The 72,089-nt window shown below is 38.9% G+C and overlaps 1 protein-coding gene across 1 annotated transcript; it reads right to left on the bottom strand.

Annotated features, from left to right (window-relative positions):
* Positions 1 to 20,734: 20,734 nt before the first annotated feature.
* Positions 20,735 to 58,860, bottom strand: APOB (apolipoprotein B). The gene is made up of 29 exons (XM_076332703.1): positions 58,699 to 58,860; positions 56,962 to 57,000; positions 54,207 to 54,322; positions 53,196 to 53,341; positions 52,002 to 52,155; positions 51,662 to 51,817; positions 50,540 to 50,664; positions 50,274 to 50,359; positions 49,291 to 49,510; positions 48,026 to 48,253; positions 47,715 to 47,832; positions 47,449 to 47,595; positions 46,163 to 46,374; positions 45,583 to 45,820; positions 44,876 to 45,052; positions 44,390 to 44,581; positions 43,456 to 43,623; positions 42,039 to 42,250; positions 41,305 to 41,487; positions 40,956 to 41,077; positions 40,138 to 40,348; positions 38,688 to 38,863; positions 38,366 to 38,553; positions 37,955 to 38,100; positions 35,218 to 35,594; positions 26,688 to 34,268; positions 25,776 to 25,890; positions 24,764 to 24,947; positions 20,735 to 23,650 (listed from the first exon to the last, which is right to left on the bottom strand). Exons 1-29 carry the CDS (start codon positions 58,754 to 58,756, stop codon positions 21,824 to 21,826), a joined length of 13,902 nt encoding a protein of 4,633 aa, XP_076188818.1. The 5' UTR covers positions 58,757 to 58,860; the 3' UTR covers positions 20,735 to 21,823.
* Positions 58,861 to 72,089: the final 13,229 nt, after the last annotated feature.

Raw genomic sequence — 72,089 nt, 5'->3', positions numbered from 1 at the left:
AGCTGACAAGTAGGTGAAATGGCCTGGGAGCCAGGGTGGTGTGGGTCTCTGAGAGTGAGACCATGGGTGAGTTGGCTACTGGAGGGGCCAGGGGAGTCCCGGCCAGCTGCTGGAGAGCTGTGCATGCATGTGTGCGCGTGCATGTGTGTGTGTTTGTGCTTATGTTTGTGTTCGTGAGATGGTCTGTACCAGCAGCTCGAGTGGGGCTGCTGCCTCGGGGGCTTGTATGTCCTGGTGCCAGCAACTGGGGAGACGGGGATCACAGGCAGCTACTGGTCTGACTGAGTGTCTGAGCCCAGCTGCTGGAGGGATATGCATTGCAAATATGTGTATACACTTATATTTTCCACAACAGACTTTCTATCTGATCAGCCAGAGAGGGGGAACTGTTTGTGTGTGTTTTGAGTGTGTCTGTGTGTGTTTGTGTATGTGTGCCTACTGGGAATACATGCTGAGCCTCAACGCTGGTTGGACCTGGAGCAGGGAGCTGCTGCAACCTCACTTCTGTTGGGCTTCCAGATTCGCCCTCCCAAACAGCCCGTGGTGTTCGTGATGACAGAGCCAAATGACTCAAGGTTGCCAAATTCCGCTGGTGAGGGGGTTCAGTAAAACAAGTATTTAGCGCTTTGCACTGACAATCACTCAAGCCTGGAGAGGCGAAGCCATAGGGTGATATTTGAGAGCAGGGTAAAACAGGTAAGGTTGGCACTGAGTGACCCAAGCGAGGGTGGACGTTGCCCTGACCAAAGTTAAACTTCACTCCATGTCCACCCACCCACATGCTCAGCTGTGGCAGAAACAACAGGCACCTGAGCCCGCTCAAGTTGAGTTATTTTTATTGAAAAAAGCAGGATGTGGTTCAAACCCCACTGCAATCGCTCAGAAGGCTCCCATCTATTTGCATGATATATGATCATGAATAGAGAAATGGTCTGCTTTGGGAAATGGCATTATTGCATGAACGTATCCTGAAGTGAACCAGCTTGGAAAAAACAGCCCCACAACAGTGATGTTCGAGTGGGATCTTCCTCTGCACATCCCCAGCTATCCCCCCCCCCCCCCATTTATGTACTGTAAGAGACAATTGGACTCAGTGTCGAAAGCTTAGAAATATTGTGAGAAATGTTATTCTTGGAACAGCATATGTATGTGCTGAGGGATGAGAGCGAACGTGTGCCAGTGTGGGGTGGTTAAGGGGGCTTTAACCACATTTAGATTAAGGCCAGATTTAGGCTCAGCCCAGGAACTTGGATGGGTATTTGTTTCCTGTTTTCCAAAGCTGAAAGCTGAAATGGAGGACAACTGATTCAAAAGAGGGAAAGAAGCATGTTTACAGTGTTAATCTATGTGGGGTCTGAATGAAGTAGGTTAAAAAGGGTGGGGCTTTATTAGGAAAAAATATACGTTGGATCATTTCCAATATTTGTTGTAAATGCAATCACAGTTTAACAGCATTTTGAAGGGTTGTACTGTGGGATCTGCAGAGCAAAGGCAGGCCTGGAGCTCTTGTCTACGACCAGGTTTTGTCCCATCTGCAACGGGACAGTAAATATTAATCCGTGGCAAAGTGACGGCATAAACTCTGCTGATTCTTCAGTATAACCTTTCCATCACCTGGCATCTGCCCATTTCACTGAAAAACTGCTTTAGGAATATGTTAACGAGGAGATTGAAAGATCTTGCTTATAAAACAGGCATATCTTTCCTCTATATAAACTGAGAGAAAGAGTAACTAGTAAATAGTTACTAGTAAAAATAAATACTTTTCACTGTTTTTGAATTAAAATTTTAGTTTTACTAATGTAGCAATTTTTCTAGTTTCCCTCTTCAAAATTGACAGAAGTACTACAGAAAGTAAGATGATTTTCCTTTGTTAAAAAAAAATCTGTTGATTTTTTTCAGAAGTTTGGTTTACCTTTTTAAAAAGAAAATTCATTATGAATAATACTGTCAAAACTTTCTTGTTTTCCATTTTTCAATGTCACTTCTAAGTGGAAAATGTTTTTCATGCAAAAATGTTGGTCAACTATAATAATGCAATTTTTGAAAAGTACCTTTTTTAAGAAAAGCAATGCCACTGGAGATGATAAAACAGTCACTGATATTCCAGGCTGCTCCTTGGTTTGCAGTGAGTGGCACAGGAAAGCGGCCTATTAAAATTCAGCTGATATTCTAGAATGATTCCTATGTCTAATCCCCAAGGGCCGTAGAAAAGGAGAGCTTTGTCACTGCTAAGAGACGTTTAGCTTGAATTGTATCAAGCTAGGTAACTTCAGGAATTAAAAAATAAATCTCTTGGGCTCTGCTGAAATGTTTTCTCCCTCCAATTTCCTCCACAAAAGAAAGGACAAAATAGAGTGGAGTGGAGAATTTTAGCCATGCACAAATTCAGTGAAAAGATACTTTTTAGTTATAAGAACCAGCTTGTTGCCAATTTCCGTCAAAATAATTCCCCAGGTTAAATCCTGGTCCTATTGAAGTCATTGTCCAAATGCTCATTGGCTGCGAGGGGAGATCAGGATTTGTCCTGTTCAATTCATTAGTGATGGTATGAACCCCAAGTAGTATTACGCTTCCTTTAAAGAAAGAGAAGCTCCTACTTACTGTTTATATACTAACGTTATTTCTCACACGTTTATTGTGTTACTCTCCTTAATTTGGTGCCATGCTGGGGCCCTGTGGGATGCCACTCAAACATTATGTCAATGATCTCAAAATTGAACTCCAGTGCTTTATTTTACAAATGGCTTCTAGCAGATGTGTGGCACACTTTATTAACTTAAGTACCCATTAGTTGAAAATTTCATTAGTTTGGGGGAAAGGGATCAGTTTCGTCAATAGATCTGGTATGGGTGGACCCTTTGTGTCAACCTGACCCATATCAAAATGGATTATTGTTGTAAGTGAGACAAGTGACCTAATGTTCTGCCTATTATGCACACATGATCTATAACCTTTTAAAATACTAGTGTGGGAAAGGAGCACACTTCACTGCATCCCCAAACCATGGATTCTTAACAGGTGGCAGTCCCTCTCTTAGCAACGTTTGCCATGGGCTGTCTGCGCGAGTGTATGAATTATCAGGGGGTACAGTTTCCAACCAGGTAACCAGGGGAAAACCGGGATGGAGAATGAAACCGGAATAATGAACGGCCGAGCAGACGTTTTAATGAGGGCAGAAGGCAGCCAGTGGAGCCGGGTCTGTAGTGCCATCGTCTGACTGACCGGCGCATTTCGGCCAAGACGTTTCGCGTTCGTTCTGCCTGGATCTTTTGGGCTAATAAAGCCGCAGAGGTAAAGCTGGATGTGGTTACAGCAGTAACATATGGTACATTTCACTCCACAGTTTTAATGTTTTGATGCTGTTCACTCCTTGAATGATGGCAGCAGTAGTTTCCAATACATTCACTTGACCTTGTTTTGGAAACCATGTTAGGGCCAACTTGAAGGCCCATGCAAAAATATTTGGTGGGACCACCCACTAAAAGGTGCACTATATAACCCTTTGGCTGTTTTGTGCAGCAGCTCTCACACCTGCCCTAAACTCCTTGACCTTTTGAAGAGGGCAAAGTAAATCTGTCTGGAAGTGATGAATCTGGAAGTGATGGAAGTGAATTTTACACAGCAAAGGACAGTCCTTATTATTAAGTTATTACTTCATGTTTCTCCTGACCTTGTATTCCACACTATAACACTGGGATATAAGCAATATTATTACAGTAGCATAGCAACTTGTTTCTGGAGAGCAACCACTAACCATGATGCAGTCTACTGAGGGCTCTGCCAATACACAGGCAAAAGTCCTCTGTTCATTACCTGCTGCATAGGAAGTGGAGATGAGCACATGAAAGAAATCTCAGATAGTCCGATAAGTGGATTGGTAGAAAATGCTGTTGAAAGAACCAGAGGGAAAAGGACAACCCTCCAGACACTGCAGAATTGCTTCCATGCTGCAGAGCATTGGTGCCCAAACATCTTGTTCTGGTGGCTGAGTGACTCCTCTGGAAGTACTTGGAGATGATCTGTTCGCATTCCTCCAACATCATGCAGTGAGCAATGTGGGCATGTGTGCAGTAAAGCTGATCTGAGTTTGTGCCCTTAACCCAACCTAAAGGGCATGTATCATCCTTCATGCATATGAACTGTAAAGCACATGCACCTTCCTGCTGTATAAATGTCTGGCAGCGTCTGGAAAATCCCTGAGAGCAGGATGCTGTTGCAGGGAAGATTGTACAGCTCACCTCTCCTGAGCTCTGCAAGCTGTGGGGTAGGAAGCAGGGCTAGGCTAGATGAACTGCTCTGTCTGGGGCAGCCCACTTCAGCTGCCATCCTCAGGGGGACTTCTCAGCCCTTTCCTTGCCATATATTGGACACCAGCACATCAGTGATGTGATACGAGGTGTGAGATAGCCAGGAAGATACCAGCTAGGATGAACTGATCCCGCCACAGCCATTGACCTGATTCACAGCAAATTCCTCACAGTAGTGTCTGGGCAGCCCACAGACAGGCTGGGCCAGATGGGACTTACACGGAAAAAAGGCTTGTTTTCAATGTTGTGAGTTTGGGAGGCAAAAGGAGGGTTGGTTGTACTTAGTGTTTGTGGAGAGAGAATCAGTTGTGGAGGGACCTGTTCATCTTCAGTAATAGAGATGTGTTTTCCTGGAACAAGACACTTCTCTCTGCTGTTAATTAAAAGCAAAGGCAAAACACAGAATCAGTAAACTCCGAAATCGAAAAAATCAAGATGGGCAAACTAGATTTCCCAGTTTAGTGGAGGGTTTCCTTCCTCCTCCTGCCAGCTTTGATTGACTCTTACAGGTAAGTTTGTTTTTTTGTCGGAGTCAACTGAGCAGAGAGAGGTTGTTTAGGTTCCTTCAGGAGCACTGATTCCTCTAAGAGATACAGGTTGGATACAGAAAAAAAAAGGCTCAGGAAATCAAAAGAATATAGTATGTGCCTTGGCCCACACACTCCCAGTTGGATTTCTGGGCTTCTAAGTGGTTGTAGGACACTTAGTTCACTTTTAGTTGCTCATGCCTGTTTCCCACCTCTAAAATTAAGGTCTATTGCCTCCTACAGAAAGTGTTTTCAGGTAGACTGAAGAAAACTTTATGAGAGAATGAAGTATATCGATTCTTATTATACAGTGTCACATCGTCATAAATTGTGTTGTGAAGCAAAACCATGTTAATGTTTTTGTTATTAACATTAATGTTATTACGCTTAATCTTCTGTCTAGCACTGAACAGACAGAAAACTTGTGGAGACTTAATTCTAGTCACTGCTTCTGCCGACAAGCTGAGGACCTCCCTCTCTCAAGTCAGTAGGGAAACATGCACTCCAGTTGCTTCTTCAGCTCAGGTTCATTGCAGTAATTTCAGTATGTTTTGCTGGAAAGTGCTTTCTCACAGTCAGGTCTCCCATGATACCAATATGGAGCGTACACTATATTCTTTCCCTGTTTCCTCCAGAGCCTAATATATCCTTTGCAGCACTTTCAGCTTGAACTGAAGTGTATGACCTAAAGTCTATAGAATAACATGAATCACTGGACAGTAATTTATAGGGTCATCTCATAATTACTATTGAGTATAACATGACCCTGTTTATTGGAACATATACAGGAGAAAGGTTATTTTTGAAATTTTTCTTATTTATTCAAGCCAACATTGCTCCAAATCTGAATGGGTTTATTGACACCACATTAAAAATAATCACTGTCAAAACAACTGGGAAAAAAACTTTTTAAAATGGTAGAATCTTCCTGCTCCTGAAGCTTTCTTGCAGGGAGGTGGGGAGCAGCCTGTGGCTCATGGCTTTTCTGCGAAAGGTGATTTTTTTCATATACAAAGAACTGAGATCTTCTTAGGGATCTGTAATAAGAATGAACCAACCAAATGATAACAAAGCATGTTGCATGTTAATGTTCAAAAAAACATGTTGTATTTGGAAGGAAAGCAGGTTAAAACAAAGAAGAAGCCAACAACTTAAAGGGGGAAAGTTATGTTTTAGGCTTGTTTTCCAGATTTTCAGGTTTCTGCATTTACTGCCCCTAAGTTATAACCCCCAGTTCTCTTTTCCATGGCAAAGGTAGAAGCAGTGAGGGGTAGAACAGGCAGTGCTCAAACCAGTGGTGTTTTTGGTAGTAATGCAAAAATCTTTGGGCAAAACATTTCTGTGTTATTTTGATTATCTGGAAAACTTTGAGGGTCTGAGGATGAATTTTCTTTTTCCGTGTTCATATATGATTTTCAGGGCCACCAAGAGCCCCCTTGAGTTCTGAAAAGGCTTAATCCTGACGGCATACCCTCCTTCGGTACTTCTGGTGTTGAGGTGGGGAAGGAGGAATTTTGATAATCACAACATTATCTGTGCTCAGGACCCGCCCTGGCCTGCAAGCCAAACTCTCCCCACTCTCCAGGCTGAGGCAGGGAACATGAGAAACATGCTGGGGGTGGAGAGGATGTGGAGACTTGTTGCCTTTTTTTGCTCGGGCAACAGCTGCAGTTACAGGAGGGATTGTGGTGTATATGATCTTGTGTGCTTTTAAAGAGCTATAGTAGGAGGCTGAAAAGTCTGACTGGTGTCTGAGTAGGTCTGCGCATATGCAACCGGCTTGGGTGCACATTTTCAGAGGTTTCTAAGAAGAATGGTTTTGCATTTAAGATGGTTGCAGAAAAGACCTCACATTTCCAGGAGAGGTGTTGTACAAGAAGTCTACCTTTGGCATATGTTTGTGGGACCAGAACCAGACACCTTGCGGAATTCTACCAAAACTTGGGCTAAAAAGCATCAAGACACTTCACACCACAGCAGTGACTGTAGAGGCCTGACAACCAGAGAAAATCAAAGCCTGGGCAACAAATATAGTAAGTGCTGTGCTTCAGAAGCCCAACTTGTTGCTCTTCTGGTATTCAGGATCCCTTAACGCCATCGCACATTCCAGATGTGCATTCCAGACTGCTCCAGTTCTGAAAGTATGCTTGGCTTGACCAAACATGGGGGGTTTTATTCCAAGTAGAGATGTATTCATTTGCAGTCATCAAAAAATGTATATTTATGGAGGAAAGTTTGGGTGCGGCATGCCAACACACCAATTAGGAGTGTGTAGAGTAAGAGGTACTGTCAGGCTGCATATGTTTTAAATATCTAAATTCAGAGACCAAAATACGTAGGGACAGCAGATAGATTAGTGACACATTCAGAAAACTATGGGTACATGTATTCTGGTAAATTAAACAGTGTCAAGGCATGGGCACAGGCACTGGAACTTACTTATTGTATTGGGTTTGTGTGGCAAGGTTTTGGTAGCTGGGGTGCTACAGCGGTGGCTTCTGTGAGAAGCTACTAGAAGCTTCCCTGATGTCCGATAGAGCCAATGCCAGCCGGCTCCAAGATGGACCCACCGCTGGCCAAGGCCGAGCCAGTGAGCGATGGTGGTAGCGCCTCTGGGATAATGTATGTAAGAAGGGGGCAAAAAAACACCCCTGGGCAACTGCAGCCAGGAAAGAGGAGTGAGAATATATGAATGAAACAACTCTGCAGACAACAAGGTCAGTGAAGAAGGAGGGGGAGGAGGTGTTCCAGGCGCTGGAGCAGAGATTCCCCTGCAGCCCGTGGTGAAGACCATGGTGAGGCAGGCTGTCCCCCTGCAGCCCATGGAGGTTAACAGTGAAGCAGATATCCACCTGCAGCCCATGGAGGACCCCATGCCGGAGCAGGTGGATGCCTGAAGGAGGCTGTGACCCTGTGGGAAGCCCGCGCTGGAGCAGGCTTCTGGCAGGACTTGAGGAGAGAGGAGCCCACGCTGGATCAGGATTGCTGGCAGGACTTGTGACCCCATGGGGGACCCACACTGGAGCAGTCTGTTCCTGAAGGACTGCACCTCGTGGAAGGGACCCATGCTGGAGCAGTTCATGAAGGACTGTAGCCTGTGGGAAGGACTCATGTTGGAGAAGTCTGTGGAGAACTGTCTCCCGTGGGAAGGACCCCATGCTAGAGCAGGGGAAGAGTGTGAGGAGTCGTCCCCCCGAGGAGGAAGGAATGGCAGAGACAACGTGTGATGAACTGACCGCAACCCCCATTCCCCAGCCCTGGTGCCATTGAGGGGGAGAAGGTAGAGAATTCGGGAGTGAAGTTGAGCCTGGGAAGAAGGGAGGGGTAGAAGGAAGGTGTTTTAAGATTTGGTTCTATTTCTCATGATACTACTCTGATTTGATTGGTAATAAATTAAGTTAGTTTTCCCCAAGTCGAGTCTGTTTTGCCCGTGACGGTAATTGCTGAGTGATTTCTCCTTGTCCTTACCTCGACCCATGAGCCTTTTGTTACATTTTCTCTCCTCTGTCCAGCTGAGGAGGGGAGTGATAGAGCGGCTTTGGTGGGCACCTGGTGTCCAGCCAGGGTCAACCCACCACACTCATCCATGCTATTCAATTGTTAGAACAGTCCTTGGCGTGGTTTTGGCCCAGATCAACTAACAATCTCCCAAACAATTCCTAGGTATGGTTTGTGAGTTAGTACAGGCCAGGGATCATTGCCAGTAGGCAACATGCAGGCGGCTGTCCTGTGCTAGAGGTTAAGAGAGTTTAATATTATGGATGTGATCAGATTGTTCCAGATGGCTTGATGGCCCTGACACTGTTTAGTTTACTAATATAGATGTAACCTTTAGGTTTTTATACTCATCCACTTGGACCTGTGACTCACATACGCCAAACAAGCAGCTGTGGTGATTTAAGATGTTATTGCACCTGAGCTCTTTGTTACTGGCTCTTGCTGGAGGTTGCTGACCCCACTGTAGAGCTGCCAAAAGTAATGTACTTCAAGTGTTTTAGACCAGTGAAGGTCAAGCTATGATGTGAGGTCTGTGCATGTACTGAATATGGGGAAAAGACTGGTTTAAGAAAATTCTTCCTCCTCTAATTACATCCGTATATTTATAAGGCCTTAGCTAAGGCCAGAGCTCTCACTGGAGCCGTCGCTGTCTCACTCTTCAGCACAGGATGCCCTTAATCATGAATGAACTTTTGGATAATACCCCTTTCTTAAAGCTACTATTTGGCTTCCATGGGCTGCACTGCTTTTCCTGAATCTGTGCTTTTCTGACTGGTATTGCACAAGAGTTTTGCACCCTAAAATCTATAGAGTAATGATATTTTCCCCAATTGCAATCACACTTGCTTTTAGAGACAAATTAGCTTTAAACAGTTTAATGTTTGTTCAGTTGTGCCAGGCAGATTTATTGTGAATAGAGCTTCCTGCTGCCTGTAGGACTATGGTGGGGTACAGAGATGATGGTAGGTGGTGGGGTGCTCCCTTGTCCATGGCTGTGAGGAACTGCCAGCTGCCGGTAGGACTATGATGTGGTACTGACTGGGGCTCTATGTATTTCCTTATATTTTAGGGCATTTTCCTTTCAGAAAGTTGCAACACTCTTTGGCTGAGTGGCAGAGGCTGTGGTCTCCTCGTTTCCATATCCAGGGCTGCGGCTGTCAAAGACAGGAGAATCAGCAATGGGAGCAGCCACCCTCCATCTCCATGGAGAGCCCTTGCCTCCTTGCCTGGTGGTCTCCCAGCTTCATGGCAAGGCTGTCTGTCCCATGTCTCCCTGATAGCCAGGAGACATCCCTCCTGGGCCACCCATGCCACTCACCTCACTGTGACATGGGCCACCCCCAGTGTTCTGCCCGCTGTGACAAGGCCATTTCATCACCAGGGATGGTGCCAGGAGATCATGTGGGGCCCAGCCAGCCCTTGGCTACCCAGGGTAAAAGGGTGGCAAACTCCCTCTGCCCATGGCTCTGGAGAGTTTCCAGCTCCCTGCAAGACTGTGATGGGATACAGGTGGGGTACTTATCTGTCCTGTAGAGCTTTGACAGTGCGCGAGGACAGGACCGTGCTGTGGTCTGGTTGCATCCTTGTCTGTGTGTCCAGCTGTAATGCATAGGAAAAGCAACAAAGGTCGCGCAGCCACCTGGCTCTGCCCTGCCCTCCCCTTCCTGCCCTTGCCCACCCGGCCTGCCTGCCAACTTGCTGGCACAGCCCTTTTTATACCCACTGGAGCTGGCTGTGTCACCAACCCACCTGTGACATGGCCACCACCAGTGCTCTGCCTGCCGTGACATGGCTGCTGCATCACCAGGGTGGTGCCAGGAGCTGGTGGCTGCCTACTGTGACACAGCCATGACATCACCAGGGCTGGTGCATCACTGTGACACGGCTATTATTTTCTACCTCTCAAGCAAGAAGAAACAATCAAATAATAATAATAAACAACAACTGATAATGCTGGGGAGGGAAATTTAAGTAGCTGTAGCAGCAATTTAAAGAACTGCAGCTCAGCATAGGTTAAAAGAGAATTACAATCAGCAGGTCCTATCCACTGCCCAATTTTAAGGACTTGTGCTGCTGCTTGCTGTTGAGATTTGTGGGTTTGAATGTTAAATTCTGGAAGAAAAATACTTGTCAATTTGACTGGAATTAGGTAATATTTCACACCTTAGGAATTAAAGACACATCCAGTTCCAAATCCTGCATCCACGAGTTACTGATGGCACCGAGGATGTTTCAGTGTGAACCTGAACTTGTGAAGACTCACAACTTTCCCTGACATGAACCAGAGATTTTGCCAGGGACTGCCTTGTGCTATGCACTTCAGTTGGACACTGGAACAAAATACATGTTAGCTTCCATCTCCTTGGTTCACTGCAAAAGTGTTGCATCCTCTTTAACTGACAGGACTAGAGGCAATGGGCACAACTGAAACACAGGTGGTTCCCTCTGAACATCAGGAAACACTTTTTATTGTGGGGGTGACTGAGTACTGGCAGAGATTGCCCAGGGTGGTTGTGGAGTCTCCCTCCTTGGAGATACTCAAAGCCATTTGGACATGGTGCTGGGCAACTGGCTCTCGGTGGCCCTGCTTGAGCAGAGGGGTTGGACAAGATGACCTCCAGACGTCCCTTCCAACCACAACCATTCTGTGATTCTGATTCTGTGGAAGTATTTAACAAACAGGGGCATGGTCTGACAGTCACTCACTGTGCCTTTTGGCAGCCAGATCAGTGGCTTATATGAAGGGTACAATATGGGGAAATTCCCCATGGCTTTCTACCAGACACTTGTAGGGCAGTATCTGAAGGGACAAGGATAACATAAACAACTTTGAATACAAGAGATTGAAGCAATTACAGCCCTCTGAAAAAGGTTCCTAAACTCTGGTGTGTATATTGCAGCGCTACAGACACTCCTAGAAAGATGTGCATGTATGCATGAATGGTCTTTTTTGTGTGCTTCTTTCCCAGAGGGCACTATCTCAAAAAACCTATGCTTCACAACCTGGTATTAGAAGACAAGCTCAGAGATAAAATTTATTGGGCATAGGCTGCTTGTCTTGCTCAGAGTCTCCTTGCTTTCTTACAGTGCCTCTTCGGTTGGGGAAACACAGAGCAGTAAATGTAATTTAAAAAACATCCTCAACATTTCTGACATCCTTAGCATCATAGCACATGCCATTCTTGTCCTCCAAAATATGTGGGGAAAGTGTGGTCATCTCACACAGTGCAAAAGGACAGCTGCTGGTTAATGGTTCTGCTAATCACAAGTGCATTCTAATAACAAACAAATTCTACTACTTCTTATTTTAAGCCAAGTTTATGTGTTTATTTTAAGAACAAAGGCCCAACTGCATAAAGTATCAGTGTTGCTCTAGCCAAAAAAATTGTAGACATCCCACCCCTCCCTTCCCAAAAGAAAAAAGAAGCCTTATCTGGTTGACTGCAAGAGCAACGTTCTTAGATTAATCTCAAAAAGGCATCTAATGAATAAGAGGAATGCATTACGTCAAAACAAAAGATCACATTTATTGGCTTATCTTTTCCCAAAAACAGTTTCTACATGTGTTGAAGATAAACAACAGCAGCAAAGCAGGGAGTCTGTGACCACAAAATGTCGGCTAGGGCAATTTTCTGTGACTTCCAATGTGAGTGGGAAATGTGAACTTCCTCCACTTACATTGCACTAAATAGTTTTGGGAGCACAAGAAGTGCTGAAGCCAGATTTAATACACATTTGTGTCGCATGGTTGATCAAGAGTTCCACGGAAAGATTTTCCTGTGGCTTGGGCATTCATAACTAAGCTTTCCTTTGAGGAATCTCTGCCATTAAATAGGTTTGAACTCACAGCCTTTCACTTTTTTGGGGTGCTTACAGGGTTTAGGACTTACCATGAAATCAAGTAATTCAGGGTGGAAGGTACCTCTGGAGATCTTCTGATCCAACACCCTACAGAATGGAGGGCTAACTTTGAAGTCATATTGAACTTTGAAGTCAGATGAAGTTGCTTGGGACTGTACCCATCTGAGTTCTGAACGTCTCCAAATAAGGAGATTCCACAACCTCTCTGGGATCTGTGCTGGTGTTTGATCACCACAGAGGGACTTTTTTTTTCCCTCATATGACTTCTATCTATTGCTTTTTGTCTTTCGCTCTGAGAAGAGCTTGACTTTGTCTTTATAACCATGCAACAGGTTGTGGAAGACAGCAATAATGTCTCCCCTTAGCCTTTTCCTCTTAAGACTCAACAAACCCATCTATCTCCCTCTTGTTCACATGCTGTGTGCTCCAGCCCGCTGACTAGGTTGCTGGCCACTGCTGAACTCACTCTGGTATGTCCATGGCTCTCTTTCACTGGGGATCCCCAAACCAGACACAGTAATCCAGATGTGGTCTCACAAATGCCAAATAGAGGAGAAGGATCTCTTCCCTGACCTGCTAGCAACAACTGCCCAGTATGCAGTTAGCCTTCTTGGGCAAAAGACCATACTGCTGACTCCTGTTCAACTTCTTGTCCACAAGGAGAATACAGATAGGTAGATATAACATGTAAATGTATATACTATACATTGCATATTACATATTATATCTATATATATCCTAAACTTTATTCTTCCCAATGGAAAAAAATGTGCTTAAAATTTTAAGTTCTGTTGCAACCTTATCCACAGCGGAACAAATGGGCTATCTGCTAACTACATTACGGTGGATATCAGTAATCACTATGGGAGTACTCGACTTCAGAAACAGAGGCTGGCTGCACACCAGATACAGAGGAGAAGTGGAGACGGGGTGAAGAGGCAGCTGAGCTTAGCATCAGACTTTCCGGTATGTGCTGACTTTTCGGTATCAATCTTTGCAGGCTATGCTTTTCTACTTTAAACACTTTTTTGTTGCAATTATTTGGTTTTTTAATGGAAAAAAAAGTAATGTAATTTTATTAAATAAATCAACTTCTCCCTGTAATATCGACTAGTTTGCATGCCTTGCTAAACATTAAACCAGATGAAATGGGGCTTGGTTACATACGGTTAAGTGGCATGCTTTTTGTGAACGGTAAATGAGATAACTATTTGTTATTTTTAAACAAATGTTCACCCATAAAAAGAAACATCTCTATTAGACAGAAAAGTGACTTCACAAAGGTGCATTATGTGGCAGCCAAAAATTGAAACGGGTGGCAGATTATTTCCAAAGTTAAAAGTTTACGGCGAAACCACGATATAAATTAACTGCTAGCAGCCGTTGAGTCCATTCCTCGGATCATTTATCTGTATGAGAGTGTTATATGTTTGATGCCTGGTATGTATGATGGTTTTGGGGTGGACTAGAGTGTTTCTGAGTGATTTAGCACATGAAATCAACTCCAAGTTTCTAAAACAATAAACATGATGATGGGAGAGAGAAGTCAATACATGTATCTTGATTTCTTGTTGCCATTAGTGTGTCTATCTACTTCATGGTCTTCAGCACCTTTAGAGTTATTAGATTATCTCCAGGTCATGAATTAGTTTTACTCTGACAAATCCATTGAAAGGTAGAGAAGTATAATTCCCATTTTACTGCTGGGAAACTAATATATGAGAAAATGAGATGACCGAATCATGCAGTGGATCTAAAACTGGCCTAGGAACTGAACCCCAATCCAGAACATGAGCTATTAAAACTAGAGCCTGCCTCTGTAATGGGTAATATGTTGTAAGGGTAATCAGGCATGGGGTATATATTAAGAAGATTTGAAAAAAGCAGAAAGATAGTGACATTCAGTGGAAACCATAAGAGGGAAGACATAGAAGTCCAGATGACACACACATACACATGGCCACAAAGAAATCACCAGGTCGTTACTGGGCTAGCAAAATATCAACAAACTTTTTTAAAACAAAAGTGTGTTTCTAAAAGGAATAGAAAATTTCAGTTCAAATCTTTTGGAGAAGGAACTGACCAATGTTGAATAAGATCAACCATATCACTTCACAGAACTGTACATCAAATTCATCAGCACATTTCAGATAAAAGGAGAACAAAATTAAGTCAAACTGCCTCACTGCAACATTTAAAAAATATAACTTTCTGATTTTGTGTTTAAACAAAAACTGAAGCTTTAGATGATGAACTTGGTGGAACTCCATTGATGAAGCTGCTGAATTAATGGGACCTGAGTGGGAAGAGTTACGTCAGCTAACTGCTGACAGGCATGTTGGGAAGACTTGGCTGGCTCGATGTGCTGAAATGAAGGGGATGACCTAAGGATTAAGGATTAGCTTTAGGCTTTTAACTTGACAGTAATGTACATTGTACGTGTGCGTGTGTTTGCATGGATGTGTGCACATATAGACAGATGTGTCTGAGAGAGAGACACGAGGTGGGGTTTGTACTGCTGTAATGCATTTGACTTCATAGCTTTGCGTATATGAGCTATGTGTGAGGGATGTGTGTTCCTTTACATTTGGCTGGTTTTCTGTTCTGCAACTTTAAAATGAAATGCTTTTGCATAATTTTCCGTATTGTTTGTAAGTAGTTGTAAGCCAGTCATTACCATAGAGAAAAACAAAGGCTTATTAAAGAAACAAATATAATAATGACTGAGAAAGAGCATTACGGTGAGACAAACAGCCTGCTAACAATGTGAAATATCTGTCTGAATTGTCACACAACAGAAAGGTAGTAGGTGTTTGTGAGACCTTTTTTTATTAATGTCTCTTTGAGAACATTCAAAGGTAACAATCTTGAAATAAATTAAATTAACACCTATGCTGAACTTCAGAGACAGCGATACCACCTCTCCACTTTTCTTCCTTTTTTGCAGCATAAATGTGATGCAGACTCAATGGGAGTGTGAAATGTGAGGGGGTGAGCATGTACCTGGGAAATGGGGATTTTCTGGCTAAGGGCAGAGGCTTGATTCGATTGCCCTAGCATAGGGGTCTAATAGCATCTTGTTACTGGCTTTGAATCTTAACTGCCTCTCAGGCTAGCCACTGATTTAAAACTTAAGAATAGTAAAGGCTTTAGAAGGAAAAGAAACAAATGGCATTTCAGTGGGTGGGTGCCATGTGGAGATGTTTAAGAGACTAGTGACAAAACAGTATATTAGTAGATGGAGTGATTTCTGAGGGTTCCAGCACAAAAGCTTTCCATACATGAAACCTACCAATAGAGCTATAATTACCAGTGCTTTTAGAGCAGTGGTAGAGCCGAATACAAGGGCATCCATAAAACACTTTCTACAGAAAACAGTTCTGAATAAAACCACTATCAAGCTCTTTAGAAATAAAGTCCTGTAATCATAGTAAATACCAGAAAAAGTACTACTGCAAAATAACGAGTAGGTGTATGTTCACTTTTTTCCTCTACTTGGCAACAATATTGGAATACATCTTAACTGTGGCAGTGGTAGTGCTAGCAGGGGAAATGTGCGGGGAAAGAAAAGTATGTTATGGAGGCTATCTGTTTGCTTTCCATCCTTAGCCAAAGCTGTACACAAACCAGAGCAGAATATTACCTCTGTAAGAATAACCAGGCTGCCCAGAAACCCAGGAGTCCCCAGCCTCTTTCAGTATAACTTCCATAGAAGTGGTAGGCAGCACTCAAAGAGTTGCAGGTCTGTTACTTTTTCCCATGCATCTCCTTGATTAAGGCCATCTTTACTCACCCCAGTGGCTTCCTCTAAGTATCTAACCATGCCATTTGTGTGGTAGATGTAATGAGCATTTTCATTCTGTATGCTCTCTCTGCTGTCCATTTGGTTCACTCCTTGCTTCAGGCTAAGTCTCAGGTCCCCCAGACATCTATACTGCATATGGCTTTTGGCTCCAGTCAGAAACAACCAAAAGTTCCTTCTTTAAAGAAACTTGGACACTGAATAGGGAGTTGTTCCAAGTCCTGTTTCCTACAGGCTATATAACATTTGAGCTAGTTCATATCACTTGTTCAGAGACCAGAAGTTGCTCCTTGACTCCCAGAGGCAGTATAGATTTATCCATAAATTCAAGATTGTTTCCAGCATGTCCTCTTGAAATCATTTGCTGGGAAATCAAAATGAAGTTATAACTTGTGTTGGGTCTTTGCTTACAGCAAACACCTGGCAAATTCTTCACAACAGAAGCGTGGTGTAAGGATCTTGCACGACCTTTGTTACTTCCGTAAGTTGGTGGTGGTACTGCTGCTCAGTGTGCTTGGTCCTCTCACTCTGCCAATGCCCAGACTAGCAGATGACCCTCCTCCAGCCATTTTGAGAAGATCTAATGTTGTGGGGAATGTTAGCATTAGCCATGAAGAATTTGTTCTACATTGTTACCTGTACAACCCACTTGATTTTGCAAACTTATACTCATGTAGGTACATACCCCATATTAGAGGACTGACTGGCTGGTTGTGAACACAATTACATACCCAAATGCATGGCAAGCTTACAGAGAAAAAATACTTTAAAGAAGGTGAAGGCAAGGGCAGGCCTTGGCCCATCCCCACTGCAGAGATATTCTCATCAGTAAGAGAAACAGTGAGGTGTTGCTTCTTGTGCAAGAGTAGGTGAAAGAGAAGGTTTCCAACACTATAGGTTAAAGCAGGTTTGAAATCCCCCAGACTCACAAATTCTGGTGGGCCTGGAACCCAGAAATATTGAAGAGAAATTAAGGAAGATTTCTGCAGAAGATGGTCCGGGTTGATACAAGTGAGTATCACAGGCACTGAGGGTCAAACGAAATTATGTATTATACCAAAGAATAATATCAGATAGCTGGCAGAAAATACCCTGGGAACCATGCAGTTTGGGGGGTTTTGTGTGCTTTATGTATGGTTAAGGATGAAGCTATTTCCTGGAGAGAAGACAGCCGGAATAGAAACACGGTGGAAGGGCTGTTGTAATATCTTACTGTCAATCTAAAGACAGAAGTTCAAGCCTCCTAGCAAACTTGCCCTGGCACCTACTTCCCCTTAGTTCAGCCATGACTGGTTATCAGGTTGCTTGAACTGGAGATAAAAGATGGATGGACGTGATCTAGTTTGCCTTGACCACACTATTTCAATTTCCTGCTACTGAAATGTGCCTTCATCATACCAGTTCAATAGCATTCAAAACTTCTGGCAGTCCTCTAACTGGGCTGTTGAATGGTAGATGTAAAAGTTTTATCAGAAATACACTGGTATGTATGTGTGGTGTTTGGTGCTGCCAGAATGGTGGTAGGCTAGTAACAGAAAGTATTCAGTTTGGTGGTTGCATCTGAGTTTGGTATGGGCCTATGCCTCATGGTTGCAATCAGAATGATAACGCATTTACACGCAGGGATACCATAAAAGTTCTCTGTCTTTGTATAATGATCTATTAGAATGATGATGAAGCCAATTGCTCATAAACCATTTACCAAAGGGTAAGTACAGTGTTAAGTATGGTAACCTAAAGCCATATCAGTTCAGCCACAGAGAATCACAGAGTAACTCAGGTTGGAAGGGACCTTGGGAGGTCTCTAGTGCAACCTCCTGCTCAAAGCAGGGGCAACCTTCAACGCAGACTGGGTTGCTCAAGACTTTGCCCAGTCGGGTCTTGCAAACCTCCAACATACACTTTTGTTCTACAAGGTCCCAGTTTCCCTTAATGCCTTGGATGGATAATGAAATGAGGGAAAGGGTGATGAGAGGTATATGGATATTTCCATATTTAAGGCATGGGACCAGAACCCAGGATTCTTGGCTCTGGCAGACTTTCTCTGTGATACTAGGTAAAACTGGGTAAAAATATATAAAGAGGCTCTGGTTAGTGTTGCACAGGCAACCTTCATTCTGGCCTGTCTTGAATTTGTTAGTGATTAATTTTCCTGTCTGCATGGTTTTTCAAAGATATTTTTGTGTAGATTTTTGTAGATAATAATATAGCCTTTGTCCTACAGGATCCCAAAGTGCTTCTCAAGTTATACACCTAACTGGCCAAAGCCTACTCCTGCTGAGGCCAACAGATTTTTTGCCATCGATTTCATTTGGGCCAGGATTTGGCTGTGTAGAAATGGAATACAAGCAATTCTGTATGTCCGTATGGCCTTTAATAACTTCTGGTTTCCCACCTGAGTAATAAATCTGCCAGCAGAAGAGCAGTACAAAATTTGGTGTCACTTACTGAACAACTAAATGTTTCAATATAAACTTTGTAAGGTATCAGTAGGCCATAATGGCAGTTGCTCTAAAGGTATCAATAACGTAGTTTAGAGCCGGAGGTGGATGATGCACTGTATGGTGTGTGTGGATGTGGATGCATGTGTAGAATCTCTGTATACGCAGCAAATTATACATGTATTTTTAAATCACTTAATAAAAGATCAGCTCTAGTTGGTTGCATAATCTAAAATTCTGGAACATTTTTGCTGTCCTACGTCTGCAAAAGTTTTTCATTTAGGAACACACACGTTTCTTGTCAATGTTATTTCTACATCACTTAGTTAGAGCAGGGCATATTGTTCTCTGAATTTCTTGTTAAAATGTTTCACTTAATTAAACTTTTACAACCAGTTCTGCTCTATGTCTGTATGTCTTGCTATGTCTATGTCTATGTCTTGCTGTAAATTATAAAGAAAAGCCTCTCTGGCATTTATGAGAATTCAGACGATGAAGACTATAGGCAAAGAAAAAAAGAAACGGTGTCACTGAGCCCCAGACACTTGGTGATTTCCAGTTATCTCCCACACAATTCAATTTAATGAAATATAATATTTCTTATTATATAAACTAGTCTGAAAAAGAGGCCAAAATAGAACTAATAATATTTCAAATTATTATATTGCAAATGTTTCATAAGTAGAGGGAATTGCAGCATAATTTGAATAATTGTGGCTTTGTCTACATTTCCGTAACGTATTACATGGAAAATAAGGCTAAAATTTGCTTGAACCTGAAAGGAAAACAAACCAACAAACAAACAACAGGAAAAGCCATGGAAATTGAAGTTATACCTGGTTGTACTTGTGGGACATACCTATGCACACACTGAAACGTACACACCCCTTCCTGTGTCAGACCATTGTCAGAGTTTCAAAGGGGTACTTGGAATGACCTCTCTGGTCAGCTGATTTAACAACAGCTAAGTTCCAGCAAGATCTCATTTTTGAGAGCAATGTTCTGCTTCCAGGCCCTCCCAGAACCGACTGTGGGATGACTGCAAGATGGCTGCCACATCGATTACAGGATTGAGAGTTTTAATCCAATTGGCGGCAATGCTGCTATGAGACTTGGAAATCTCCTCTAACCTCTAACCACAGTTTAGTGTGCAAACTATTGTGTCTGCTCTTGGGAAGCTTCACTCTTGCCAAAAAGAGCCAGTATTTGTGCTATTTGGCATATTTATTATTCAGTTAACCCATTCCTTATAAGTAAATCCTTTTTTAGAATTTATAACCCTCCCAAGACCTACGGGTGATGGACAGAAATAAATAGCCATGGGGGGGGAAACAAAAGAAAACAAAACTTTAAATCTCTCTTCTCCCATAACTTTTATAATTTCTTCTATTGTCCTTTGTTTCAAAGGGCTATTTGTCATGATGAAGAGAAGCAAGAATCAGAGTGTCTGAGAAATCTGGTTGTGCTTAAACATTTGTGAAATTCAGGGAAACAAGTTGTGCAATCTGACATCAAATAAAGATCAGATGACCCATAAGCTTCAGTTTCCTTCTGAATGAAGGTGAAAGGGCTCTGCAGCCAACATCTTTATTTACTGGGATACTCAGTAGGACATGTAAACAGGGATTTTTATACCTCTGGTTCCCCCGGGCAGGGTGACATATGCAGATTAGTTCTATTCAGAATGAAAACTCCTTATTTTACAGTTCACAGGGCACTAATCCATCTCTTTATCTGAGAATTATTGCTGTATTTGTGATAGCTGAAAGCTCTGAAGACAAAACGGATTTACCTTACTTTCTAAGAGATGCCCACTCTCTGCTGACAGCTAGACAGGTGTGTGTATACCACTGTGCTTGTCAGATTCTGATTTTGGGGTTAACGTAGCTCATCTGAGAAAAATCATTACTGGCAGACTTACTCTAGTAAGTAGTAATATCATTTGGCAATAGGGACATCAAAGTCGTATAGCCCAACTTGCTCTGAGATCTGGCTAGATCGGTGTGGACCAGCTGTGGAGGTGGGAGCGTTATTGCTGCATAAACTCAACACGGGCACTGGGCTCTCCCTTTTCCGGGACCTGAGCTAGCATCTTTGCATGGTGCTGCTCTGTGCTGTAAATATGTATCTGCTGCCACAAAACTCATTTGGGTATTTGTAAACTGGTGCTCCATTGCTTCAGGTATGCAACCAATCATACCACGGGATGAAACCAGACTCTGTTTTCCCATTAATGAACAAGCAACAACTATATTACAGAGTGAACTGATTGTATCAAAACAGACGTACACAAAATTTCTAGTGTCTTTTGTTAAAGAGTTTATTGTCAGAGAGGCAACATTATTTCAGCCTGAGCATGCCTTTCTCAAGGACTATCTATATAGTATTCCAACAGCTGAAAATAAACCATAACAGGTCCACATATTTTCCACCCAAAAGTAGTCCTATTTTGTGAGTGAATTCTTCAACATTATTTAAATTCATCTTCAAATTGATAATTCATTTAAATGAGGTCTAGGCTTCAGCCTAGGAGACTGAGGGGAAAACTTTTTGACTCCTATCATATACAGTGATGTCAGTGAAACTTTGACAGTTAACTAAACTTGCAATAAGTAAAAGACAATTTGATGTGAAACCAGAAATATCATGGGGAAACAGGTAAGAAAACCCTGTATTTCTGAATCATAAATTAGCCAGTAGAAAGAAAACCCATCTAAAATTCTTGGCATAGTTTTCTGAAAACTGATACATGCATAAATTTAGTTTTCTTAACAGAACATTGGTATTATTATCTGCAGTTTTCCAGGAGTCAGATTTCCATATATGTTTATATTTCTATGTTCTTTTTCACTTTTTGATGTTATTTCCAAAATTCATTATTTTTTTTCTTCATATTTTTGTACATGCTCTTTTCCTCTTCTTTTTCTCCGGAACTTATCTATGAAAGTATTTCTATGCTGGGAAATAGATGTGTTTCCAAGTCGTTCTTCAACTGGCTTATGAATGTGACCTTCATCTTAAAACCTGTTTATTCTATGTGTTCCATAGCTTTTGTGACTATTTACAATATGTATTGCACATTATTGGCTTGATCCAACATACAGTGAAATCAAAGCAAAGACTTCCCATTGACCTTGACAATTGTTGGATTTTAAGCCCTATGGTCCAAGTAGAAGTAGCTGTAATGAATGACACAAAAATGTAATAAAGAACTCATTTATTGGCTTATTAAGCTTATTAAAATAACCTAGTGTAGATTATTCAGTTTTCATTTACAAACTCAGATTCAAACAGTATCTACCTGAAGCTCCAGTATGCTGATTGCTGTTATTTTTAAATACATTGTGGTACAAACTTATTACTTCTCCTCTTCTGCTTGTCCATTCAGGTCTTCATGCGCTGCTGTATATTTTCCATAATCTGCTGAAGACTCAGTTGCTCAGTGGCAAGTTGTTCATCAATGAATCTTTGCATTTCTTCCCATTTCCGGGAGCCTTGCTCAATGCCTTGCTGAATCAGTGTGTGTGTTAGTTCCACTTTTTTTCTGAGTGCCTCTCTGCTTTTTTGGGGCATTTGGTAAATGGACTGCCAGTCAAATGGCTTGGGCACATCTATTCTAAGCTCTCCTTGACGAACAGCTATATACGGCTTTATGCTCTCGGCTGTTACTTGCTCAAACCAACGAAGAAGCTCTGAGATATATTGCAGGAATGCAGAGTAATTTTCTATAGTTAGATCAATTAACCTTTTGGCCTCACTGATTAGCTTTTCTTGGGAATGACTAAGGCGCCCATAGATCTCCTGGAGTTTTTCTTTGACTTGCTTGTTATGTTCATCAATTTTCCTCTTAGCAGCGGCAGACCAATATCGGATTTTTTCCTGAACAGTGGATGACAGCTCCATGACCTTCTGTTTTCCTTTTCCTTCAACATCAGTTATAAGGTCATAATATTCCTGGCTGTAGTTTTCCACCAATTCTCTTACTTGGTCTGTCAGGCGTGTAACTGAGTCGGCAAGATCTCCAACATACTTGTTGTGCCAATCCACTAGTGTATCTATTAGGTTCTTCAGCCATCCTAGTACCTTGTCTTCCACCTCATAGTATTTCACTGACCATCCAAGTGTAGTTGGATCAAAATATTCCTCCCGCAATGCCTTTACATAGAGGAGCAGCTGGCGCAGCTTTTCTGAAAGGTCCTGGAATGTCTTCTGGCTAAAATCTTTAAACTGAGAAATGTATTTTTTAACATCTTCTGCCAAGGATGTCAGTTTCTGTGCATAGTCTGAAGCCATTGCATCTTTGTACAGCTGTTGCGTTTGGACTTTGATGTCCTCAAAATTTTTGGATTGCAAGCTTCTAACCATTTCTTCTACCTTCTGAAAAACTCGTTGCACTACTTGTTTCAGTTGCCTAAGCCTTCCTGCAAAGTCAGCTTCCTGGAGAGTAGCAAATGTCTGCCTGATTTTTTCCTGCAAATGTTTCAGCATTTCTTTAATTTGATCAAGTACATTACGACCTCTAAGAATTGTTTCAGAAGCAGGAACTCTGACTTCCAACTCATTGATAGCTGCAATCAAGGCATCAAAGTACTCCTGAAGTTTTGAAAGGCATAAATCAGCATTTTTTGCTACCTTCTCTGTAGTCATAAGGTATATTTCTTCACCAGTGTACTTTTCAGACAGCCCAGGGACCTGGAATTTTGTGGTCTTCAGGAATTCAATAGCTGAGTCAATTAGGTGTTTTATTCTCTTGTGATACTCTTCTATTATGTCAATTGTAGCATTCAAAAGCTTCGTTTTCATTCTTTGATAGTCAAACTGTTCAGCTTGATCTGCTGCTTTTTGATATAGCTGTTTAGCTTTGACCTTCATCTCCTGATATTTGCTAGAGGCCTCATTGGCAGCTGAGTGAAGCTGAGCATCTATTTGATCTATTTGTTTTACAGCAAATGTGTATGCTTTGTCAGCATTATTCTGCATGATATTCCTCATCTTTAAGGTGGCAGCACTAATTTCCAGTCCCATATGCTCTTTATGATACCGATTAGCATACCTATAGACTGCATTTGTCATTTTAGGTACTTTTTCTTTTAGACCCAACAGCAAGTCTTTGGCAGCATCCTCTTTCCAGTTGAATTTCATCTGAATCAGGTCAGGTTTCTTGAAGGATATCTCACTTTTTAATATGTCAATGTCCTTCTGGGGAGCAGACTGAAAATATAGAACAGGATAAGAAAAAGGTAGCTTGTCTATAAAACAAATCTGATATTATTTATGAGTGTATTTAAACATTCTCATTTTCCATCTTTAATTTTATTATATATTGGGAAAAATACACTACAATTTTTTGTCTACTGTGTGTTTGCTCTCATCTTGAAAGGTTATTTTGGAAGAAATTATATTGTATCAAGCTACTTTGTGCCTCTTCAAACAGCAGGACCAGAACATAACTTAGTCTGGTCTTTTTTAAAATTTGACTGCAAATAAGATTTTTCCTTCCTTTGTATTAAATGCCTGTCATGTCTCATAAGGCATGTGAATTACTTGGGAAAATGAACCTTCTACTCGTTATTGAAATTGTTTAAAGTGAATTCAAAAAGCATTTTCTTCATATGAAAGTATTAGAGGGTTTCATTTTGTAATAATTTAAATCAATGAGACAATTTAGAGAGTTACTCAGAGTAATTAAAGATCGTCGAATGAGAATCTATTTACATAAACAAATTTTCCAGTTTTCAGTAGTATATAGTGAATTATGAGTTGCTTGTGATTCCTAAATTAGTGTATCACTTTGGAAGGTAAGATTTAAAGTTTGAAATTGTTGTAGTATGCCAATAATAATAGCATGTTTTGTTAGGAAATCTAGTAAGGTTTTTAATTTTCATAATGTATTGTGATATATTAATGGATTAAAAAAGATACTCTGCACATGATCTGACCTCTTCCAGTGGCCTGATTCCTATAATGGCCACTTTTGGAGTAATTATAAGTAGCCTGATGGGTATACATTAAACCTGATGGGTGGCTTATCTAAAACTGGCTTTGTACTTTCTTCACTTTCAGTAGGTGTGTCTTCTTGATCATAGGAGAGGGCAAAATTAACTGTGTGGAGGAGCTGAAACAGCCTTTTCGCACAGATGCTACTTTTAGTATTGGAAAGGCCAGTGTAGGAAACAAAAACTTTAATTACTCATAATATACTTTTTCTTTGGACAAAGGGTGGTTAATTTATGTCTTAACATAAACATACACAAACTTTAAAAGGGAACTTTTCCTCTGACCACACCCAACCTTTTTGCTTTTTATTGCTCATACCAAGCTTACCCGAGTTCGGTAGTAAACTTTCGCTGTGAGAATGTCAGTGTCCATTTCAATGACATAGCCCAAGGTCCCAGCAGAAGGTGAAGATACTGAGCCAGATAAGCTCCTGTCAGTCTCTTGATAACGCATATGAACGTCTGTAAAAGTTGGGCTGATGATGTCTAGTGATGCAGTGTTGTCCATGACTCTACAATGACAGTAAATACACAGCTATGAAGGAATGCACAAAGCAGAAGCCAAATGCAGTATGTCTAAATACAATACCACCTATTATTTTATATATATATGTAAACAATGCCTTTGTCATCAAAAGAAAATGTAGGGTTTTACTATCCACATTTCTCAGGATTTAGCCTAACACATTCAAAACTTCATGTCACTCCAATTTTCCTGTTTTCGATAAAACTATATTGAGCTCTGTTGAGAATTTTCATTAAATTAGGGTAGCAAAACACAACTTGTAGCTGTACCACTGTCAGCTTTCTACAGACTTCTACGAGCTGACTGCAGTTTTTTCCACCAACACAAGTATAGGCAGCATTTTCTACCTCCATTTGTACTTGCCTTCACAGACTCTGTCCCTTGGATATATCAACACAACACTTGCAGATCAAAACAGGCAGTTAGAAGGCCAACTCTGTAATCCCTATTACCGATACTTGTGAATAAAAATTACTCTTTCATGGTTTGTGGTGACAGAGGGATCCAGTGAAAAAAAAACCATCAAACTACGTTGGTGGTCAGATCTAGAACTGCTCTGATTATAAAATACTGGTTTTATATCTCAGCGGTTTTCTGAAATGGGGCTGCTGAGAAAAGCTATTCTAGAAATGCTGAGAGGGAACAGCTTTCCAGCTATCTCAAGAGGGAAAAAGGCACAGCCGATAATGACAGGGTAGCTACATAGGTTCTTATTAATTACAACAAAGCACTTTGGGGCATTGGAGATCAAAGCAACAATACATCATTGGCAATTTTGTCTATTATAAAATATATTATTAGAGCAAATCTTTACCTAATTCCCGAAACAGTAAGATCTTTCTTATAGTTTGCGCTCATGTCACGATGTGAAAAGCTGCCAGTTGTCTTCATAACAAACATGCCTTCTTCATATTTGTAGTTTGAAACAACTGTGAAAAAGATTTCAAATGTGTGTATTTCCAGAGCTTTCCAGCAAGCAATACAAAATACATATCCAATTGTATGTTAGACGGCCAGTTGTGGGGTGTTTCAGTAGTATGTAAAATTATGCATCAGGAAACTGAATGCCCCAAATAAAAAGATATGAAAATATTTGTTCAACCAGAGCATTTTAAAATTCAATTTTTCTCTATATTTAGAACAACATGGATAGAACATTTTGCATTCATGCAGATCATAAATGGGGATTCTAATTTCTTGAGAGTTTAGAATTTTATTCTGATGTATATTTTTAGTATTATTATAAAGTCTAGAACCCAATGCTATATGGGACTCCAGAGTTTTCTGAGTTGAAATAATTTTTGAAATCAAATATGCTTAGTTCATAAGGAAAAAGATAGGTATTTCTTTATCTGAACCGAATCACATAAAAAGTCAGCCTGCCTTCTCTCCTCTACATGTATTATCGTTAGTAATGGGGGAATGTTATGTTGTTCACAATTTAAAGTAAGAAACTGCTACACAGAAAAGAGATTTTTTCCATTTTTGTTACAGTGTGCCATTAGTTATACCTATATCTAGTCATTAGCATTCAGGGTGACTGACTGAGACTCTGATAATACTTTATGAAAAAATGCTGCTGATGATAAAAGAAGTATAATTTAATGTCAGTGCTAAATAGACAGCAACACCTTCATATGCAAAGTCCTGGGGAAAAAAAATCTGAAAAAAACCAGTATACAGTATTTCCCCCAAAATTGTGGCATATAGAATTTTAATGTCTTACCATTCAAGTCATATTCCAGGAACTGCAATGTTGAGCTGCAGGTAGAGTCAATGGATTGTTCGAAAGAGTCCTTTTTGTTTGTTAAGTCTGTTCTCCAGGTGACATTGTACAAAGGAGAAGCAACTTTGAAAGATCCAGTCAAGGCACCAAATGATGGGATGTAAATTCCAGCAGGCAAGGATATTTTGAGAGGGGGGATCTCAATTTTCTGTTCAGGAATTGTAATTGTAGGCAGATCAAAATCTGCAATCTTATTAGCTACTTCATCCAGATCTACATGGAAACTGCCAAGAGAAATACTCTTTGGAAGAGTGAGTTGAGACACAGTTATTTGGTATTCAGGTATTGTCACCTCAAAATATGGTATTTTATATTCTTCTAACGTAATATAATTGGCTCCTACATCAACTTTGGGGAATCTTAGTTTTGGCAGCGTGGGTAAATTAAGATCAAATGGCATTGTGTTTAGTGTCTGTGGAATTTTTATGTTGCGCAAGTCAATGGTGTATGCTGGGACCTGGAGAGTGGTGAAAGGAACTTTGAACTCTGGAGTGCTGAGAACAGGGCTTGGAGCCTTTAGGTGTAGCTCAGGAATACTGAAAGTGAAGCCATCAGTCAGCTTATTCACAGGTATGGGGAAAAAGTAACCATCATCACTCTTTGTGTACACGAGGGATGCTGAACCATTTAAGTACTGTTTTCTGTCAGCACTGGTAGTGACATCCAACTTCAAGATATCCCATAAGCTCTTCTCAGCAATGGGACACTTTATGTTTTTGAGGAAGTCCATGTATCCTTCCAAAGATCCAAAAATATCAAACTTTGCCTTTGATTCTTCATTTGATAACTGCATATCATGGCTGAGAGATAATGACTGAATTTGGCCTTCACCCTTCCAGCCAACTTTCTGGTTTGCAGTACTGATTTTCACTACGACAACTTGATTAACTGAGGCTGTGTCCAGGAAGGAATTTGGCTGAGTGGCTTGAATCTGAAGATCTGCTGATATACCCCAAGGAGCCAGCTCTAAGGTTGCTTTGCATCTCTGAGCCCCTGTTGTTGTGAAAAGAGGTGTATATCGTGCATAATTCTTCCCATTGTGCTCCCAGACTGCATAAACACGACGGGTAGATGCTTCAACTGCAAGTATTTCTTTTGTTTCACTGTTCCAGAGTCCATCTGCTTTGGAGTGGGCCTCAAGCTTGAGAGATGACCGAGCTCCATTAGCATTCAGATAGGTATTTGCCTCATGGTCTAGGCTTCCAGAAAATGCATTTCCAGTGTAAAATACTCCATCAATATTCCCATTTGTAGAAGTTTCTACTGATATGTAAGATGTAAGGCTCTCTAAAGCAAGTTTGTGAGCAATTCCTCCCTTAGCACTGGTGCCATATTTAGGAGTATTAAAATCATACATTAATTTGAGCCCTGAGGAAAGAGTGGGTTTAGACTTAGTATTTCCAGAAAGTTCTTGGCTGAAATTAATTTTTAAAACTGTTGTGTTGATTTCTGCATTTGTTGCCACTGAAGCTTCCATGTTCCTCTTTGTGAGACTAATAGTGCTGTCATGATTTCCTCCTAGAAATTTGTTGTTACTCAGGGACAATGCTGTGGCTAGCTTCAACCCCCTTTTTCTAGTCAAACTTGTTGAACCATCCAGCTTAAATTGCAGTGCATCAATGACAGAAGAGGATGAGACACTGAGCTGCCCAGCAATATCTGACTGATTGAACAGCCCAGCATTTGCAGTTAAAGTGATCACACTGGATTTAAATGAGAAGTCGTAAGTAATGTTTCCCATGGCAGGAATTAAGATGTGGTTTGATGGGCTGTTGATTCTGAATCTAGGAAGCTTTAGAGTGCGTAGATCCTGTGGGACATGAAGGACTGGAAGCTCCAGAGAAGGTAAGACTAGTGTGTAAGATGGTACTGAAAAGCCAATAAATGGAACTGTGAATCCTGTTGTGCTTATTTCTTTTGGGAGCATGTAACCAAAGGCTGGCATCTCAGCAGTAAAAGGAGAAACCTCAATATTCACAATTGGAATGGTGTATCCTGGAATCCTGAAGGTCCGTGGTAGTTTGTTCAGTGATGTCTGTATTTTGTATTTGTCAAATTTTGTTTTAGCTTCATTATACGACTTTGTGAGAAAATCTAAAGCGGTGTTTCTTCCTCTCTCAAAATGCTTGTTGAAGAAAATGATGTATTTATTAAGTGCTTCATGCACTGTTGCTAAAGGAAGTGGGATTACATGCATGTCTTTGTTTTTCTCATACCGAACATTCAAATTTAAATCAAAGGATTGTCTCGTTGTCTTCAGTAAATCCTTCAGGCCTACCTGTTCCCACAGTGAATAATCTTTTAGCTGAGGAGTTTTGATGCCAGTGTAGGGAACCTGAAGCTGAGGAATGGTTAGAGGAATATTTAGGAAGTCCAGGTTGGCATCTCCATTCATTTCGACATGAGCTTCAATTCTGTCATCATTGTTGCCAGCAGACATATTATGGGAATATCTGTACTGATTGAACCTGCCAGTAGCTTGCCAGCTGACCTGCTGAACAGAGGAACTGAGTGCAAAACCATAGTTATTCAGGAAGTCAATTTTGCCAGTCAGTTTCATTGGGAAGCTGATTTTCACATTTCCATCATTGTTTGTCAATAGCCGAATTTCAAAAGGCTGTGCCAAGAAGGAAACCTCATTATTTACAGTTCCAGTAATCCGTCCATTGAGTCGAGCATTGTGAGAGCCGGTAAATTCTACTTTCATTCCTCCAAGCTGTCCTGTGCCTTTTACATTCAGAATGCTATGTCCCACACGCTGTGACTCAATTTCAGACTGAATCTGAAGTGTTGCATAATTTAGGAAACCACACTCATATCTCATAGCTTGGTTGACTTTCAGGTACTTATCATTTATTCGGTTGTTGGCAGAAAATGTAATAATGGGGCCCTCAACCCTGAAAATGGCATGTGAATCATGAGTGCCTTCATCGGAGAAATTAGGAGAAGCCCATTTCCAGTTTCCTTTACCAGTGGAGGTAAACGATATGTGTCCTGCTTCTACCTCTGTTGTCATATTATTGATTAGATCAGCCTGGCTGGAGAAATCAGCTTGTGGAATATTCAGTCTGTGGGAATATGCCGTTCCACTCTGCATCCAAATTTTTCTTTGCAGCTTGACCATTAAATTATTCTGTAGTTCTACTGAATTTTTCGTTGTATATAAGTTTGCTCTAGTTTCAGCTTCACCTTCTACCGAAGTCCCTAAAAATACCACTTCATTGGTGTGATCAACTTTAAGGAACCTGTGGTTGACCTTCATGGAATTTTTAAGGTTCAGCTGCTTCATCTCAGGGGCCAAGAGACGTGAATCTGCAATAACACTAAAAACTAGGAAGTCTAATTTGGATGTTGTTTGAGCTGAAAAGGAGGTCACAAATTCTGGACTGTTTGCAGCTGTTGTAGTATTATGAGCCTCAGCTTGTGTAGACAGTGTAAAGAATGGAGAGGTGACTCTGAACGCACCAGACAATTTGCCAAATGTAGGGACAGTCACAGTATGTGGGATACGTGGAAGCTGGAACTCTGGTATCTTCATGTTAGGAATCTGGAGCTCATTTAGATTTAGCTTTGGAACCAATAATTCTGGTATTTGAAACTGAGGCATTCGTATTTCTGGGAAAGAAAGGTCGGAAAAAGGCATATCTCTCATCTTCAGATCTTTAAAATACAAATCAATTGCTGGCAACTGAAATTCACCAGATATTAGTTTGCCTATTGTTCTCACAATCTGAAGTTTAATCTCATTCAAGTCAATTGTATAGGAAGGAACTTTAAAGATATTTAGAACTGTAAATTCTGGGGTAGTAAATTTCACTGAGATTTTCATGTCCTTTAGTCTCTTAATATTTATCTCATAGGAGGGGATATGCAGGTCAGTCAGTGGAACAATGAAGTCTGGTGTTCGAAATGTTGCTTCCCGAAGACTTCGGAGACTAACCTCAAAGGCAGGTATAGTGACTATAACAGTTCTGATTTCAGGGACTTTAAATCCTGTTTCAACAAACTGATTTAAATTTTCAGCCCAATTTTTTAGATCATACTCTTCAGCCAAAGCAACGATTTTCTTAAAAGCTATGTCCCACTGGTCAGAAATATATATGACAACAGAATTGTAGAATTGGCTTATCTTCTGAAGATACCACTGGAATTCCTGGGCAATATCCATTTCAGAAATCCTCTCTTGCAGGTCTTCCAGATGTTCATTTACCTTGGCTTTCAGATTAGCAAATGTTGTTGAGTTTATGAGCTCCCTGAACCAGTTAATTATTGCAGCAAGCTTGGTGTCCCTTAGTTGTTCCATGTATTTTGAAATCACTGCTCTAAAATCTCTCATATACTGTTTCAGTGCTTCTGCTTTCTGTGGAAGTTCTAGATTTCCAAGTTCCTCATTTATTTTCTGGGTCACTTCTCGGATTTTGTTATTTGTGTCATCAACAAACTGGTTATAGTCAAAAGACTTGAGCTTTTTAATAACCATGTCAAGGAACTTGTTGACTTCCTTTATCATCATTTCATAATCAAAGGTTTGCACTTTCTTGACAGCATCATCAATAAAAGCAACAATTTTATCAAAGCATGACTTCACATCAATATTTTTCAGGTAGATGGTCAGTTTCTGGACAGTTTCTTTTATTCTGTACTGGTTAAGCAGTTCTATCATTCTGTCCATTAAAAAATATACCTGCTTATCAATTTCATATTTTACAATCAGTTTGTGCATATGACCTCGGAAAGCGCTGATCTTCTCAGACACTTCATACTCCTCCATCCAATTTAGAATAAAGTCTTTGATTTGTTCAAGAACTTCATTAATTTTTTCAATTGGTAATGAATGCTTCAATTTTTCTAAAACTTCTTTAGCATCAAACATTTTAATCTGCTGTTTCAAATTTTCTGCAATGCGTCTGACATCAATATTCTGAATCTGAATCTTGAGTTGTTCTAGGTTTTCCTGTATCCTAGCTGTAATCCTGTACTCATCATCGACATTTTTAATCCAAGCCAAAGTGCTGCTTCCAATTTTGCTAGGATAATACTGTTGAAAAAAAAATTGCAATTTTTGAATAGTGTCAACTACAGTCATTCTTATCTTATATTTGTTATCTAGAGCTGTCATTGTTTCAACTATTTGGTCAAGAAGCTGTGCAATAAGTGCTTTAATGTCATACTGCTCATAAAGATCTTTGATGTATTGCTCAATTTGTATCAGATAGACCTGCAGCTGAGACAGTATTTCTTGAAGATTGTCCATGGCTTTTTCCAGCATAATTTGGAGATCATCAGATGTTATTCTGTAGTCCTTTGTGAAAGCAACCAAATTATTTTTCATACTGCTAACTCTGCCTTTCATATCTAATTTGTCCATGTAATCATTAATGTGCTGTGGGAGTTTATCCAAAGTTGCCTTGTATTTTCTCATATGTTCTTCCACGTTAATGTTCTTCAGGTAACTTTGTATGGCCTGCAGTGTGGATAGAATAGTGCCTCTGATTTGTTCAAAGTAAACTGGCAAGTGTTCCAAGAATGGTAGGTTAATAACATGCATATCTTTATTTTTGTCATACTTCACAAAGCCAGAGATGCTGAATTCTTGAGGTTCTGACACACTGCCCCTGAGGCCCAGTACATCTATTAAATTAGCTTCTTCAGATGTGAATGGTAGTATGAATGATGTATCCATTACAGAGAGATCTGCTAAAGCTCTTCCACTAAGTTCCATACCTGTCTTTTCTGCATCATTGTAAGCGCTGAGGTCTTGTGAATATACATTATCGTTTAGCTGACTTTTCAATTTCCAAGCACTTGACTGCTCTGATGGAGTAAAAAGCATATGAACTTTGTTATCAAGCAGGGTAGTGTATCTTCCTCTAGACTTCAAGCTATGACTGGTAGATCCTCTGTAATCATGGGAGAAAGTGAAAGCAAGAGGCTCTGCTTTAAACAGGAATTTGCTGTAAAGGTCTCCTGTGTGTTCACCCATAGCAGTCAGCTTTCCGTTACCATTGGTATGTATGTCAGCAGTGATAGCAAATGGGGCCATAGTGGAACGCACAACATTGCTGAAACGGAGAGATTTGGAATCACAGTTTGTGTTCATAGTAACTGAGGAAGCAAGTCCTGCCACATTCAGATTAACTCTGTGACTCACTGCTGCACCTTGAACATTTGCGACTGTATCTGTTTTAAAGTTTGCAGCTAGATCAGCATATGTAATGGTGTAGGTATGCCTTATTTCATCTGCTCCATAGGCTCCTCTGACATTGCCACCCAAGTTCAGCTTCAGAGGCTCGAGAAGCAGTTCTGCTTTGTTGGAAACTTCTGTTTTAGTGTATTTAATATTATTGCTCAGTTTAGCTGTAAGTGAGCTAGGCTGCAGTTGTAGGTCAAAAACATGCTTGTGGAACTTGTCAAAGCTGAAGCTGTTGTCTAACTTCGAAGCAAATGTTAAGGATAAGCCAGGAATATTCAAGTCATTTGTGTACTCCAACTTAATCTCTTTGAACGACCCTTGCAAATTATTTGAAAACTTGAGTCCTTCTCTATTAACTCTGAAGTTTAAAACATGTTTGTTGTCCATACCCAGAACTGTACTCTGATATTCACTTCCCAGTGTTATTTCCGTTAGGCTCACTCTTCCACCTAGATTGAATTTTGCGTTGTTTTTACCATAGCGCCCAGAAGAGGATAGTGACATGGAGCCTCCAGCAGTGTCAAGTTTGGCATTCATTTCACTCTGCATTGTCAATGGACTAAACTGCACATTCGTGGTTGCGCTGCTGGCTAGACCGTACTGATTTACATTGAGTGATGACTTATGTGCAGCTCTATTCCTTTGATCAGTCACAGAGATATCAGTGTTGAAAACAAGATCCTGGGAATTGAGAGAACCTGCAAACAAGGCATAATACTGGGTTTGCTTGTAAGTGGCTTGGTACTCAGATCGAAGTGCTGCCATCTTCTTTGACAAAATTAATTCAAGCTTATTGACACCTGCAATATGTCGATACCTCCCATTTGTTTCAGATGTAATTTTCAGCTGGCTGTTTTCATACTTCAATGAAGCTGTGTTCTTTAATAGTCCACTTTGTACATCAGAAACTGAAGTAATGGAAAATAAATCATCACTGTATCTGCCAGATATCTGACTGGTAGCCTGAAGGTAGGAAGAATCCAACTTCAGATTTGATTTTCCTTCTAAAACCCGTCTCTTTTCATTGTATGAGCTTGACAGAGTGTAAATGCTTCTTGCAAAGACAGAAGCCACTTCAAGCTGCCCTTCCATCTTGACGTTATTGATATTCACGTTATTTGTCTTTTCAGAAACAATATCACCGGAAAATGAAAGCTGAGGACCCAGAGTACTGGATGCCATAAGTGATATGGTGTAGTTTGCAACTGGACTAGGTTCGTAACTCTTTGTCCTGGCCAACTTAAAAACTGATGTTAAGAGTCTGTGCTTCAGGTGATTTTCATATGCACAGGTGAATCCATTTCTATTATATGATGCTTCTCCAGAACCTGAAATAGGAAAAAGGAGACAAGAGATTATGGTGTAATTTATACCTTTTTGTCTTTAAGACTTTGTCTGATGCCACTAAGCTTTTATGTTACTGCTTGAATTGCAGTTACTATTATTATACCATTTTGCTTTAAAGGCCAAAATGTTTTGGTAAATCCTGAATATTTCTGTAAAAATTGTTATTATATTTGGGGCTAAAGTTTTGAACCAGGAATAAACTAAATCTCTACACTACTCTACTAAATATAATTCTGTGAAATGACACACAGTTATGTCATTATTTAAACTTAAATTAAGAAGATGGACTCTCAAGAATAACCCATATCTAACATTTCTGGTTTTTAATGTTTTCTTTATCATGCTTCATTTATGGTGGGGAGTTTAGAAAAGACTGAAGTTAGCTTATCCTTTTGCAATTTGAGAACTCAAACTACAATTTTTAGAGGAACTAACTCAAAAATACCAGTCTTAAGACCTATCCAGTCTGAGTCCAGGATAACTGCTATGTAGTTATGGCAGTATATGGACATATATAAAGGATAAAAAAATTTTTTATATATATATATATATAAAAATAGAGTGAGAAATAAACTGTGGGCCTACCTACACATACACCTGCACACCTGATTTTGAAAATACTTGACTTGTCGGATACACAAGTGTTAGCAGAATCATGCATTCAGTTTTGAAGGACTTTTTCTTCAGTAGGGAATATCTAGGAAAATATGGACCTTAACAGTCTTTATTGAATTAAACTGACTTCACCTTTAGTGCCTGAATAGGCAGACTCACATAACATCTTTAAAAACAAAGAGAAAGTGATTTGAGATTATACAACACCTTTCTTTAAATAAGCAACAGGAAAATGAATGTGCTGTACCCGATACATGGAAAATAAAGCCATTTAAAAAGTTTTGGCAACATTGCAGTACTAGCACACATTCTTACCTTTCACACTGTAGGAAAGCAGCTCAAAAACTGAATCAGCGTTCGTGGCATAAGTAGTTCTTATGCTGGATGTTTTCTCTGTGGTGCTATTAGCCAAAGTGTATGCTGCTGTCCAGTTGTAATAGTTGCTGTACACGTTAGCAGAGACCTCTAAAGTGCCTAGTAAAGGCACACGAAGAGGATAGAATTCTGGAACTGTAAATGTCGGGATTCTGTATTCCTGAGACGGCACACTTATTCCCATTGACTCCATTACCAGAGGAGGTGTTTTAACAGTCTGTGGCACCCTTATGTCATGGGATGATCTTCCACCAAATGGCAACGGGATATTAATTAGAAAACTGTTTTTATTTAAGCTGTATCTGATCCGGCCTTCACTAGAAAATAAAAGTGATTCTGTTAGAAACTGTAAGTCCATGAAGCATGTACAGAAATTTCCACGATTCGTACTATTCCCATGATACTGAGCTTACTTACAAGCATATATCAATGTCTTGACTTTAGGTTTAGAGAGAAATGTAATGATCATCTATTATTATCAGCATTTTTTAAGCACTCATCTATCAGAATGTACTGAAAGAACTTTCGATATCAGTGAATTCTGTCAATGTTTTTTCCCCTTATTTCATAATCAGGGAGACTCATAGGTCAAGTAGTCCAGAAACACATTCTTTCTGTAAGACCTTGCATTAGAATTCAAAGGTTCCTGATTCTTTGTTCAGAGCTTAACTAACTTTAGCTCACAGGTGGAGAGTGTCATTCAAGGGGCTAAATACACAACTGTTATGAATCTTGCATTTGATTTTCTACTCTGAGAATCCAAATCTGCTTTATGAACATTAATGAAAAGATGTATTGGCATGAAAATGATCCTCAAAATGAAGGCATTTGAATGAAAATAGCTGACATATAGGAAAAAAAATCCTCCAAAACCACTGCTGCACTTGTGCAATGTGGCATGCTGAGTATCAGAAAAAGGCGATTCTATTCTTCTTAAAAAAAGTCATGTATTCTTATAGAAATACATGAAAAGTCTTATTAGCATTAGAAGTTGTAAGAACCTAAATTATAAAGAATTTATCTTTCTGATGATAAGCGTTTCAAAAGTTTCATCCAAATATTCAGCATTTATTTTATTCTGAATAAAAATAAATAAAACTCTAACCACTTGACCAGGAGCTAGGACTGGAAAAAATGGATCATCAGCTGAAAACCTTGAGGGGAAAAAGTGTCATTACGAAAAGGCAAAACAGCAGGGAAACTCAGCCTTAATTTGTGCATGAACAATAAGCTGGCAAAGATGCTTTTCTTGTTTGCCTAACTGGTCTTTTATATCACATAATCTTCTTTTTTGCACTTAGAGCTACATCCTAAGATGAAAACTAAGGAAACATTTTTGAAATTTGTTCCTTTACATCAAATGGTTAAAAAAGCAACATCACAGAGCAGTAGAAAATCCTATTATTATTATTATTATAATGTGCACTGCTGATAAGAACATAGGAGAAAAAACAGTTTTTTCCTTGCTTATACTTAGCTTAGGAACACAATGGAAGCAATAGAGATGAGTGTCACTAACATACAGTTTCATATTACCGCAGTGAAAGATAGTACATGGAAAAACAGCGCTAAGAGAGATAAAACGCAAGACTGTTCTCCATCTGTTTTTATAACCCAATCTTACACTAGCTTCTGTTGTCCTTTACATTAATTTCAGCCATCAATATTTCCTTAGCTCATGGGAAAACTATACAGACATGTTTCTATTTATCACAGTGGTAGCTGTGGGTGTATTCTGAAGGAACTACCAAGCAACAATGTTCCTTGAATTCTTATGAATAGGCAGAGCAGCAATGTGATATGAACACAAAATGGCAAGAGCAATATGTGCTAGGAACTGTAATGAGAGCAAATCCTGGCAGGTGCATGAGCATTTTAAAGTCTAGATCCACTCTGGCTGACTTACAGTCTAATGTCCTAGAAACAGAAGAAATATACTATTAATCTGCCTTCCAGTCTCTCTTTTTGTATGTCAAACCCTACTTTTTAGAAATTTGTAACATATTGGATGATTTCTATCAAATTTGACAGAAGGATAAAAGCCTCAAGGGTAATTACATTCATGCAAGTTCTGTGAAACTCCCTATTAGGTGGAAGAGATGGGCCCAGTGCAAGCATCCAGTCCATATGTGTACAACCATGGCATGTGTTGCCTCTGAGCAAGTGACAGACGGAGTCAGGCATGGGAAGATGTCAGAGTACTATATTGGTGGAGGTCAACCAGTATGTGTAGGGGAATGGGAAGAATCGTCCAATAGGACTGCACAGGAAAAAGTAGAGATACTAGGGTTATGGCCAAAAACAAAGGGTCCAGTAGGGATGAAGGACAAAATCTATGGGAAACCTGGCTTCATTAGTTCTGTGGCTTAGAGTAAAGATAGTTGAACGCTGTATTTTTGTTCAGTTCTCATTACTGTATAACACAGTACTTCAGGACATATTCATATACTGCAGGAGTGACTGCAGTAAACATAAATCTGTATTAAAGATATGCATCACTTCCTCCATATAATTTCATCTCTGGTCTTAAAATTCTTTGTTATGATTCCATTTTTATGCTAATGTTTACAGCTATTCCACGCTGTTTTATAAAACAAAGTAAAATAAAATAACACAAAAATATGAACAAATATCTATTTTCAGTTTCCTGTGTGACTATCCTAATTTCTCTCCCTACCTTTTCAGGAAAAGTTCTTCAGGAATGGTGATAACAGGCAGATTAATTTTCCGAATGTTCAGTTCCTGCAGTCCACTTAGTTTGTCTTGCAGAGTCTGGGCATAGGGGACATCTTTTGATGCCTTTTGCAGCCAGGTGTTGGTTGCCTGCATTGAGGACACAAGTTTTTCAAAGTAAATAACAAGTTTTAGTACTTCCCAGTAAGTTATCTGAAAGCCATTGTAACTATCCATATACTGAGCCCTAGGCATCTGATAAAGTGACTGGTTCGATCAAAGTTGGAAATATACAATTTATCCAATCTGATGAGTGCTTTTACAAGTAGTTCCCATTTTGGCTTCCATGGGGGAGGCAAGAATTCACCGGGGCTATATGGTCAAGCTGTAGTATCTACTGTAGGTTGAAACATACCACAATAAACTGTGACACAATATGTCGCAGTGTCATATCTGTATGAGCCACTTTCCGATCCAGCAGTTCATTGGCATGCTTCTCCAAAGTTTTTGGGTAGTCTGAAAAGTCAACTGGGAAGCCAGAAGACATTTTTTTCACAGCAGCACTGGCACCTGAATTCCACTCTAGTTCAACTTTCTCAGAATCTGAAAATCATGAATTTAAAACAAAAGGGTAAAATTAGTAATTTTCTTATTCTATTTAGGGATATATTATAAACTAATGTAACAAGATGTTTAAATTTATAGGTTGTACACATGGATCATGTTTTTGCCCCTACCATATCTGAGAAGAACTCTTTCTGAAATTGAGTTTCCATGAGTTGTTGCAGCTGAGCTCATCTGAAGATATCCTTTGGTTGGTGAGTAATTAACCAATGCTTCAGTTCTAAGTTCAGTTTGCAGGCGAGGAACAGAAATGGTGCCTCTTAACATTGCCTCTTCCATTCCAGCATACCTGTGAAAGTAAAAAGTCAATGTGAATATAAAACATTTCACTCTACTTTTTCATTCATGTTTCAGGAGCAATTTCAGCATTTAAATCTATAGTAAAGGCACAACAGGTGTTATAAAAAAATAGATTGAATCAAACTTGTAAACTCTGTTCCAGTTCAATGAATGTTTTCAGCTTCTGCTAGTTACTCTGGGAAATCTTTGGTAAATTATTATAATGCTACTGTGCAGATACACACAATAATAATTCCATATTAACTTCATAATACTGAAATGAATGGAAATATGTACCTGTCTTGGTAAAGTTGTAGCTGAACCAAATTCTGAACTCCTTACTCAAGCTGAATTCTCTACTAAGGATACAGACTGCGGCCATGAATCACGTAGAAACAAAACACTTGACAAAATATATTATGCCACGGGGCTTCATTTTCCTTTATTCACATTTATTTTATATCTCTGTAACTTTGTTGACTTGAGCAAACTTAATATTATGTTAGTGCGAATGAAAGGGAATTGAGGTCCCTGACATCTGTCCAAAGCTCCCACTGATATCAGAGGCAATTCTGCATGAACAGCAAAGACAAAGACTCCCCGGGGCACCATCAAGATCACAGAATTCCATGGAAGATTGAGGTTTATTAAAGAATGTGATCAGCTCATTTCACCATGGGCTTGTGAGGCAGACAATTTTAGAAACCCTGGCAGGCTGAACATTTTTGTTAGCTCCCCTGTAGATGTTCCCGGAAACATTCTCATCGTGAAGCGTGGGAATTTTTACAGGAAGCTCTCAGTTATTTTTGGTTTTGTTGCTTATTGAGTGCCATTAGATTTCTTCATGGGGAGATGTAATAACTTTTTTTAGAGCCAAACATATCCAGTAAAAGATAATACCTCTCTGAACAAACCTTGCCTTGTTTATATCCTTGGATTATCGCACCTGCAATAACACTAGTACAATGTCATTCTTGTAGTCATGTGTGTGCAAACATGGAAGAACTAGCTCAAGGAACTTGTAATACAAATTATATGTATACACATAGTAGGAAAGATCAGTTGGTGTATTAGATGTATTTATTTGATGTATACATGATGGATTACAAATAAAATACTTCAAGGGTTTTTAAAGAGGGTTAGAATGACAAGTTTATATGTCTCCATATAGAAGCAATTTCTCTAAAATGGGATAAAATTTCCCAAAATTTTCTAGCTTCAGTAAAACCTTCAGCTATCTTATTCAAAGGTACCTGTAAAAGTCTAAGTGGTTTTCTGAGTTACCTTATCTGGCCAGTAAGAGTAACTTCAGAAATCTTCTTGTTGTTAAAGTCTAAGACAAAGGTATATGCTTTCTTCCCAGGAATGGATTCATCAGCAATTCTGAAGTTTGTACCAAAGTCAACATCAACATCTGGAATGTGGACATCACTGGTCAAAATCTTTCTGTCTCTGTTGTACCTGAAGGTCAGTGTGGCCTCATGCTGCTTTACACCTGGAAAATATAAAGTACTTTGGTTATTCGCAACTATGGAATCTGTTTGGACTTTTCTTAAAAGGGGAATAAAAAAGGATCAACTGGAAATTATATGACCCTGAAGATCTAACGCAACCTTTGATGAGTCTGAATCAGAAACTGGGTCATCTTTTTTCTCCTAATCTTCTAAACGCTAATCCCGTTACTACTTGTGTTACGTACGCTTGCCATCTCACAGATTCTCCCTTTGAAAAACCTACTGTTTATGCAGTTCTTCTCAATCTGTATGCTTTACTTCATTTTTCATCAGAAACGGTATTTTTCTCTTGCTTATATAGAACCCATCAACTTCTCCTCTTCCTTGCTTCCATTCACCAACATCACACTTTTATTTATATCATGGGGAAACATTTTTGGGATACAAAATCAGCCTCTGATCATGAAAATCTTGCACTGGGATTGCATACATGAAACGAAATGCGAGTTAGTGTTGGTCTGTTTAGGTGTGAAAATTCTATTTTATACTGTAAAGAATTCTATTATGATTTATTTATACAAATCTTTTTCCCATTAAATGACACAGTTCAAAACTGAGCTAAACCATATTGCTTTTTCAGATTCTTACCTTCTGCCTGGACAGCAAACTTTAAGGTGTCTATCAGGTCATTTCCCTCTCTCTGCAGATCGTAGTTTGCACTTGCAGAGTATTCCTTCACTTCGCCTGTGGACACTATTTCAACTTCAAACCTAAAGAAGGAGTAAACAAATGTCTTGTAAATAACTATTTTGTCCATGACCACAAACAGAAGAAATCATATTGTTCTCAATAGTGCTCTTTCTGTGCTGCTCCTGCTAGTCTGTTTTCAAAGATTTTTAAAGGTGAGCTTTATGTGAGATGGTACTGTACATACTAAGCCCTAAGAGGGAAGGTTAGTTAACACAAAGTAAACATAGTTGAAGCTGATACGACTTACCTGGATTCTCCAGTCAAGGGATAATATGGAGCTGCCTCTGTGGCACTGGCATTAGAGTACAATAATTTGGTGCAGAAATTTAGACCAGCAATGAAAGGCTTGCAGGAAGTCCAGCTTTCTCGGTTCTCGATCAGAGGTGGAATCTCTTCGGTTTTGGCTGGAGACACCAAATGTAGTGTATTGCTGGAACAGAAAAGTGAGCCATTTATTCCCAGGACAGCTGTTCAGACATTGTCCTATTAACAAGGTTATTTTCTGAATAAAAATCACTTATTAAGGTAGGGGCTTAATGAAATAACATTTGGTGGCTAAATGATCGATTGGTTTATTATTTGAAGTATTATTATTGATAATTATAATTCTGTGTATTGAGCCTTTTACCCTCTCTAAAATTAATGTAAGTAGTTAATTTAAATTCAATCTAAAAATAGGCATTGCTATTATAATAATTTTATGAGAAAGAAAACAAAATAATAGAAATGGTAAGAGTCTTGTCAAAAATTTCAGAAAATAGTGACAAATTAAAGAATCTGTAAGCCATGACTCCCAGTCACCAGTTACCTGGGCTATGTGCTTATCTTACAAAAGAAGTTAACCCAGTTTTACAATGTCTGGGATTTTTCTGAACTGAAAATTTCTCCATGCCTGCCCTAGCCTCTCAATTCCATCACAATAAAAACCAGGAAGAGAAGGGAAGAATATAGCCTTGAAAGTTCTCATTCAGCTCTCGTTACCTGATACTGAGGAGCTTTGTTGGAGTCTTTGGAGCAGGAATGCTGAATTTCAGCTGTCCAGCTTTCATACTAACATGTGCTTCAATTCCAGACTCATGGAATATATTAGAATTCAGCTCCACGCCACTTCTAGCAAATTCAGGCATGTTTATTCCCAGGTGCGTTACAAACTCAATTGCTACTGAAGGTTTAGCAATGAGTTCTGCTTGCATCTATTTAATAAAAACAAAATGGTGTATTTATTTGCCCAATACACTTCTTATGGGGTTTATAAAACAATTGTAATATTCTTGATAATCTAGAGGTAGGTTTTATATAATTGATTTTGCCATTCAAAAAACTTGATTCATAAGTCACATAAGCAGAGGAACCACATAAGTGGTCACTGTAATGTAACAAATACAGCAAGATGATAACACCAAGGAACCTTACCTACTTTAATGTAAAAATACTCATGCTTCAGAAAGATTTTGTACATGGAACTACTTGCATGTATTTTTAAATCTGAAGACAAAAGCCAGTTTTCCATTGTAAAAAAAAAAAAAGCAATTTTTTAAAAAAATGAGCAAACTATTTGACAAAAAAAAAGTGGATCCAAGATTTGAATTTCCCTAAACAGAAAACAGCTTATTTTTAAGCTTTTGGCTGGCCATTACAGAAAGAAGGGACAGAATGCAAAATTCTGGAAAAGATTCCAAAGGTAACTAAAAGGCAACCAGTACTAAATTTAAGGACTTATTTTTTAATTTTTACTTAAATAGTGTATATACATGGTGGAAAATTAAAAGTTTAGGTGAACTGAAACTATTGAGAAATTTACTTAAAATATTGACCAAATTAGAGCAAAATAGTTATTAAAACTGTAAAAAAGAATGGAAATATTTAATTTAATTTTTTTTTTATTTTAACTGGATAGTTAATGTTGTGTCACATGCTCTTTAATTGTTAAAATTTTAAAATGCTTCCTTTCAGATCAAAAAATGTTTCATTTAATTCAATTTTCAATATTTCTTTTAACTGAAAATCAAAATTATCACTTTGAATTAGCCACATCAAAATGTTTTATTAACTGTTTGCTTTGAACAACAAATTCACATGCTGTAGCTTTTGTACTATTCTCATTTGAGCAGGGAGAGAGAAATAAACAGAGATTAAAAAGATTATTTTTGAAAGGGTGATTAAAATACTTTTAATTCATAAATTTTATTATGTCTCATACTTAATTTATTATATGTATTAGTTCTTACTTTAATGTAAATGTCATCCACAAATTAACTGGAGACCTCTAGTAAGTAAGTTTTTTCATTTATAGAGTATTTTGTAGTCTTAAAAATTCTTCTGGTGTTACAGTTTTATCCCTAAATGAGATTGTAGATTATTAGGAGGAGACAAAATACAGACAGCTGTTGAGACTTACACTTTTTTGATGAATCTTCATAGCTATTTTGGCCCCAGGTGTCGTTATTCCAGACAAGGCAAACTTCAGTTGCAAACCTGCTCCAGTTGGAAGCTCAAACTCATTGTCCATGAACATGTAGTGGACAAAGAAATCCCTGTCAACGCCTTTTGAGATGGCTTGGGCAATCTGTGAATCAAACAAGGAAATGAACACTAACAAATCTATGCTTTGGAATACGTTCATTTCGTACTTTAAAAATTGATCATGGAATGATTGTAACTGTATAATCCAAAAATTAACTTCATATAGAGTACAGACTCTAATTTCTACAGATTTCTTGCTTCAAAAAATGTACTAAAGACTGTTTATCAAAATCTCAACTTTAAACAAATACTAGATTTTATCACCTGCCTTGATACATACAGATCATCTACCTTGACATACACATACAAAGGTGAATTGGTTTATATAACATGTAACATTCTGGCTTCCCCAAAGTCAATGGCAAAGCGTTTTTTTACTTCAATGAAAGAAGGGTTTTACCAAATATTCCTAAACTGTACTACATCTTCTTTTCAACGTGACAAATTATTGCTTAATATTAATATATATTTTCATAATTAGAAATTTAGTAGTATATCATAATGGCCAACACGAAGATTTTGGGCATTGTTCCAGTAGATATCTCAATCATACAATAAGATCTGAACCTTCCCTTTTTCCTTCCTCTCACTCATCTTCCAGGAGGACTCCACTTGGTTATTGAGGAGTCTTCATGGGTTTCTCAGAGTCATTCAGACTAAACCTGGATATTTAATTTTAAATAATTTTATTTTCATGCTGGTACCAAATAGCCATTCTTTACAGAATAGATAAACACAACCTAAATCTTAAAAAAATCTTGTAGAAAAAACCCAAATTAATAATACACACTGGTGCATCAGAAACATACCATTTCGGGAATAGTCTGAAGAGTTTTAACAGTCTTTAAAATCATGCTTCCCAGCAATTTGAAATCATTGAGTTTCATGTACCCAAGTTCTTCTCCCAGGATTCTCAGATATGCTCTTCCTTCCGGAGCTTCCTTGTTGCCCAATTCTTTTATCAATTTTTCAAGGTTAAGCATTATTCCTTTCATGACATCCTGAAAATTCAGTCAGAAAGTAGTAGAACAGATTTATGAGAAATCTGTAAGATCATATATCTAGAACAGTTACTTAGTGAATGTCAGCTAATCTGCACATGCACTTACAGATTTGTCTCCAGACAAAGGCCCCTCCCACATACAATTAAGAAAAAAACATTGTTAAATAGCATTAAGGATTTCTATTTTAGCTTACCAGAAGAGAAGGCTCATACACACTAAAGAGGGAAGTGCTGCAATTACTGTGTAAAGATAGGAATGCCGTGCTGCGCAGAGAATGTTTTCAAGCTGTACCTGATCGTGCTTGCCATCCTGGGAGTAACCAAAATAGTCAAAAAGCGCCTTGGAAACCTGCTCTGGCACTCTGCCATCAACCCAGTACAAGGCCTTGCTTGCAGTGTCTGGGAAAAATCCCTTCTCTCCAAACAAAGCTTCCAGTGTTGGTTCAAACCCCTTTCCATCCAAGCCAAGCTGAAATGAACAGGACAATGCAATAACTGAGTCAGTTTCCACACTTCTCTGGAGCTTTACAACAAACAGACTTTCTGGGGAACAAACAATGCATTTAAAGCGTGTCCTACAGGTCTATGATTCTTAAGGGCAGATATGGAATACTAGGTCTTACAACTAATTTTATCTCTGTGGTGAGGTCCAACAAAAAACCTACACATAGGCTGTATCTCACTTAAAATCTACTATGAGTAATTCAGTGTGCCAGTAATGAAGTCAGTTTGTTACAGATGGGTTCATTTTACCCTAGCTGAGGCCTTTAATAACTCCAACAGGGTCGTCCATCCAGTCAGTGGCAAGTGACATCACGTAACGGATGGCTTGCTCTAAAGCCCATTGAGATCAAATGAAAGTCCCCTTGTAAGCATAGTGATCTTTAGATCTCTTCCAAAGCTTGTAAAAACAATACATTATTCAGAATAATTCAAAGAAAACAGAAATGAGAAAGAAAACAGCTGAATACTAGCAAAAGTTTTTGATAATTGTTGTACCTCAAAGATATCGCTTGGGCCAAATCCATACACATTCAGGGTGGTTTTTAGCATAGTCTCTTTAGGAACATAGCCGTTTGGATCAAATACCACATTTCCCTCTACTTTGGCAGAGACAGGATCGACTCCAGGTACAGAAACTCTTTTGGAAATCTGATAATTTTGTGAGAATTTTCTGAAATCTTTGGCTGTTGGAACCTGGTTTCCTTTCAGAGCTTCTTCAACTCGGCTTTTTAGACTAGGAAAGAGGATAGCAATGCAAATATGATCAGTATAAATTCCAAAAACCCATTTAGTCTTAGTTGAGGGATTTCTTGTGTCACTTGCAGACATTCATACAACTGAGGTGATTGTAAATGGCTAGCTCTCTGCACATATTAACAGTAAAATAAGACTTAAGGTAAAGACTGTAAGCCGGCACTGCTCTGACAAAGCCATAGATTTACTCAGCTGATGTGCTTGTTCAAAGAAAGAAAACAAAAAACCAAGCGAAAAAAGATCTGCTAAATAACTACCACTGCAATTATGGTCAGAACTTTGTTCTTCCTAGGAGACCAGTATATAACTATATTTTACTTACTCTTCAATGCCTACTTCTTCAGAGTCTAGGATGTTGGCAATGTGTGAGGCAATAAAGCTTTTCACTTGCTCGTTCTTCTCCTTTGTGAGGACTCTCAAAATCTTTGCGAGATCACTTGGGGAAGGATTTTTCATCAGTATGAGATAAGCTGCTAGACGTTTGTCTGTAGGTGCATCCCCTTCTTGGAATGCTTTCAGAAGTGCTGAACGGTCCTATATAAATAGAGAAAGGTTTGCACTGATGAGCTGGCTACTAGATGATACTGCTGAACTCTTTTGGGAATATATAGGGTGAAATGATTTCCAGGATGTAATTTCTTCTGGAACGCATAACTATATACTTTATTTCTATAACTGACCAAAAATGTTTCACTGAAACTATTTTGATAAAGTTTCTTTTGATAGAAAATATCATAGAAATTATGGTTTTATTAAAACTGATTTTCTTATCCTATATCTGGCAGGTAACTTTTTTGTTTAGAATACAGAGTTTTGATTGTTGGGAATCAGAAGTGTTCTGCTCTGCAGATAAATTCTCAAATTTTGGAAAAAAGATCATTCAATTTAGGAAAAGAAGGTGATCAAAATCTTCTGCTGCAGGAAAATTAAAAACATAGTTTGAAAATAAATAATAAATTAAAAAATTAAATGCTTTAAATTAAACTGAATCTGAGGACGTGAGCTGCAGGTATTTCCAGGCTCCAAGACTTGTTAAGCCTTGTCTGGAAACAAGAGCATATCTCTTAGAGTAGAAACTTGTTGATATTGAAACTATTTCACTACACTAAGCTGAAGCGTTCTGTATAATGACACCCATTCTGTAGGAGATGCTTTAATGTCACTGTAATGTAAACATAAATCTAACCAGTGCTATTAATAACAATGACAATAAAATGCCAGTATAAAATAGGGACCTGATTTTTTCTTAGTTAAATCCATTTAAACCCGGAGTAATTCGTTAGTTAAAACCACTTTTAAATAAGTAGAACTCTATCTAAGACACTCTAAAAGGAACCGATCCAAACTTCCCATTTAAACTGAGACTATCTATACAAAGCAACTGCACCTCAAAGAAGCAACACCCACTAAGTCAGAAGGCTGCAGAACTTCTCAGATATGTGTATGGAAACTAAACCAACTAAAGGAGTTCTAAAAAAGCTGGAGACAGCTAAAAGGGAGATAGAAAAACTATGAAATAATGGGAATGGTTTTGCATATTCAATAACTTCTGTGAACAGTCAAGGTGAACTGAAGACAGTTTATGCTGGTTCTTGTGACCCAATTTACCTCTTCAGTGATAGTCATTTTCCTGAATGCCTGGATGGCTGCTTTCTGAACTGAAAGTGATGCAGCTTCATTTCTGATACATGTCTTAAGAAAAGATTTCAGGTTGGGTTTAGCTTTCTCCATTACTGCACCCATGTTTCCAATAGCCTGTCAGTGATGAAAACACAGAAAGATGACAAACTTTTTTTCTCCACCAAGAGCAGAGTAATATATGCGCTGCAATTTAAAATAATAGCCTGCATAAAGAAAGAAGGAAATAAAAATACCCGAAGTGTGAGGTATGTGAGTTCATCTTCCCCAGAACAATCAGTGCCAAGCAGTGATACCATGAAGTCTGCAACATCTGTTATTTCCTCTGTCACAATCATCTTCTCATTGTAGAACCTAAAGAAATAGAGAAATACATTAGAAACGAAAGGAGAAAATGGGAAATGTCTATTTTTTTTTTTATTCCCAAAGAGCAAATTCATGACAATAACAAAAAATCCTCAAAAAGTGACTACTCTTAGGGTTTACTCTAAGCATTATAATGTTTTCTTGAGGTTATTTTGTACGATTGCATGCTATCATTACTTACTTAGTAACAGAATGACTCAAGCCGTAAAAAGAAGCTCTACTTGGCTGATACTGGGCCATGTTAAGAATTTCCCGTATTCTTTTCGGAGTTGGAGAAGGCAATAGTCCCAGGGTATATGTGACCAGGTCTACCACAAGCGGATTCACATTTCCAGTTCTCAGTACTTGAAGGACTGCACCATAGCATTCTGGAGTCCCGCACTGAGTCAGGGCCTGAACTGTGATAGAACTGAAAGGAAGAGAGATGACTTTGATTAATTAATTCCCTGTTTGCAGTTTTCGCTGCATGTTGCATGTTTGAAATAAACATTTGACGGGTTTATTAAGGTGTTTGAATATAAATGACATATGCTTATGCGTGACTGGAAACAAATCACACAATTGCTTCAAAAAGAAGCTCCTTCGTTTTAGCTCCTTAGTTTTACAAGTTATGCTAATAACATGATTAGCTATGAACAACAAGAAAGTATTAACAATACTATCATTACACAGACATATCTTTTTTTTCTCCACAACAGACTTTCCCACAACTTTAAGTATTATAATAGAATATATTGAACCAGACTGGGGCTCTAGTCCCTCTACAGACTGAGGACATAAAGTATGCATAAATTGACTCAAGTCCAGCTAGGACAGAAGAGTAAGGGTGGGGAGTGGAGGGCAGGCTCAGACCAAAGAATTACGCCCTTCCATGTCTCCAAAAATCTCACTTTCAAAACCGTGTTCTTTGCTATAAGTCAGACTTGGGAGTTTGGAATTACAGTCATTGTCCTTGAGCAAAACTTCATGAAAGATATTTGGCTATAGTAACATATCCACAGGATTGCATCTGGCATACACGCTTGGGATGGTGGTGGGGAGAAAAAACCTGTACTGGGCTGTGTTATACTCTAATTTATAGTTCAGCTTCACCAATAAGTTTGGAAGATTTGATGGGGGAATGATCAAAACAATATTAGTTCTTCATAGAAGGCTAGAACTTTCAGGTTTGTTTGAATTCTTATACTGTTCTCATATATTTAATATTCAAGTTCCAATTAACAACAGAGCATTTCTGATGGAAAAATGTGAAATCCACAGGTTTTACTCTCTCTTCTTTATTTCTCTCTCTAGATAATTCTGATGATACTTATCTTTCTGAAAGACACTCTTTACATCTAATTAACCTCTAATTTAGAACCACTTGCAGCAAATCATCAACTTTAGAATGGATTTGCTATGACATTGACATGTGGTGTACTTGCACAATGAACTGTTGTAACATACCTTGAAGTTTCCATCATCTTTGGTACAAGGGAGCCAAGAGTGGTGTTATGTAAACTTCTAAGTCCAGAAACAAACTTGTAAAAGAGTCTTGCTCTCTGCTGGTTCTGCTGGGAGGCTGTAAGTTTCTGCAGTTCCTGAAGGGTTTTCAGAACAGAGTCCCCCTGCCTGGGAAATTTGGCATCTGTACTTTCCAGTGCAAGTCCCTTCTCTTCCAGTTCATCTAGCAATTAAAAAAATAGCATTCTTTATGTCTTTATCAAGCAGCGATGTTAAATTTTATCTTCTGTCATACATTCAGTATAAATATAAACTCTGTAGATTATTTTATATGATAACTGTTGAAGTTTAACAGCTAAAGGGTTTCTAAGAATAATGGAGTGGAATTTAAATGTAATTCTCCCAAAAGTTGAATAATACCTATTTGCATAAATTCTTTTAAATTTTCATGAAGATGATGCCTTAACACCTTTTATATTAGCATAGTTTGCTTTTGCAACTTTTAATAAATATATGTTAGGAGAAATATGTTATAACTAGGAATAACAACAGCATGTCAAAAAAGTGTGTTTCAGAACCAAATATATAGTAATCATGGACTGTTTACATTTGGCAGCTGAAGCTAAAAGTTGCATAAGAAATTATGGTTAGCTAGAAAGGGTTCATTAAACTAATTTCCAATAAGATTAAACTTATTTTCCAAGCAAAGTATAAATTTTTAATTATATAGAATAATTTCAAAATTAAAATGAAAAGACAAAGATTATTTAAAATTACAGTGTTTTTAAACTTTTCAGGTTTTCCCATTTTATACCCCAACCTTTTTCCTGACTAAATTGATCAATTTTCATTAAAAATTATGAATTGTTTTGGTCTCCTCAACTGCATCTTTAATTAATTCACCGTTTAAAAAAAAAATGTCCCTGTATGTAATCTGTATTTGTATTTTGTCCCTGTATTTGTATTATTGAGAATTGTAGCTATACCTCCATCAAAATTTCTGTTATTGATCTTTGGGGTATCTTCAAGCTTCAGTGTCTGGTTGACCTCCGTCATCACACCATAGCGATTTCTAGCAAACAAAGAAAAATTCAGTGCTTTAGCTGAGTCTAAGTACCTTTGAGGGGTCTCGCCATGCCTTCCTGAGAACAAAATGCATATTTGGGGATGAAGTCAGGGCAGAATGTGATACATCACTATTTAAAATGTATATTTATAAATAAAGGGTAATGATAAATAGTGAGCAACCTACTTGTATGAGGAAGGCAGAAACAGGTGTTTTTCACTGCAGACAGCATCTCTTATATGCCTTTTCTTTGCATCAATATTGTAATGACAGAACTGAGTGCTCCTTAGAAGGGTAGATAATGGGATGTTCTGTAAAATAAATAGTTTGGCAGTAATTTTACTGAATAGTATAGGAAACAGATACAGTTTTAAAGGCTGCCACAGTTTTACTGTAATATTAACAGTTACAGCATATTGGAAACAAAGGTGCATAACTGGAATCATTCTCACACAAAGACAAAATTGTGCCGGTACCAATTTAAGTCTCTTCACAGGCAAAAATCCCACTGAAATTTTCCCTCAGGCCTTATTGAGGTGTTTGGCTTAGTAGTTACTTCATGATTGATCCCCTGCTGCCTACAACAAAGGACTCCTTCATAGAAACCAGTCTGTAATTTTTAGAGTAGTTCAGGCCCCTCGTAACAGCTGATGCTTTTTGTAATTTCAGTCTTATTGCACAAATTTTAAAGATTTCTACAACAAGCTGTAGAAGTGGCAGAAATTATAAAATATGGTTTTAGCATGATATGAAATCCTAACTATTTTTTTTTTTTGAGGGAAAACACACAAAAGCACAGATGCCATGATACAGGAAGAAATCTGCCAATATTCATGCAAGTAATTGCATTTGATCATTGTGGATTAACAGGTAGCCTGAACAGCATATCAAACCATTTACTTTGGGCACTCAGAGCCCTCTCCTCCTGCACATCATATACACGTCAGGGTTTTGGTGGACTACGTGCTTTACATGAAATTGGAATGTTGAAAATTTTGACCCACAAAAATAAAAATTTGGATATAATCTGATAAGTTAACGTGTAATCAATAGTACTAACTCCATCCATGAAAAGCTCTCCTTTAAAAAATAATGAGAAGAACATGAAAGAAGGTAATTACACTCTTTCTCTGCATCTGTTTTTCTCTATTGACTGCCAACAAAACCACAGTCTGATCTAATGCAAGGGTGCAGAAAACCTATTTAAGCTTTTATAAGATAAACACAAAATTTAGTTGTGGTAGTAATTGTTTATTAAGTGATGTAGTGAAGAATGTTATATCATATAATTTTTAATGGTATACTTACTAGTCCCTTTACAATGGCAATAGGGCTGACATAATCTCTGATGGGACGGAAGTTGTCACAGGCTTTCAGGTCCCTGTTAATTGAAATATCTTCTGCAACATTTCCTTTTCTAGATTTGAATTCAACTTCACTGTCACACTTTCCATATACAGTATCCTGAAAAGAAGAAAGAAATCAGTGTCTTCGTTCATGCTGTCAGACATATTCTGATCTAGCTGAAAGGCACCCTTTCTCATCTGAATTTCCAGGTCTTTTGAAAATGATGTTCAGGAGTAACTCTACTAGGTGAGGTTTCTTCCATTTGTTAAGGAAATAAAGTGAATGCTTTCAAAACACCTACCATTGAAATTGTTTTTACATTTTCTACTGTTTCTGTTGGCACAAGTAGAGCTGAGATGATCCCTCTCTTGAGATTCAGTACATTCAGAGGTTCATCCTTCTCTGGATACAGCTTGACTTTTGTTCCATCCTGAACGCTGAATTTTAGCTCATGCCTGCCCCAGAAAACCACAACATTAGTATGAAATCATGTTAAAGCCATCCAGTGAAGAACTTGTTATCAATAAACTGCTGGGCTACAGCTAAAGCATCATTTTTGTCTTGGTCTATTATTATATACTATTCACTCTTGTTACTATTAGAGAGTATTGCTATTAAAGCAGCAAAATTCTAACGAAGCACATTCTGATATCACCAGACTACGTCATCTAAGGACAAGCAAATATCAAGAGCAATGGCCGGAAGTTGGAATTGCACAAATTCTGAGAGGAGATAAGTAAATTTTTAGAATGAGGTAATTATTAACTACTGCAATAGGCTACAAAACAATGGGAACGATACTCTACTAGTTGCAGTCTTTAAATAAAACCTTGATTGTTTTCTGAAAAACATATTTTAACACTGTCTCAAGTTGTTTTGAGATCTATGGCTTGTGAAACAAGATGGAGTGGATACTGAGGCATTGAAACAAGCATGAAGGTACACAAGTAAAACATGCACTGACAAGCACTAGAGACTAGTTGGGTGGAGGGAGTAGCAGCAATAAGTTACAAAAGCAGATAAGTAAGGAAAAGATAAGCTGCCTAGGTCATTAAAGGTCATGATAGGAAATCTGGACTTCAGTCTCAAATGCCTTTCTATTGCACAGTCTTTGTACCATGTCAGCAAAGGAAAATTATCTTAAAATGGCTGCACTCAGCCATTTGAGAATTTGCTTACAAGAAGGAATATTCCACTTGCAGTAATCTTTTAGGGGACTACCCAACAGTTTCCTGATGTAGATGATATAAATGACAAAAACATTCCAGGTGAAAATTCTGGATGGAAAAAAACCTTCCCTACTAGCAGTTGAGAGCTGGGCCAAGTTAACCCTAAATTATATCAGGGAGAGTTTTGCTGTGGAACCAGCTTATAAATCTACCATGATTATCATGAAATGTGTTCTATACCTGGAAAAACAGTCAGGGTGGACTGTAACACTGCAGCCTGTTCCATGTTAAGGCTACAAGTATTGATGATAATTGATATTGCTTACTTGGACATGGCATTTGCAAAGTCCTCAGAGTTCTTTGACTTTTTCAGCATGGCCCTTCCCTCAGTGTCAACACCAAATGTCTCCCTCAGGGAGCAATGCATTGTCCTCAGGATGAAGTGGCACAGCTGTGGTACCTCCAGTTCAACCTGAAAACACAAATATGATGTGTTTATCCTTTTTTCATTATCAAGTTTCCAGGATCATCCAGTTACAGTTTTGATAATATGGTATTCCTTGGGTTTTGTAAAGTGTCAGAATCACCCTGCTAGCAGCTGTTGGGAAAGATTCCAAAGTACTCTAAATAACTCAAGGTAACCAGGGAGAAGATATGAAAGCAGGTGTTTGCTTGGCTAATGGCATGGAGTATACTATATACACCATAAACAAGCAACTTAGGTTCTGAAAATTTATAGTACTAGAAAAACTGTATGAAAACTGATTGAGTCATCATTACACTGATCAATGTTTAGACTGTCAGAACAGTGTGTTCTAAATAAAACGTATTTTCCCCAGTTACTCCATTTCAGAAAAAAAACCACAAAGTGAAAGTTTTGGGCAAGATGGAGGGACATTGGGTAGTTTAATGGCCTACGGGACCTTTTACTCCTACAGCCCTGATGCTGGCTTGACTGTTACCATCAACAGGCTATCAAGTGGTCTTCATGGCATCAATGAGTTGTTTTAGTTCAAATTCTAGAATTGTTTGATGGCCATTGGTAGACTCGGCCTGGGAGCTAAGGAAAACTGAACTACCGAGTCTTCCCCCTCTCTCATGTAAAAGTACAGCCAGATCAGGATTGAAATGCACTGGCACAGTGGTATGAAGGACTTCTGCCATCCTCAGTGCCTTCTGTCTAGGACAGGGAGGGCTTAGTCTTCAGGACTCTCAACACGTGCCTTTCAAAAGAATGATCTTGTTTGGAAAAACATTGAAGGATGCTCCCCAGCTGCCAGCTCCCATGTTATTCAGTATACAGTCCCAATCGCTTGTATTTACTCCTCTTTCCCTACCTTGCAAGTGATCTTTGAACCGCTTCGAGAATCTGCTGTTCCCGTGATCCCATTTGATGTTTCTGCTTCATATAAGTAAACATATTTTCTGAGATGTTTAAATCTGGTTGCATCTTCTGCAATTGGGAAAACAAGAGTGCTTTTATGACTCGGATAGGATATGCATATGTAGATCCTTACAATACACGCTTAGTGTTGTGTAGCTGAAATGAATGCCACATATAAAGGAAGCATGAGGACCCTCCTGCTATTTCCTTTTACAGAATAGCTTTCAAACAAAGAAGTAGCGCCTTCATGTCAGCTGGATACTTTGAGAAGCATAAGACAAAACTTGTGGGGGAAGCATAAGTTTTTGGGGTCCACTGCGCTGTTTGATGAGATCTGACACTATGACCCCATCTGGCCTTCAGCCTTAGCCCCATTAAAGTTAATGACAAAAATGGAAGAAAACTTAAGATGTGGAACTGTTTTAAAAATGACCTATTGCTTCTAAATTAAACCAATCAAATGGTAGTTTTCAAATTGGTAATAAAATGACTCCTTTCAGCTCAGATTTTTCTGTCATAATTCAAATGCAAGGAGCTGCTTTATCTGAATCACATGACTAAGACTGAAAGCAAATAAACACAGAAAGAGACAGAACACCAAAACCAGCATTCCTCAATACCATTTCACCTGACTCTACAGAGTATCTTTCTGCCCCAGACTCTCCTGAAACACGATCTGCTCTAATTCACTTATTAGATCAGCACATTTTACTAGAGTAGACTCTTTTTAATGGAGATAAACTTTAGTTATATGAAAAGCATCCAGAAGAAGGCAAAAGCACTAAGCTGTGAGTAAGAATAAGGCAGGAGGAAGTATTTGCAGAGGTGTTTCTCTTTTTATCAAAGGAAGCCTCAAAACCTAATGGCCTTCCTCAAAGCGATGAATTTCACCTGTGTTTAATCTGTCCCTGTTGCTTTCAGAGGCAATTCATCTGTAATTTTAAACCCTACAAACAGGAATGAATGTGGTAATAGAGACACAAAAAAAAAAATTGTCTCAGTGTCAAATACAGGGATGCAAGATCTTCTTTTGGTGTCTGGAATGCACAATGTAGGCCAAACAATGTCCTCAATTACAATTCACTCCCATTATAACTGCAGGCATCATTTTAAACTAAACATATGACGATCAGGTATTTTAAGTGACTGTGTTAGAGCAGTTTAGATCTATCTGAACCAGAAGTTACTGTTCCCTCTGTTTAGACTGGGATTGTGACGTTGTTGTGATGCTGAGCGAAAAGCAATTTTCTAAATTGCTCCTCTGTGGTTATTTGTGACTGTCAGAACATATTAGAATCCTCATCTACTTTTATAGAAAAAAAAAGGTAAAGTCATCTCAGTGTAAACCCACATACACACCATCAAATCTGTATGATTTTGCCTGCCTATACCTGCCATGAATGTAGCTTACTCCTCTTCTTTTATAAAATATTTATGTCAGAGGCCAATGGCAATGTTACCTTGCCCTATACGTCACAGAATTGCATACTTAGAGAGGAGAACAGAATAGTACTATAAATCTCGTATTTCCTCCTTGGACTATCACTGTTATAAGCATTACACACTTTAATAGTGTTTTAACTGAGATTACTTTCATGTAGTTGCTAAACAGAATTAATATAATTACTACTAGCTATCATACAGTAATCAGCACCTTAGAAACATTTGAAAACTGAATTATCTAATTAACCTTAAAATTAACTGCTATAAAAAAATTCAACGCTATCCCTGTCATTTTTGGCTATCCTGGACTATAACACTGCTTAACTGTACATTCTCAGAAATTTTTGCAACACCAGTATCTACTATGCTAAAGCCAAAAGACTAATTATTGCTTCATTTCCTGCTTTTAAACAGAAATAAATGGAAAAGGAATAGGGAAATGATAAGATTAGAAATGCAAATACCAAATAATTTATTGTATCAAAAATACACAAGAAATTGGCAATGAAGCCCAGAAGTCTTTGAGTTGGTTCAGGCAGCTGAAATAAACCCAATTGCCTGGAGATGGTGCTAAAGCATCCAACAAGGGAAAAAACCCCTCAAGATCCAAAGGGACAAAGAACAAAACAACTCATTCGGTACTTTGACCCTATGGTGGAACATTATGTATCTAACCAAGCAGTCAGGGCCAGTCAGAGTTCATTATAAAGAGAGGGCATAAAGTCAGCATTTCCTGAGTCTTGACTTGTTTAAAGAAATTGCTGTCCTTGCTGACAGAGTTGATGATTTATTCTACAGGTATTTAGTTAGATAGCCAAGTGCAATTCTGTGGCTTTAGCAGCCACTGTGAAGGGTAAATGAGAAGTGAGAGTCAGCCCACGGTAAAGTGTAATATACATAACCTCACTGCTAAAGCTTCACATCTTATAAACAGGGATTTCTAGATTAAGGAATTTGCACCTGACAATTAAGAAATCAACAAAACAATGGAAAGTAGTTTCTTAATGGGAGCTTTTTAAAAGTTTAGAAACTTAATCTCAGCTTCTCCGATCTTAGAAAACTTTCGAAATTCTTTGAGCCAAGCCTTATGGATAATTAAATACCTAAAATAAATGGCAATAAAGACTTCAGAATATTGCCATCACTTTTGTTTCAGTTATTTCAGAGGAAGAGATTTATGGAATAGGAAAAGTCAAGCTTTGAAAGATGTATTCAGTTAATATAGCGACATAAGATAACAAAAGCAGATGCAAGAAATCAGTTACTTGAACATCCTGGATTTCCACTTTCAGGCGTTTCTTCTTCTGCAAAGAATAAAACCAAGAATTAAAAGCTGGAAAAGCAGTTCATAGCTATAAAACAAGGGCTATGGAAATATAAATGGAAATACTACATTTTCATTGCAAGACCTTTTTAATTCATACCAACTTTTGGTGTAGTATGGCACACTGATGTAAAAAACAAAGCTACTATTAACATTGACAGTACAGAGTCAAATCTAAAGGGAGTTACAGTAGTTGCCTTGATATTGTGAACTAAGATACCAGAATAGGATCTTTGAGTCACTAAATTAAATTACTTTGATTTAAACTGAGAAGGATCAGATTCTAGGTTAACAAGTATTTTTAAAAGGCCTATGTTACGTGAAATAGAAAGTTTATAAATGATGGGCACAAAATGTAGAAGTAGACACATGAAATGTACCATATAACACAGATTTGTTTAAAATTTCAGTCTATTTGAGCACACAAAAATACCGCATAATGGATGAATGGCTATATTTTGCTTTTTATACATTTAAAAAAGGACAACTTTGACGATTAATACTACAATTCTCTGCTATTAAATCTTTTCTGAATATTGAGAGTTCATTCTTTGGAGGAAAAGAACACTGATTGGAAGCCTATTCAAGTTAAGAAGAATCATTTGCTCCAATCTGTTTTAGTATGTCCCATATGACTCTATTTAAAATAAAATAAAATAAAATAAATAAAATAAAATATAATCTAGTAAATTTGCTGCATTCATTTGATGGTATGTCATTCTTTGGGATATCACATGTGAATGCCAGCACTTTTCACAATATTCTCTGCACACGTTCCAAGTTTTCATTCTGGGAATTCTAAGGTTGACCACTCTATAGAAATAGAGTGTAACATTAGTTACAGTAACAGCAATAGCAACAGTAATACTACTATTACTATTACAATAGTAACAGTATATAACATTATTAATAACCATTAGAAACAAGTGCATCCTTTAAAATTGTACAACATCAGTGAACAACAGAATATTGGTTCAAGAAAGGTGTATTTATGATGAATTCGATCTGCATATAAAACCAGACCTGCATAATTGGCTCCAAACTCACTTTCCTCCTTAAGGTTCCTGAAGTCTTAAGTAACACGACAGTGTCAGCTTCTAAAAAGCCACTTCTTGGGAAGCAAGGATAGCTCACTATCCACAGCACCATATTGATCTAGGCTGTCTTTTCTAATCATAGGAAAAAAAACTTTACTGGCCTGCTTCTTTTACTACTACTACTGATGACTACGTCACTTTAACACAAAATTGTATTTCAAATGTCAGTATTGCCAGCCAAATACATTTTGCTTTATTGCTCTCTGTCTTCACATTTGCCACAAAATAGGCTAGCAACAGCTGGGACAAGTCTATATGGTATCTCCGAGCTACAGCATCTCCATGGGGGTTTAAAAGGACAGCATTACTGAAAAACTATTAAGTCAAAATAAATTATGTGAATTCCTTACAAGTTGCAAAATACATTAAATCTGATCAAAAGACACCAGGCGACATTTGTGACTTTTTCTACGTAGGGATCCTCCTATGATTGCCCAGTCCTACAAAGGGAAGAGATGGTATCTTTGCCACACTTACCCTAATTCTATAAGCCATTGTCCTGTTGATTTTTGCATTATTGTTGTTTTAACGGGTTCATAAATAAAGCAGCAGAAAGCACTATCATAAAAGGCAGTACTTACGTGTGAGAACACCACTGCTGAGCAGCAGCAAGAGCAGCAAGAGCTGCACAGGGCCCATGGTGAGCCCCGAACCCTCTTGCTGCTCTTTCTTTTCCTCTGTTTTTCCTTCCCTCCTCTCTTCACCTCTTCCCTACCGCCTCAGAGGGAGAATGAGCCTTCTGAATTGGACCTCCATTTATATAGTCTGTAGCAAGCAGCTGAGGCAAACGGTTTAGAAAGCTCGGAGCAAATTGCCAAAGGTCCAAAGGTGAGAGTCCCAGATCCTCACTGCGCTCCAGACAATGCTCTGCTTTGGTTGCTGGGAGTCCCTGAAGGCAGAAGACTGAGCATATACTGGAGATAAGTCGCTCTTCCAGTTCATTGGTTTTTTTCTTTAACAGAGTTTTAAAAGCAAAAATCCCTCAGCTACAGACTCTAACAATGTATTCAAATAAATTTCCCACATCTACATAGGAATGATTACAATGCATTAATTATAGCTGGAAGTAATGATCACTGCAGCATGCTTTCAGTATAGATGTTGAGAAGCTTAAGGGTATGAGTACTTGAGAAAATTAGAGTATTGTGCAATTTGGACATCTTCCCTTTACATGCAGGAGAATGAAAGTTTAAGATTTTTTTTCCTTTGTTGTACCAAAATTTGTCATATACTTTTCTAAAAATAATTTTACATTTACTTGCAATATTCTGGTAAATCAGGTCAAGTTCATGTTGAAAGTAAGCTCTGTATAATTCTTTTGTTTCCTTATTTTTAGATTCAATTTCTTTTGTTTGATAATAATAGCAAAAATATGAAAATAAGTTGATAACATTTATCTGAATGAAGAAGATAAACCTATGAAGAAGATAAACCTGATTAAAATACAAACAAACAAAAAACCTTTTTATGAATATGTATATTGGTAAAAAAGACTGGGTTTATGTAATGAGAAACTCTAGTAGTTTGAATTCTTTCTCTACTCATATCTATCAAAGCTAACTACAGTAAAAAAAAATTACTATGGAAATAGTTAAGAACATTTTGTTCAGTAAATTTAATTTTCATGTATCTGATCAAATGGAAATGTTTTGACATTCCCAAATCAAAATATTTCCTTTTAGCTTGTTGAATCAAAAATCAAATTTTGGCTCAGCTAAGCGGTAATTTCTTTTCCCCTGAAACGTTACCATGTTACCATGCATCACGGTAGTTATCTTTAAAGTCTCTTATTTCTGCATACCCTCTCTCTTGGACTTCATAGTTGGGTTACATTTCCCAGGATGCACTATGATCATGTAACTCCTAACGTCAGTTCAACCAAATGGTAAGCACTGATGTACGACGGGGCGTACTTTCCAATGAGGGAGACATCTTCCTCGTAATTAGGATTTTGTCTGATGACATTAACAAGAGCACGCCATTTCAGAGAGATTTCTTGCAGAAATTTCTTTCGTGGATTCATCAGTATTGGAGGCATCACGAAGAAAGCATTTCTTAGATTTTTCCATTTTGGTTTCTGTCCTGGGCTTATACCAATCACAGATACGATAAAACAACGAGTAGGAGATTATTATTTTTTACTTCCAAAAAGCAACATAGGTTTCTGTTTACTTTTGTGTCCACAGCTGCCTCAATGTGTTGTGATATGTAAAAATAATTTTACTTTGTAGTATGATTCTACCAAAGAGACTGTACATAAATATCACTTTTTTGCCCATAGCATTTGATCCCTTTCTGCATTCAAATATCAAGAGGTTTTAACTATTACTTAAAATCTATTTATTTGTTCACTTTAGCACTGCAGATGAATAGAGCTCTTGAGTACCCAGCATTCAGAGATTTGTTAGCTATTTCCCTATTTTCCCTGTGTCTCCTCACTGCCTTCAAGTGGTTATTTGGGCTCAAGCTGAGGCTGACTGATTGTATTAATACGACGTTGCATGGACATAAACACATTACATAAGTTATGACTCAGCCCATAAGCATGCAGGTAACATGGGTGCACCACTCTACTGTGACAGGTTTATATTGCTGTATTACCTAGTCAAGGGACAGCATTTTTTTCAGAACAGGTGCCACAAAATGCCACACACTACTTTTATCTATTAAATCATCAAGGAATCCCCATGCTTTCAGCACACTGGAAGAAGTCAATATTCACAGAGTTAGACAACAAAAGTTCTTATTTCAGCTATTTCTGTGAAATTGTGGGCTTTGACATCAGAACACAGTTTATCTTCTAGACCAATCTGTTTTAAATCGTATTATCTCATTTCATTCTTTGTGTTTCTCAACTACTTTTGGCTAAGTCCCACTCTCCTCTGAGTGCATCTCTTGGAAGTGAAATGAAGACTTTGGAGATGGAACCACTCTGAAGCCCGGTGACTGTATTGCAGGTGTTACATCTTTGCAGCATTTGCACTCTATATGACAAAGACAGGCAGAGGGTATTGGTGCAGATTTGAAAAGAGAAAGGATGACAGAAACATCAAACTTTACTGCCTGATGTTCTACACTGAAAGTAGCTCCAATCTTTGGTATATGCTGTATATCTCTAATCTGCACAGATTTGGTCCTAATCTAAAAACCAAACACCTAAATGGAAGTTCTCCAACTGTCTTTGGATCAAGCCATCTGAGGTGAGTGCTGTGTTCCATGTTTCTTTCCCTTTAAGAATTCTTTTTTTTTCCTTTAGTCCACATAACCCAGAAATAGGGCAGTTTGGGCCTTGGTGCTCACCATGGTAAGGTAGCACTGTTGAAGCACTAGGTACTGCCAGAGACCATTAAGTTTGTTCACCATTGCCTTAAAAAAACTTAAATACCAATATTAAAAATTATTTTAAAAAATGGTGAAATTATATTTAGAAAGGAACTATTTCTGGACATTTCACATCCTTTTTCTTAGGAGAATCTAGTAAGGGGAAAATTCCCTAAAGGAGATAAAACTGTCATCAGCATCTGGTAACTAACCATTACTGAAATGAAGTTTCATGGCTTACTAAGGAAAATGCAGGGCATTTATTAATGCTGATGAAATAAACTAGCTGAAGCTGTCATACATTTAATGAATTTTGCCAATTATGTCTTCTTTCCTAAAAATCTTGCCATTGGTTTAGGATGTTCTGCATGTTTATATGTTGGTACTACCTAAAAGTGAAAACCAACATGCACAGATTCTTTGTAGAACACAGAGTAAGTGCAGTTCATATATGTAAAGAATGACTGATAAACCAAAGGTGTCACACGTTCATGCACGGACTGGGTGTTCACAAAGTCCACTACCTCATGCATTCATCAGACATACTGTGTATGGACTGAATCAATGGTCTTTTGAAATGTAGGAAGTGTGACAATACTTCCGATATGCTGAATTAATTTTGTATGGATGTGCATGTGTTACATGTGCATGTATTATGGATATGGGAAATCTCTGACATGATGTGGAAGCCTTAGCAACCGTAGAATAGTACAATAGTAGAATAAACTTGGTTGGAAGGGACCTCTAAAAGTCATCTAGTCCAACCTCACACTAGATCAGGATGCTCTGGGCCTTGTACAGTGGAGTCCAATCAAATGATGAAGGCGTGATCATTTGATGTTCTGTCCTTCATGGACTTCAATCCAGCTGCAGTATTAACAGGCTACTGCCTCCTCACACGTACATGAAGAAGTTATGTATTTGGGTGCATTACTGTACTCTGGAACAGCTGCATTTCCATTGGAACTACAGCACTTGCTTGAGAAATAGATGAACAAGTTTCCTGCTTTGCCATCATGAGAGAGGGTTTGATGCTATGTGTAAGTGTCTTACGTATAAGGCTACATGTAATTCTGGTTGGGAGCAGCCTTTCTGATCAACCTGGACTACTACGTAGCCATGATTTGAAGTATATAGAGCCAGAAAATTGAACAAGTAAATAACGAAACAACTCCTGTGCATGTTGGGACATGTATCTGGGAGTACGAAGTCCTAGCTTCAGCTTTGTATGTATTGCACATGTGGATTAAATGCAAACATAATACATGTAGCAGGGACCAGGGCTCAGGACTGAGTACAGGTATTGCTTACTTTCAAACTGCTTAAACCTTACTTGTAAGTCACGGCACATCATACACATATCACCTATAATGAAAATGGATTTGATGGTCACAGTCACCTGTAGAATCTAGAAAAGCTAAGGAAATTGAGCACAGTAAATTGATGCCAGCATATAACTGGGAGTCAGCAGGGGAAAGCATTTTTAATCACTCCTTTTCCATAACACATGCTATGGTGTCCTGTATTTGTGGTACATATGGCATGTCTTGATGGCCTCCACAGTACTGTAAGAGGTACATTCACTGATCCCTTTCTTTTCAGTATAAATGTGTGCATCTTTGTAACATTTCTTCTGTTGTATTTAGGGATTGTCATATGAATACCATTAAACAGAAAACCCATCTAACACTCTAACTGAGCCTCTTAAACTGATAAAATTTGGGCTTCAAATTTGTTTCTTAGCCATACTGTGCATTTACACTTTATTTTTTGTGAAGTCTTAGCTGTAGGAGTTCTCATGACATTCAGAGTCTAGATTTGATTCTAGAAAGAACCATTTATTTTATCAAATTTTGTCTTCAGACTTCACTTTGCTACACTTTTTTCCACAGCTGCACAGAGGAAGCTGCATCAAATCATGCATCTGAAACTGAACCCCCTCCTTCCTACACTTGTCTTTTCCAGTGAGGAACTGGTTTTGCCATGCCTGTTTTGGCAATGCCAACAATGGCTTTGCTAATACTAATATAAATACAGAAAATCCATTAACCTTTAATTATATATTCTATAGTTATTAAATAAGTTATTATGTATATATTATATTATTTATATATTATATTATATAGTACATTATACATTATATATTAGATTTAGACTAGCTATAAGGAAGAAATTTTTCACGCTGAGGGTGGTGAAGCACTGGCACAGGTTGCCCAGAGAGGTGGTGGCTGCCCCATCCCTGGAAACATTCAAGGTCAGATTGGACGGGGCTCTGAGCAACCTGATCTAGTTGAAGATGTCCCTGCTCATTGCGGGGGGGTTGGACTAGATGACCTTTAAAGGTCCCTTCCAACCCAAACTATTCTATGATTCTATGATTCTGCTTGATGATACTGAGATTTCCTTTTTCTATCACTGGAGACTGGTCAAATGTTTTGACAGTACTGTTAAGAGAGGAACGTGATAACACCTTCACTGGACACATCCACCAGAAATTGTATCTTGTGCTTGTTGTTGCATTGTCTTAGGATAAGGCCCCCTTCAATTAACTCATTTAGATTCTTTATTGAGTTTTGCATCTCATTTTCACTCAATGACTTTTGCCAGACAACAATACAGACAGTTTATGGAAGCACTTATGCTTGGTACTAGGTTGCTTATATTCCAAAGAATCCTTGTGTAGCTTCCCTTCCATCCCTCTCTCCTTTCTCTTTTTCTTTCTTCTTTCCTTCCTTCCTTTCACCTTCCTTTCTCCCCTTTTTCTTCCTTCTTTCTTCTTTTCTTTTCTAAGAAATATACCCACTACACAGTGTTCACTTTTGTTACTACTCATTCAGGTCAAGGCCCAGCACTTCTGGTTCTTTGGGAGCTCCTTGAAAACATTGGTCTTAGTCTTCTACTGTGTTTCCCAGATCACAGTGTCATCTGTTTAGGTCTTAGCATGTCCCTCATCAGAGAAAAATGGTTGTATTTTCTGGCGAAACACCTATGGTGCTAACTATAACCCAATGGCAATTGGAGGAAACCGTGTCTCCCAAAGGAGGTGTTGGAGGTGCATAAACATACACTCTGTTTGTCTAAGAACTGCTGCCAGAAGCCTGCTGAGGCATCAAGAGTAGAAAAATATTTGGCATAAGCCATCTCCTCCAGAATTTCTCTCCTTGTAGGTAGTGGAAAATGTTTCCTTTTTACATATTTATTTAGTTCTTTTGAGTATATTCCTGGGCAAAGGGTCTGCCTTCTTTTTGCACTAAGAAGAAATGTACCAATTCTTTTGAACCTTTTATTCACACTCTCCTTTCAAAGTACTAAACCTTCCCAGTTCCTTCATTTTGTTTTGTCCTGAGGCAAAGAAATGTACTTTTGAACTGTGGTAGGTTGGGATCTCTAAATTCAGTTTTGAATTCTGCCAAGAGATTCCTACAAAGGTGTTGCAAACCTCTACTTTATTCTCTCTCACCAACAGGGTGACATGGTGAAGTGTATTTCTAAAACAGCATTTTTCCCATGTTTTTTCTTTTATTCCAATTTCTTATTTATCCATACTTTCCATTCAAATGATCCCTTCTAAGCTCACCACTGGAAGATTGATCCTCTACTGTCTCTTTTAGTACTAATAACACGGTTTCTGGTACAGATGTTCAGTGCATCTGTGAAAAAAGTAAGACTAAGAAATAACCCATCTACCTTCACAATGACAATCCAGGGATTTCCTGTAGAAAAATTACATGCTGCTGTTCTAGTCACTCCCATTGAAACAGTGGCATTTTTTTCACCCTTCTTGTCCAGGTTGTAATGTTCCAGTATTGCCAGCCCTGCCAAAATATTGTATTCCAGTGGATTGTTATGACATAAGTGGTTCAGTGAACCATGGTTTTTGAGAACTCCAACTTGAAAATCTGTGCACCTTTTTGCTTCATGTCTCCCATGGTTTCAACCCTCCATCATCTTCATACTGCCAGAGCTCATGCTGTCTCCACAGGCTTTCATGTGCACAGGATGCTACCTCTGCCTGCAAAATTCCAACTGCTTTCCCAAAATTAATTCACACCACCACTGTGCTTTCTATGATGCTTTTCCTCATCTCCGCATCTGGCTACTTCTCAGAGACTCAATTTGTTTTCCAGCCTTACAAGCTGAGTTCATCAACATAGAAACAGTTTCTTTCCTTTTTTTATTCTTTCTTTTCAAATATTTATCTGTCACATGTTAATTGTCTACAGAATACCATGTTCCTCAAATAGGCACACTACAGTTAAATACTTAGCCTTCTGCACTGCAATTAAATGGAAGCTTTGAATGTAAGAATTATCATTTATAGAACTACTGCCTTGCTGTTTTTCTTTTTGCTGGCTTCTGCTGCTCACAAATACACTGAGGAGTAATGTTTAAATCTTTTCCAGTTGTTTTGGGAGCTCATTTTTCCACCACTCTGAGCAGTTCATTTTTCTTTCTGCTTTTGAGAGCTGTTCAATAATCACTCAAAGTCAAAGAGTCTGTCAGGTCTCCTTCACTCAGTGTTTGAGCTGGTCCATCAATTTGATAGTTTTAACTGATTGGTATTGTGCAACACAAATTTCTGCACAATATTACATGGAATTTTACTAGATCATTCCTGAGCCTTTTCAAAGTACTGTTCTCCTTAGGGGAAAAAAATTGTCTTCACATTAGCAATAGGGAATAGAATCACAAACGGACTAACTTGCCTTACAGAGCATAGGAAGCCCTCACTACTAGCTTTCTCCTAATGTTAGATAATTAATCATAGAATCATAGAATCATTAAGGTTGGAAAAGACCTCTAAGATCATCGAGTCCAACCGTCAACCCAACACCACCATGCCCACTAAACCATGTCCCTAAGCGCCTCATCTACACGTCTTTTAAATACCTCCAGGGATGGGGACTCAACCACTTCCCTGGGCAGCCTGGTCCAATGTTTCACCACTCTTTCAGTAAAGAAATTTTTCCTCACGTCCAATCTAGACCTCCCCTGGCGCAACTTGAGGCCATTTCCTCTCATCCTATTGCTAGTTACTTGGGAGAAGAGACCGACACCCACCTCGCTACAACCTCCTTTCAGGTAGTTGTAGAGAGCGATGAGGTCTCCCCTCAGCCTCCTTTTCTCCAGGTTTGTCGTGGTTTAATTTCAGTCGGCAACTGAGCACCACGCAGCCGCTCGCTCACTCCCCCCGACCCGGTGGGATGGGGGAGAGAATTGGAAGAGCACAAGTGAGAAAAACTTGTGGGTTGAGATAAAAACAGTTTAATAATTGAAATAAAATGATAATAATAATATGATAATAATAATAATACACAAAACAAGTGATGCACAGTACAACTGCTCACCACCCGCCGACCGATGCCCAGCCAGTCCCCGAGCAGCGGCCCCCCCGGCCAGCTTTCCCCAGTTTAGGTACTGAGCATGACGGCACATGGTATGGAATGTCCCTTTGGCCAGTTGGGGTCAGCTGTCCTGGCTGTGCCCCCTCCCAGCTTCTTGTGCACCTTCAGCCTTCTCAGTCGGTAGAGCATGGGAAGCTGAAAAGTCCTTGGCTAGTGTAAGCACTACCTAGCAACAACTAAAACATCGGTGCGTTATCAACTTTGTTCTCATCCTAAATCCAAAACACTGTACCAGCTACTAGGAAGGAAATTAACTCTATCCCTGCCGAAACCAGGACAAGGCTAAACAACCCCAGTTCCCTCAGCCGCTCCTCAGAAGACTTGTTCTCCAGACCCCTCACCAGCCTCGTTGCCCTTCTCTGGACACGCTCCAGCACCTCAACGTCCTTCTTGGAGTGAGGGGCCCAAAACTGAACACAGGGTTCGAGGTGCGGCCTCACCAGTGCCGAGTACAGGGGCACGATCACTTCCCTACTCCTGCTGGCCACACTATTTCTGATACAGGCCAGGATGCCATTGGCTTTCTTGGCCGCCTGGGCACACTGCTGGCTCATGTTCAGCCGGCTGTCAACCAGCACCCCCAGGTCCTTTTCCGCCAGGCAGCTTTCCAGCCACTCTTCCCCAAGCCTGTAGCGCTGCAGGGGGTTGTTGTGGCCAAAGTGCAGGACCCGGCACTTGGCCTTGTTGAATCTCATACAGTTGGCCTCAGTCCATCGATCCAGCCTGTCCAGGTCCCTCTGCAGAGCCTTCCTACCCTCGAGCAGATCAACGCTTCCGCCCAACTTGGTGTCGTCTGCAAACTTACTGAGGGTGCACTCAATCCCCTCATCCAGATCATTGATAAAGATATTGAACAAGACCGGCCCCAAAACTGAGCCCTGGGGAACACCGCTCGTGACCGGCCGCCAACTGGATTGAACTCCATTCACCACAACTCTCTGGGCCCGGCCGTCCAGCCAGTTTTTGACCCAGCGCAGAGTCCACCTGTCTAAGCCGTGAGCCGCCAGCTTCTCTAGGAGAATGCTGTGGGAGACGGTGTCAAAGGCCTTGCTGAAGTCCAGGTAGACCACATCCACAGCCTTTCCCTCATCCACTAGGCGGGTCACCTGGTCATAGAAGGAGATCAGGTTGGTCAAGCAGGACCTGCCTCTCATGAACCCGTGCTGGCTAGGCCTGATCCCCTGGTTGTCCTGCTCATGCCTTGTGAGTGCCCCCAAGATGAACCACTCCATAATCTTCCCCGGCACCGAGGTCAGGCTGACAGGCCTGTAGTTCCCCGGATCCTCCTTCCGGCCCTTCTTGTGGATGGGCGTCACGTTGGCAAGCCTCCAGTCTTCCGGGACCTCCCCCGTTAACCAGGACTGCTGATAAATGATGGAGAGCGGCTTGGCGAGCACCTCCGCCAGCTCCCTCAGCACTCTCGGGTGGATCCCATCCGGCCCCATAGACTTGTGAGCATCCAGGTGGCGTAGCAGGTCGTTGACTGCTTCCTCTTGGAAAATTTATATAATATATATATATAATACTGCAGAAGATGTCCCCTGTGACATACTAGCTGCTTGAAGGCCACAAGGAAGACTCTATGGACTAAGCTCGCACGTGATAGTTAAGGAAATAGTTAGGTTTACCCAATGTCTCATCTGAGGAGGAGAAAGAGGTTTGGTTTTTGTTTTTTCATTTTACTAAGGCATTGATGCTATACAAGGAAGAAAAAAAATGAGTCAGTACTTTTTGCATGACATTACCAGAAACGATAATGAAACGTACGAAGCCACAAGAGTGATAGCAGATATAGCTGTCAGGTGAGAACTGAACTTTAATCTATATATGGACCAGGGTATAAATTTCATTACTGGATGATGAACTGCACCTGTTAGGCTTGAGGCTCTGAAAAGTTAGAAAGGAAAGGGACATGTCATTCAGCTTACTGGTACTGACATCAAAGGCTTTTCACTTTCTGGTCACCTTTGTAAATATAGCCTTAATGAAGAGTGGGTTCAGTTTCCTTCCCAGGAAGGGGGAAGGATTACCCTTCCCAGGGTAAAAATGTTTTCAAAATTAGAAACATTATTGTAGTGGTTGTAATTTTAAATTCTAGGACAGGCCAAGAGTCACAGAGATTTGAGAAAAAAACCTGCCTTTTATTCCTAAAGAGGCTTTGCATTCTATTATTGAAATATCTTCAGCTTACCCATACACCTGAGTATTTTGCTGATTAAACAGCACAATTCTACTGAGGATAACAAAAATTCTTGATTTTAGAAAAGTCCTCTGAGAAGAAAGGTCTTTTTACCCACTCTCTGGGTTCCCTTCTAAACTCAGTATAGCAGCCTAGATTAACATACAACTGACAGGAATCAAATTCATATTTTAAAGACAGATATTTGGGATATGTTTAATTATTACATCAAATATTCACATACTTACTTATCTGGGGCAACGTTGTGGTGCAGGTACATACTTCCTCTTCACAGATACAACTCATCTAAAATGTGCTGTCAAATCTTAAACATTTTTAATGTATTTTTTTAAGTAAAGCATTTGCCTGTACTTCATGAATTTTTCAGTTTACTGGTAAGTATTCTCTTCTCTGCTCTTCGTTAATTTCTTATTACTCCTTTTCTGTCCAGCAAAATCATAGTGACAAATATTATCCTCTTCACATATTGCTTTTATTCCAGAAACCTCTGTTTGAAGTCACCTTATTTCAGTTCTACTCTATTATCTTTTTAAGGACTTTATATCCCTATAGCATAATTCAAGCTTATATATGAGCTCTTATTTCTTTCTCAGTGCTCTTTCACTCCTTTCATTCAGTTAAGAATGCAACTTTTCAATACAAGATACCTCTGTACTTGATAAGCCACTAATAGGTAATGGTAAAAATACAGTATTAATAAGCAAAAGGGAGGGAAGGAGGAAAAAAAGGACGCAGGGAGGGAGGAAGGGAGGAAGAAAGCAAGGAAGGAAGGGAGGAGGAGGGGAGGAAGGAGGAAGGAAGGGAGGAAAGGGGAAAGGCTATTTTTGTCATCTATACTTTCTATTGTGGGTCTGTGGTGGGTCAGCGAAGTATGTATGCCTAAATCCACCCCTGCATGTGGCCATAATCAAAAATGAATTAATTGTTCTCAGCAGAATGAGTTCAACAGCTTGCACTGGGTATATGTTACCAGAAGTTATCAGTTTGGATTAGAAAAGAAAAAAGTAGCAGTCTTCTAACTAGGATGAGACTTTTTTTTTGTTATTGTATTGCTGAAGAAGGAAATGCGTCTCCTAAAATCCACTTTAGTAAGAGTTATATGTTTGCAACTGAAATTCATTTTTGGTGGAATATGACTTTGATGGAATATAAATCATCATGAGAGAAGTGTATTTATTCAGAATACTCACTTGTGCCTATTATTTCACATAGTAAATAGGAGTTCTACTGTGAACATCTTGCATATGGAATGGTTATTTCCTCACTTGTCTATAGATACACACTTCCATGCATTGATTAATACGGACTTCTGCCAAAATCAAGGGGTTTCCAAATCTGAAATTTTGGTTAAAATTTATTTCCAATATTAGTACATTTTTATTAGTAAAACCATGTTATTTTTGTTAACTCCACTATACAGTCAGAAAGAATGGTGTTGGAAATAAGCATGCTACCCCTTATTGGCACTGCCTACACATTTGATGATGTCCCAGGGGCTAGAGTGACATCGTATCATGATTCCAATTTTAAGTATCAAATTATGTGGTCAGATTCTCACATTGGCACTGAATTCCTTCTGTATACAGCTTCTGTTTTGGTGTCTGAGGGTCTGAAAATCAGTCCATGACATCTTTGAAAGATGTGTCTCTGAATAATAATGGGTTGCAAACAGTTGCCACTTAAGCTAAAACTCCTTTACATAAAGGGTTCCGTGAAGATGGAGCATTTTGTTTTATGTTTGTGTATGACTGTCTCTGCTAACAATGTAGTGATTCATTATGCTGCTCACCCAAATGAAACCAAACCTCATTTAACACTAAGATAAGGTATAAACTGCAAAAATAGGTTAAAGTTCATCTTTCAATAGCAGCTGGGGCTCAGAAAAGAAAAGGGAACATCCTGTTGTTCAGATGTTATTTAGTTCAAATGTTATTTAGTAACAGAAGGAAAACTTCCAGAAGTTAATTTTTTTTACGTTGCTTGAAAACATGCTTAATCAAGTTAAATAAAACTTCTAAATATTTATTTAGTTGGCAAGAATGAAGATTTCTGAATTATACTTTTTGGCATAAACCCTCAACATATCAACATGTGAATTATGACATAGTTTAATGAAACAGGACAGGTTTCTTAAAGAAATGTAACACTAAGAGCCACTTCATCTGCAGGAATGAATTGGTTGACAACGAAGGAGTTCTGTTACTCTATCTGATATGAGGATTTGGCTCAATTCTGAAGCTGCCTCTGTGTTCTTATTTGATGCTCTCAGCAGCTACTTCTCTGCTGACTGCTCCACAATTTGCCTTTCTATTCCTTGACCTTTCACCATCTTTCCCCCTTGTATCCAGTATCTCTGTTTGATTTTTCATTGCCACAATTGCACTTAAAGGATTTTATTTTCTAGTGTTATTCTTCCATTTATTCTTCGTATATTCTCTGTTTCAGCACATCACCTATATCCCACACTATCCCAATGTTATCTTTACTTCTTCTTCCTCATAGTTAGCATTTTGCTAAGTCTTGCTTTAGTGTTAGACTGCTGAAATCTTCTCTTTATCTTCCTGTTCACTAAGCCCTTATAATCCACTATCCTATCAAGAACTCCTCTGCGAGAACAACCTAGCAGATTCTCACACCACTTCAGCTCCTTAAAATGGCCACTTCTGTTGCATTAAACCACGCATAACCTCAGACTGCTTTACTGTGTGGCTTCCTGAAATAACCCTCTGCCCATTTCCTAAGCTCATGATGCAATGCTTGTGCACTGTCTCCTAGTCTAATGTAGACTTCAGGCCTACAATGTTCAGATGGTAAGTTTAGATAAGATGTATTCCACTGTAATGGTAAGGATTTGGTGGGCAGAGAATGTGCACATAGTTGTAAGCAATTCAGAATTGTGGTCAATGTGTAGAGGTGGCAAAAAAGCAAAGCAGTAACAATGAAGAAAGAAAATGGAGAACAGTGTCAAAATATTATAAAGTATTATAGTAATGCAAACAATGGTATGTTCTCAACAGTAACAATAATAATAATAGAAGCAAACAGA

The sequence above is a fragment of the Aptenodytes patagonicus genome, chromosome 3, assembly GCF_965638725.1.
Source record: "Aptenodytes patagonicus chromosome 3, bAptPat1.pri.cur, whole genome shotgun sequence".
In the NCBI taxonomy this organism is placed as follows: Eukaryota; Metazoa; Chordata; class Aves; order Sphenisciformes; family Spheniscidae; genus Aptenodytes; species Aptenodytes patagonicus.
The sequence above is the reverse complement of the archived record's forward strand: the minus strand, read 5'-3'. Positions and strand labels throughout refer to the sequence as shown.

Excerpts from the sequence above, each read along its gene's own strand:
- APOB (XM_076332703.1), bottom strand. The coding sequence starts at position 58,756 with ATGGGCCCTGTGCAGCTCTTGCTGCTCTTGCTGCTGCTCAGCAGTGGT. Across the intron at positions 49,511-50,273 it reads TAACAGAAATTTTGATGGAG|ATGAACTGGAAGAGAAGGGA; the intron begins GTATAGCTACAA and ends TTTAATTGCTAG. Across the intron at positions 41,078-41,304 it reads CCCTTGACTGGAGAATCCAG|GTTTGAAGTTGAAATAGTGT; the intron begins GTAAGTCGTATC and ends CTCCTTCTTTAG.